The sequence below is a fragment of the Eulemur rufifrons genome, chromosome 18, assembly GCF_041146395.1.
Source record: "Eulemur rufifrons isolate Redbay chromosome 18, OSU_ERuf_1, whole genome shotgun sequence".
Taxonomy (NCBI): Eukaryota; Metazoa; Chordata; class Mammalia; order Primates; family Lemuridae; genus Eulemur; species Eulemur rufifrons.
Window position 1 is genome coordinate 71,816,753 of NC_091000.1, and position 72,089 is coordinate 71,888,841.

The 72,089-nt window shown below is 44.1% G+C and overlaps 4 pseudogenes; 2 read left to right on the forward strand and 2 right to left on the reverse strand.

The window, feature by feature from the left end:
* Positions 1-1,120, forward strand: part of LOC138398825 (forkhead box protein K2-like) — a 3,416-nt pseudogene extending 2,296 nt beyond the window's left edge.
* A 2,618-nt stretch (positions 1,121-3,738) lies between these two features.
* On the reverse strand, positions 3,739-7,954 carry LOC138398826 (transcription initiation factor TFIID subunit 10 pseudogene; annotated as a pseudogene).
* Positions 7,955-14,864: 6,910 nt separating this feature from the next.
* On the reverse strand, positions 14,865-30,522 carry LOC138398827 (protein phosphatase inhibitor 2 pseudogene; annotated as a pseudogene).
* Positions 30,523-43,011: 12,489 nt separating this feature from the next.
* On the forward strand, positions 43,012-43,902 carry LOC138399157 (protein shisa-2 homolog pseudogene; annotated as a pseudogene).
* The last annotated feature ends 28,187 nt before the right edge of the window (positions 43,903-72,089 follow it).

Below are 72,089 nucleotides of genomic sequence, written 5' to 3' on the forward strand. Positions count from 1 at the left end.
CGTTTGGACTTCACCTCTCAGTACTGAAAATACAAAACCCAGGTGGCCTGAAAGCTCCTTAATTTACAGGCAGAAGTCACATTTGAACAAAAACCACACACAGCAAAACCTGGTACTTGAGACAGTGTCTCTCCTGCTGAGCGCTCCCTGGGCTGCTGCCTTTGAGTGAAGCTCTTAACTACCAGTGAAAAACCACGGCCCTTCCTGGAGGACCAGGCACCTCCGTGTGAGGATGGTGCAGCGGGGTCAGCAGTCAGGGGCAGGTGCCAGCGGACCTCCAGGGACTCGGCCGCCTGCAGAGCCCAGGCAGGACCACCCTCCCATCCGCCCCCCACCATGGTCCTCGCAGTACTCACCGCTGGTACTGGCAGGCAAGACGGTATTTTGTTGTTCACATGTGCAATTAGAATATTTCGAAGTGCACTTTCTTTACACAGTAATGAGGTCTGTGACATTTCACATCACTCCATTTCTACTCTGGAAATTTTGTGAATCATACAGGACCTTTCATGTGGATTTCATCTGGGGAAAGGAAACAAAGTAGTTTTGTGTTTTTGTTGTTTTTAGCCTATGGAAAGATTTCTTTATCTTGTTCAGGTGGAGCTACTTTATGACACTTGCATATTTTCCATGTTAGAGCAGTTGCTTGGTGAATTTAATCCACCTCCATTTCAGTGCGTAGGACAGAAGACCAATGCTGAGGCTGCATGTGACCGTGAGAACTCAGGGACAAGCTGGTGCTGGGAAAGAACTGCCCGGTCTCATCTGAGCTGCACTTAACTGTTCTCTTTCTTGCTGTTTTTTTGTTGTTTATTTCTTTGTGTTAACTTTGTCCCTGGCAAAATTTTCCATTCTAAGTAAAACTAGTCTCTTAAGTATTGTGTATTTAAAACAACAGAGCCATTACCACTACATTTGGGGGAAAAGACTCATTCTCTTATCATAAGTATTTTCAAACAAAGATCACAGATTTCTCCATAGTGTGCTATTGCAGGTTTAGTCGCCAGCTCAAGGCATCATCTGACCAGCTGTCTTCTCAGTTATATTGCGCTTGTCCCCACTCCAGGTGGGAGCAGCCATGCCAATGGAGCGGGAGCTGAATGTTAATTCTAGGGTCTAAGCAAGCACCCTGTGATTAAGCAGTGGGAACACTTAGGTTGTTTTCTGATTTGCAGTAAGAGACTTCCCTGACCTTTCAGAACTGAATTCAAAACTAAGGCTGACTTATCTCCTACCAAAATTGAAAAGGAGAGGAAAGGAAACAAGTGAGAGAATGAGAAGTTCCAACCTCCCCCCACCCCCAGCCTCAGCCCAGACTCCTTAGGAAAAACCATTCTCCTTTCCATACCTTTCCAGAGTGTTCTAGGGGTTAGGACAGATCAGCAGTGCAAATAGAAAGAGGATGTTAGCTTTATTTTGAATTTTTAGTGTCATTATCATAATGTTATTTATTTAAATGTAGTTATTTTGGTATTTAACTTTTTTAAAGAGAGGGAGAAAAATGCCTGTATCTTCCTGGTGGAATGAAATGGCTCAGAATGGTAAATTTAGGCAATTTTAGAAATGTTTATTATTTACATAAAGACAAAATGTGATTTAAAAAATCTAGGTTGGTTAGATACCAACTTGGCATTGGTAGCATCCAAAAGCTCTGCTCCTTACAGATCCACCTGAGGTTACTGTTGCACAAGTGACATAGTCATTCACGGTGTGCCTATTAACATGAGTTTATAAATATTCATGTTTGTCTTTTAAATAATATAGGAAATAAAAAAAGACTAGTTATAGGCCAAAATTCAATAGTATAGGCTATTATATTTACCTTTGTAGTTTATTTCTCTGTTCGTCATATTACTTTGAGTTTCTGTCTAGTGTCCTTTCATTCCTGGCCAGAGGACTCCCTTCAGCATTCCTTGTAGGGCAGGTCTACTAGCAAAGAACCACCTAAGTTTTATCCATCTTTGAATATCTCAATAGCTTTTTTTCATTTATGAAAAACGAAAGCTTTATTGGATATAAAATTCTATATTGATATATATTTTTTTATTTCAGCACTTTACAAATGATATTCACTCCCTTCAGACCTTGTTTCTGATGAGAAATATGCTGTTAATCTCATTGAGAATAATTTGTATAGGACGATTCTCTTCTGTCTAGCTGCTTTCAAAATTCTGACTTTCAACAATTTGATGATCATGTGCGTTGGTATGAATATGTGTTTATTCTCTTGGAGTTTCTTGAACTACTTGATGTACATATTTTCTTATTTAAATTATGATATTGTCTGTAATATATTAACAGCTTTAAAAGAATTAGCTTAAGTTCAAAGAAATTTGGCATTTCTAGTATTTTTGTTATTGATTTTCTAGGTAAATTATATTAAGGTAAAGAAAGCACACTCTAATCAATTTAAATCATTTGGAATTTTTTAAGGCTTACTCTGCCATTCATCATATGCTCAATTTTGGTAAAATTTCCATGTACATTCAAAAAGATTGGATTGTTCAAGGGTGCAATAAAAATATATATAATATATATTTATGTTTTATATTGATTAAATGTATTTAACATATTAAAATATACATGTATTTATGATAATATATTAAATATATTTTAATTTCTATTTAACAAGTATTTAATATACTTGTAGAAGTAGTAATAAAAAATCTTCCATCAAAGAAAAGCCCAGAACCTGATGGTTTGACTGCTGAATTCTACAAAAGATTTTTAAAAATTAATACAATTCTATTGTAACTATTTCAAAAAATCAAGGAAGAGGAATACTTTCAAACTCATCCTATGAGGCCAGTATTACCTGATACCAAAATTAGACAAAGATACAACAACAATGACAGGCCAATGTCTCTGATAAACATAGGTGCATTATTCTCAACAGAATATTAGTAAACTGAATTCAACACACGAAAAAGGTCATTCATCACGATCATGTTGAAAACAGCCCAGAGATGTATTTTATTTTCACTGAAGCTAACTCTCCTATCAGTGCAGTCAATCCCATCCCACTTCTGCAGATCACTGTTCCAACAATTACCTCTCTTTGAAGACTTTCCCCCTCTCTGCCAGAGATTTTCCCCAAGATGAATGTGTCCCCTTTGTTCCCAACCCATTCCCCACAACTCCCAAGATGTTTCTGCTCATTTGCTCACAGAATCATGCTCTGGTGCCAGCTTCTCATCTCCTCTCTTCTTAACCCACTCCATCTGCCCCCTGTCGCTGTCACTCTCCTGAGACTCCTCTTGCCAAGGTCCCTCGTGTCTTCACACTTCTAAAGCAGAGCTCTTTTTCCAACACACAATTCCCCAAGTCTGTCCTAATAATGGAAAGGGCATTGTCATTGACCAGTTGCTGGGGCAAATACCTACATGAGTTACCCTGCTCCAACCTGTGAGCAATTCCTCCATCAGGAGTCTGTCCGCTTTTCATTCTGAGCCACCATTTGTCACTGCTCAGTTTTATCACCAGAGTTTCTTCCTAATCCTTTTCTCTGCTACATTCTGACTCCCAACCATGGTCTTCTCTCCCCTGAGCAGTCAGCATAACCTCTTAAATTAAGGCACTTCACTCGCCTGCTCAAGATCTACCAAAAGTTACCCATCACACTGGGTATTACTGTGCTGCATTCTTTTTTTTTTTTTTTTCTTTGTCACAATCCAGTTTATTATGAAAACAGGCCGGCAAGGGGACATGGGAAAGACAAGTACATTTAGGTCAGGTGGCTCAGGTGAAGTAGTGGGGCTTCTTCGCATGGATGCCATACTCGCTGAGGGCAGGGCCAGGTCCTCCGTGGTTCGAGTGGACTTGCGGTCCTTGCTCTTGCTCCGGGAGCTGCCCGAGGCTGTGCCCTTCATTTTGCAGAGCTGTAGGGCATCGTTGGCAATATCTGGGATGAATTTCTGGGCAGCTGGGGGATGAGCCGAATTATGTGTGGGTCTGAGGCCTCAAAGCCAGCAGGGTCCAGGTAGTAACCAGTCACTGCATCAGGGACCCTGGGCGAGTGATCCTCCCGCTGCGTTAAGAAGTCCAGCAGAGGCGGGCTGGACCCCGCAGGCCCCGCGTCCCCGCCAGCTGCGCTCCACAGTAGGTGAACCGCGCGCCGCCCACGCCTGAGCCGCCCCGCTGGGCTGGTCCCGCCCGGGCAGCCAAGGGTCCCCTGCCCCCAGCCGCGGCTCCAGCCCCGGGTCCCCCTGCCGGCCCTGCGGGGCTGGTCTTGTTCTCTGTGGCGGGGCGGCACCAGTGGGCGGCGCTGTGGGAGCGGAGACCAGGGGCGCCGGGCCTGGGGCCAAAGCGGCAGAGGCCGGAGCCAGGTCGGTCTGCGTTAGAGCCTCTGCAGCTCCTATGACCCGCGGGAGAGGCCGACTTCTAATATTCTTATGTAATACAACCCTCATTCTTGTATTCTTGCTGTTGAGATCAACTGAAAAACCTGGTTGTAGATGGCTTTTTAGCAAACAAACTAAGATTTAACATAACATTAAGGTAAATAAGCAGGAGTGCAGAACAGTCCTAGGGTTCTGATTCTCATCCTAAAACAAGCAGGATTGGAAAATTGGCAGTACTTTCACTTGCTGAGGCCAACCTCTGGGAAATACCTCAGCGCATGTTTATATTACACTGGGATGAAAAGGTTTCGAATAGCTTAAATGTCTGAGCAGGACAGATGTGGATGTGACAGGATCATCTGGTTAGATCACTGTGTCAAAAGGGGCCAAAATCACAGTTTCAATCCCCACATGTAAACAACAGAGTTTTTTTCATTTGCTCAAATAAAAACCTAACTGCAGGCTAAATCCGATCATTCATCTTTAAACTGTGTTCTTTGGAGCAAGGCAAGAAGGGTAAAGAAATATGGAGAGATGGGGATAAATCTATGACCACTTGTACATCATGGGGCCTATTGTGTTCATAAAGAGGTGGCAAACTGTATAAACAGAAAGTCTAGGTGTTCTCAGTGAAACAGTGACAACTAGAGGCAAGTGTATCAAATGTCAAAATGACAGGTGAATAAAAGAAAAGTTGAAAATTTTAAAGTAATTATGAGTTCTTCTAAATACTTTCTATAAGGCATTCCATAAAACAGAAACAGTTTTTAGTCTTTTCTTGGAGGAAAAAAATAGTGTCTTACCATCCATTTTAGATTTGCTCAGAAAAATTGCTCCTGCCCTTGGATGGTCAGCTGGATTTGATTCCAAAGTTAAATCTGTAGAGGAAGAAGAGGAAAAAGATGTGATAATTTAGAAGAATGAAAAAAATTCTTCTAAAAACAGCTACACATTGTGACTACAGGCATATGAGCTCATGCCTGTAATCCAGCACTTTTGGAGGCTGATATAAGAGGATCATCTGAGCCCATAAGTTCAAGGCTGCAGTGAGCTATGATTACAACACTGCACTCCAGCCTGGATGATAGAGTGAGATTCTGTCTAAAAAATAGCTACACATTAATTTTAATCACTTTTAGCAGTCTTGGAAGAAGTCTGTAGTAATAAATGTGAAGAAATATAATGGCAACAATATAAAAATTCTACTGGGAAATGCAACGTGGTTGAATCTTTCCATACATGTAGACTAAAACTAGGCTATGCAACTTCTTTTTTTTTAAACTTGTACCTAAATAATCTGATGCAACTAGTAGATGAATCATATACATGACCTCTTCCTTGTACTTATCAAATAGGAACACTATCACCCTCCTCTATGCTGATATGACTAGCACATTTCAGGATCAGTCTCAAATAGCAAGTGATGCTGTGGCCAATTACTGTCAGACACCAGCTCAATATATCAAGTATGCTAAAACAAAGAGGGTGGTTTTTGGCAAGCATTCTTTAGATAATCAAAGGCTAATTTTAACTCCATTCAGTAAATGAACTCCTTTATTTAGCTGTGATGTATCTGGGATATTCATCACGGCAGACTTAAGAAGGCTGCATAAAAAGTTTAATTTTCTAATCTACAGGAACACTTTCATGACAGAAAGTGAGTTGTTTAATTTTGCCCTCAATATCCAAAGCTAAACTCACATGTTTTTCTTCCCACAGCATGGTTAATTTGGGGATTCATCAAAATTATCTTCTGGAGCAGGTCATAGAAGGGCTTCTAAAAAATTTTGACCCTACCTATTTTTCATCATTTTTTCATCATTTCCATCACATATTTCACAAACCTAAGGAATGGTATCTTTTGACAACCAGAAAACAAAACAAAACCACACGGCCAAAACTGTAGCAAATAGGCCAGGTGCCTTGCGCAAGGATACAAGCTGGGTGACGCTGAATAGCCTGCTAACCTCTCTGAGGCCAGCGTCTTTCTATGTCCTATGGTGACAGACTCTACTAGTCAGGGGGAGTGTAATCAGTAAAGGCAGCATCAGCGTCCTAGGGCTGCAGTAACAAAGTAACACAGATCAGGTGGCTTAGAACTACAGAAATTTGTTCTCTCATGGATCTGGAGGCTAGAAGTGCAAAACCAAGGTGTCGGTAGGGCCATGCTCTGAGACTTTGGGTAGAAACTTTCTTGCCTCTTCCAGGTTCTCATGGTGGCCAGGGGCCCCTGGTTCCCCCTGGCTTGTTGATGTCTCTGCAGTCTGTGCCAACATCTTCATGTGGTGTCCCCTGTGTGACTCTGTCTTCACATGGTGTTTTCTTCTCTCTATAAGCAGTTGTACTGGATTAGAGCCCACCCTACTCCAGTGTGACCTCATCCTATCTAATGACATCCGCAATGACCCTATTTCCAAATGAGGTCCTATTCACAGTATCAGATTCAGCACTTGAACATATCTTTTTGGGAGACACAGTTCAGCCCAAAGACAATATAATCAGGGGCCTGGGAATTCAGTGTCAGTGAGACTGAGTCATCAAGTTATTATTTTGCTAATGTTTGTGATGCTAATTTTAAAGAACATATAAAATGGGTAAAGTATCTGATAGGAAGCCTTCTGTCATGCAATTGCTAAGACAAAAATTCTAACTTTCACCACAAAAGTTGACAAGAACACCTGTTACCATCCTAATCAATTTGCCAGTCTAAAGCAGTTTAAAGGCCGTGGCAGTGGTACTCGTCTGTAATCCCAGCAGTTTGAGAAACTGAAGTGGGAGAATCACTGGAGCCCAGGCTGTGCAACACAGCGAGACCCCATCTCTACAACAAAATTATAAATAAATAAATGAATAAGTAATATAAAGCAAGTTAACCTAAGCAAGCCATGGGGTTTAGGTGTGTCTGGGCATGCCCTGCTCACGGTGGGGCGGACTGACACAGCATACCTCTCCAGGGCTGCTGTGACTCCTGTGAGGCCTCATTTTCTAAGGGCATAAACAGCCAAATGCAAACTGAACTGGTAACAAACACTCTGCAGGGAGCTGGCTGCCCACACCACTGGCCCCGGCCTGTGGGCACGCAGCTGGGTCTCAGGAAAAAGAAAGCGTAAGTGAAAACTGCAAGAGCTGTTCCAGCAAAGAGTTTGTAAAACCCAGGGACACAAAGCACACTGCTTTGGAGTCCCTCAAGCAGAGCAGAGCATGAAATGAAGGAGCACCACACTCAGCCAAGGACTAGTTCAGGGTGGCCCCAGGGGCCTGGGGCTGTGCTGGAGGGAGTTGGGAATGGCTTTCTGTGGCTCACAGCCCATGCTGGCAGCCTCAGAGTCTCTGACAAAGGGCTGCAATCTAAGGTCCACAGCTTCTACAGCTTTACCAGACCCCGCTCAGCAAGAGGGTGCCCATGACTCCCGTAAATATCCAATCCTGCTTCCAGGAGAGCCCCTGTCCAAACGGGCAGTGGGAGGTGGGCTTCCTGCTGCCCATGGAAACCCAGGATTTGGACTCTCTCTGCCCACCTACAACAGCTCCACACGAGCCCCACAGCGCCACTCAGCCCTGAACCGCCAGAGCTCGCGGACCCCTCTCTCAGCAGCCGCTGCTGGCCCTTCCATTCCTCCCAGAAATTTTACAAACCTGAGGAATTGCAGGTTTCTCCAGAAAAAATATATAGTTTTTACAGGGCACTTCTTGAGGGCCCAATGTTATTCATTTCCTTCTATCCTGTACCTCACCTAGACCCTGGGGATTTATAAGTATACAGAGTGTGGATGCAGAGACGGGTGAAGGGTGACAGGGATGATGAGTGGATTGGAGGAACAGACGGAAGGAAGTAGAGAATGAGTGAAACCATGGATGGGTGAGTGCGGCCAAGTAGGGTTTTCCTCTTTCTGTAAATTCCTCCCAGTCTATGATTGTGATTTGGAAGAATTACAAGTAAAAATGGCCTAATTTATGCAGATCTCTGAGAGGTTTTATACTTTGCCTAAGGTCACAAGTTTATAAGTGGCAGACTCAGAATCTGAACTCAGAGTTGTCTAGTTTCATGAGTACAACAGAGTGGCCCCTGGGAACAGATATATATTAAAATCATGTGCACACGGGTTCTTCAACATTAGAATAAAGCTTTACAAAGACAAAATCCTATGTCGTTTGTGGAGCACCTGTTTTGCTCAGAAGTGGACACAACAGCGTGGCAGAATAATCAGGCGGTGGGTGATGTGCTACCACGTAGCATAAGGAGATCGTCTGAATTCCAAGCAGAGTGATTGACAAAAACTAGCAGGAGAGAGTTCACCAGAAATTTCAGGATTTACTGTCTAACTCTCCTGTAGGCAAGTTCATGAGATGGGTAGTCACATGGGCTACCTCCCAGGAAACTGTGAAAGCCAGTTTTGCACCACAATTTTGCACTTAATGGACTTTGCCTCCCATAATTCAGGAAAATGCCTTTTGTGTGCTGACTGCTATTGAGAATGTTTGTCTGACAAAAGGCCTCACAATTCAGGCAGCGCAGCCTGTCTCCCATGCTTCCCCCTCAAAAAGTGGCTGTAAGTCCAGATTCATGGCTGGGTACCAAGGAGTGGTGAGGTCCACCCATCTTGTTCAGGACTGTGCTAATCTGCTTAAACAAGTTGTCAAAAGCTGGGTTAATCACCCAAATGATGCTGTCAATTTGCCTTTAAAACCACGTTTCAAAGAGGGAGATCAAATGACTGGGTCATGTCACCCCTCCGTGGGTTAGAGGTGCCCTCAGTGGCCCGTGCAGCACTTCCTGCTTCAGTGGGGGCCACTCTCCGCCCTCCTACAGCTGGTGTCAGCATGGGGTGTGCGAACTTCATTTGTCTACATCCTTGATGTTTTGCACCCGTAGGGGCCTGGTGGGCCCTTCCTCAGAGGCAGGTCAGCTGGGCTCGGTTCAGTCTGTTCCATGCAACCAGTGGGCCACCAGAGACACGCTCTTCTCCTGCAAAGGTCAGGAGAGCAAGAGAGGCAAAGAGAGTCATTTGGTGTCCTTACACCCTCGTGGACTGGGACCTTGGTCACTTCTGTCCAGTGACGATGAGACCAGTCCAAGGAGGGAATGAGGACTTGGGGCCAGCCATCCTGTCCACCCCCAAGCCCAAATTCTAGACCCTTTACAACAGAAGTGCCCCAGGAGGGGCAGACTTAGTGCATCAGAATGAAAGGTAGTGACATCCCAGACCACTGAGGCAGCGATGAACCCTTGGAAGACCCTTCACTGAGGCAAGCACCAGCTTGTGAAAGCTGAGCTTGCTGACATTTGATTCTGCGTTATCAAACCACTCATAGAACCACTGCTTTGGTCCTCAAAACTTCTACTTTGGTCCCATTACACAACTATACTACAGCTCTGAGACCCTGGGCCTGGTGACCTCATTCAAGACGTGACACCGAGTGGGCAGCACCTGGTGCATCTCAGGCACTGTGCTCCGGTGCGCTCAGAGCCCAGCCCTGTCTGCACCACTCCAGAGCCCACAGTGCCGAGCTCTCCTTAGCAGGCACCCTGCGGCCTGATCCACTGACCCTGGCCCCATCCGTGCCTGGACCACCTGTGACTCTTGGACACAAGAAGAAATCTCTTCTCCATCAGAAACAGAAACACCAATACCTGAGCTCAGCTGGAATCCATGGACACATAATAAAATGCTGCTTTGGCTATTCTCCCCAGTAATTTTGACAATTAAGCATAGAAACCACCAGAAAAGTAAATAGGGAGGGCGCATCTTCTTTTTCCTTTTTCTTTTTTTTTTCTTTCCCCACAGAAGCATCTACTTGTTCAGACCAGTGGGTCACCAGGACAGGCAGGGGATGAGTCACGTCTGACTTCACAAGCTCAGCTAACCCTTTAGAAAGTCTCCAGTTAAATCCAGCCGAGCAGTTTAGGAAGCCTTCTCACAGGAAGGTTTGTGACAAGGCTGGCAAGGAAGCGTGTGCTTAGACCCATCTCTCCGCCCAGCTCCGGGCGCAGCCTCTCAGGGGTGGTGGCAGCTGCCAGCCTCCCATGTGAGCCCCCCATCTTCTTTTTCCTTCAACAAGTCGCCCCTGGAGGAGGGCAGGAGGCCCAGATGTTTGAGAATGATGGGGGGTGCATGGCAGCCGCACATTCTCCTTCTAATGGGAACAGCTCGCCAACACCTCTCCCAGAGGGAACCCAACTTTTCTAACGTTCCTCCGGGCCCAGGCGCCCACCGGCCTCTTCTTTTCCCCAGAGCATTCAATCGCTGTCAACAGAGCCAGACAGGAATGGAAACAGTATAGAGACTCTCTTTTGTTTGGCTGGGGCACTTGAGCATATTCTCATGGATCTTTCAAAGGAATCCAATTATCCAGTCATTCGTGGGAGCAATTAAAATGTGGAAGGGCACATCCTGCCTGAAGCCCTGAGTCTGTCTTTCCAAATCACATGGGCAATCGATTTAGACATAAGCAAACGCCACATAACCCCCTAGGGGTGGGATATGCCCTGTGCAGTTTAAAACCAATAGCGCCAGGCACTAAGGTTTGAGCTGGTGATCAGCTTTGCTGGGATTGTGCTCTTCTAAAGGAAATTTTTAAAAATGTATTCCTACTTGCAAGTTCAGGAGCAAGGGGTGCGAGCCTGCCCAGGGTTATGCTAGACTCTTGGGAGTGGAGCACAGCAGAGATGCTAAAACAACAGCTGAAGACTCGTGGACCCCTAGAAGTGAGTGTCAGTTCCTATGATGGTTGGTGTTCCTGAATTCCGAAGGTGATCTCACTCTGAGCTGCTCCTGGGGTCATGCGGGTCTCTCCAGTGTACACAATCCCCTTCCTAAAATGGGAAAGATGGTTGTTTGCACAGAGAGAAGCTGTAGACCCCATACTGTAAGTTGTCTGTCCCTCCAGGAAGCCCAGGAATTGAGCTGGAATTACCTTGGGCCTAAGGCACAGAGATAGAAGGTGGAAGCCCCAGCACGGCCGGTTATTCTGGTGACCTCAGAACACTCACTCACCTCTCTGTAAAGGTGACACAGAGGACGCCATCTACCTCATACGAGTGCTGCAAGGGTTAAATGAGACAGGACATACACAGCATTTAATATGCACCAGGCACACAGTAGGCCCTTAATAAGTGATAGGCACCAAGTGTATTGCATAAACCTCAGTTTTCTTTTTTTTATTTTGTTTTTAATTGACATATAATAATTATACATATTTATGGGATACAGTGTGATGTTTTGATACCTGTATACACCATGTAATGATCAAATTAGGGGATTTGGCATGTCCGTCATCGCATACATTTATTAATTTTTGAGATGAAAACATTAAAAATTATCTCTTCTGCCTATATTAAAATATAAATACCAACTATTAGTGAAAGTCAACTTACTGTGCATAGAACACTCTATTGTGCACTAGAACATATTCCATCCATCAAACTGTAATTTTGTACCCATCGAGCAATCTCTGCCCATCCCTCTCCCCTGCCCTGCCTAACATCTAGTAACCGCTATTCTACTCTCTACTTCTATGAGATCAGCTTTTTTAGATTCCATATATGAGTGAGAGCATACAATATTTATCTTTTTGTGCTTGGCTATTTTATGTAACTTCATGCTCTCCAGGTTCATATTGCTGCAATTAGTCAATTTATGGCTGAATAGTATTCCTTTGTGTTTAAATACCACATTTTCTTTATCCATTCATCTACTGATGGACACTTAGGTTGCTTCCATTTCTTTACTATTATGAATAGTGCTGCAGTAAATATATGAGTGGAGATTTTTTCCAACTTTATTAATTTCATTTCCTTTGGATATATACCCAGCATTGGGATTGCTGGTTAATATGATAGTTCTATTCTTAATTTTTAGGGGAGATTTCATACTGTTTTTACTAATAGCTGTAAAAAATGTACATTCCCACCAACAGTGTAAAAAATTTCCCATTTATCCATATTCACACCACTTTTTTGTCCTATTGATTGTAGCTCTTTTAATTGGGGTAAGGTGATATTTCATTATGATTTTGGTTTGCATTTCCTTGATATTTTGTGATGTGTCTTGCAAAACTACCTTTTCAATTTGTGTGCTTTACTTTTCACTTCCATGCCTAATTTATTTGGCTATGACTTCCAGTACTATGCTGCATAGAAGTGTTAAAATCAGGCATCCTTGTCTTGTTCTTGATTTGATAGGAAAGGATTTCATTTTTTACCACTTTGTATGATTCTAGTTGTGGATTTTTCCATACGTGTTCTTTCTTAAGTTGAAGTAGTTCTTGTCTACATCTAGTTGTTGCATGATTTTAACATGAAAGCATGTTGAATTTTGTCAAAATCTTTTTTCTATATCAATTGAGATCATCATGTCTGTTTTTTTCTCTGTTCAGTTAATGTGGTATATTTCATTGATAGGTTTTCATATTTTCAACCAACTTTACATTTCAGTAATAAACCGTACTTAGTCAGAGTGTATAATCCTTTTGATATCCTGCAGATTTTGGCTTTATAGCATGCTATTCAGGGTTTATTTATCATTATTCATAAGGGACATTGGTCTGTGGTTTCTTTCCCTGTAGTGACTTTATCTGGCACTGGTATCAGAGCAATGCTGACCTTAAGAAAATAAGTTAGGATGTGTTCAGTTCTATTCAACTTTTTCAAAGAATTTAAGAAAGATTGTTGTTAATTCTTTAAATGTTGGTAAAATTCAGCAGTAAAGCCATCTGGTCCTGTGTTTCCTTTGTGGGAGAAATTGAGTAATGATTCAGTCTGCTTACTAGTTAGTTACAGCTCTATTCTAATGTTCTATTTCTCCATGATTGACACTGGGCCGGCAGTGTGTTTCTAGAAATTTTCCATTTTATTGAGGTCATCAAGGTGATTACTGTTCAGTTGTTCATAGTACTCTCTTGCAATCCTTTTTATTACTGTAAAATCAGTATTAGTATATCTGTTTTTATTTCTGATTTTAGTTATGTGCATCCTCTCTCCTTTTTTTTTTTTTTTTGAATTCTCCCACTTTTCATTTATTTTGACATTACTGATATTTCCATAAACTTGCAAGTGGAAGATAGATGTTTTCTTCTTCTTCTTCTTGTTCTTCTTCTTCCTCTTTTTCTTCCTCTTCCTCTTCCTCCCTTTCTTCTTCTTCTTCTTCCTCTTCTTCTTCTGCTTTTTTTTTACACTGGGCAGACTTCAGATCAGTTGTTTTTTTTTTTTTTTTTTAGTAAATATAATTCTAAAGTAGCTATCCCAGCATTTCCTTTAAGCACCTGTCTTAACCTTCTGCTCTTGTTTCCTATTCCTTTCCACACATACACACATAATCCTTTGCCTTTTAAAAGATCATGAAGAGTGTCATGACATTAGAAATACTTTTCCTAACACATATTCTGTCATTTGCTGCAATCATGAAATTCTCATTTTGACCATAAATGCCTATTAGTTCTTCTAATACATGAAGAAAATAGATTGACTAGCAGCAGTACCATAGCTAGAAAATAGAGTTCAACTGCTTAATTTCTACACCTGATTTCTAGCTTGCCAATTAAGTTGCTATTATTAGTTTCTTTGACATCATTAGACTTTAGACAGCAACTAAATAAGGGTTTTTTTGCAAGATGAGAGAACTGTGTATAACTAGTGATACGATTGTTTACAGAAGTAAGCCTGAACATTTTTAAATTTAAAAACCTTAATAGGCTCAGCTTTAAGAAAATATAATAATGTATACTATGACAAATGTACATTATTCTTCTAACATAGTATGAATTATTTGGTTTCTTTTCTGAAATAAAATGCAGGAAAGTCTTGTGTATCTTGGTTTAGTGATGGCTTCATTTCTAGTCAATTATTTATATCTCAATTTTTATCAGTACCAAAAGAATCCATTACATGAACAGGTTTGTAAAATAATTTCTGTATATCCCGCCTGTAATCCTAGCACTCTGGCAGGCCGAGGCGAGTGGATTGTTTGAGCTCAGGAGTTCGAGACCAGCCTGAGCAAGAGCGAGACCCCATCTCTACTAAAAATAGAAAGAAATTAGCTGAACAACTAAAGTATATAGAAAAAATTAGCCGGGTATGGTGGCGCATGCCTGTAATCCCAGATACTCAGGAGACTGAGGCAGGAGGATCACTTGAGCCCAGGAGTTTGAGGTTGCTGTGAGCTAGGCTGATGCCACAGCACTCTAGCCTGGGTAACAGAGTGAGACTGTCTCAAAAAATAAAAATAAAAATATAAACAATAAAATAAAATAATTTCTGTATATTATATATATGAAAAGTAATGCAGTTTTTGACTGATGACATCAGCACGCTGTATTTGTGGTGAAGCACTAGACACAAGAATGTATGTATCAACTAGGCATTTTCAGGCTACTCAGTCTGTAAGGTTATCGTTTAACTCTTGTCACTATATAATAAGTGGTATGCATGTTGGGACTTAAGTCATGAATTGTGGAGAATAAGAAGCAGTGTATTATAGTAACAACATTTGTATCTAACAAATAATTACAGTATCAAACAAATCTTTTCTATGAACTTTGTGATATGTTTTACTGTTGGGCACTTGTAGTGGATCCTTGATTTGACTCTCCCGTATTCATGCTTTCCCCATCTGCACTCTCTAACATTTCTTCATCTTCCTCATCACCATGTAGGTCTTTTTAATTTAACTGTCTAGCTAATTTAATATGCAGACTTTCATTGTAGCGAAGCTTTGTTTTCACTTTGAATTGTCGCTTTATTTCCTCCTCCAAGTGAGAGGTCGCTGTCCTCCTCTCCCCTGCTTTCTCGTTCCGGAACCCGATGCTTTGGCTCCCAGGCTTCAGCAGCAGCGCAGTTCTCAGCTAAGACATCTGGAGTCCTGGCTTCAGCGGTTTCTGAATCACTACGTGCACCTTCGTCATCACCTCTCACACCATGGTAAGGAGCGCTTGGTTCATCTATCTTCATTAAACCACAGTGTGTCTGCTGGACGATATGTCACCAGGATGTTCATTTCGTCCCACTTCTGAAATCCATTATTATAAAGTTACTCAATGTAATCTCTGCCTTTAATGCTGCCTCCCTAACTCAATGTATCAAGTGATTATTTGTCTAGATTAAAAACTTCTAATATCAATTCCCAAATCTACCATTTCAATTTATAAAACACACAAGTTTCCATGCGTCACAGATTTCATTTTCCATATTTGTCTAATGTTAATATTGTTCACAAGCCTCATCTCTTTGTAAATTGCTTTACTTACATATTAATTAAATGATGAGTATAAAAACTTAAATGGTAATAATTTAGTTTCTACTCTACACTATTTTATCATGTACTAGTGTTTTATGTCCCATTGTTGAAGACATGATATGAGATTGTGTAATAGTTCTTGTAGCAGTTTCTGTTGTATTTTTGTTCCTGGCATAAGACAAAATGAGTCTTTCTGTGGCCATCCTAAAACAAAACCAATCTTGTAGTCTTTAAATCCAACTTAATCATGGTGCAGGTTCTTGGGATATTATATTGCCATCAGTGTATCTACATTTTATCTAAAATTTTAAAGGTTTATTCATAATGAATATTTATCATGGGAATACTTTTTTACACATTCATAGAAACTTGTTCAACCCAGCAATATAAAATTAAATATCCCCAATGTGAGATATAATGACAAGGTGTAAAATCAAAACTAAATATGTATCTAGACAATTGAAAGAATTCAGGTAGCTAGCTTTGACAGTAGAGCATGGTGGGTAAAACCACTCCTTGAAATCAGCCCAGACAGGATCCAGTTTCCACTTTACCCCTGTCCAGTGTCTGAATTTAGACAAAGCACTTGCCCTCTCTGTGCTTAAATCCTTCCCATCATTATAATGGCAGCACATGCCTCATACATTAGTGAAAACTAACAAAGTTACCACATGCCTGCCCTTGACGGCAATGCAAGTATACATCGCAAGTACACTTTAAATGGTACACACGTGCATACTGGAAACCTGTTAATACTAGAGAAAATTTAAGTAATATTTCTGAGTAGGCACTAATGGTCAGTGGAGAATGTTGCATGTTAGTTGATATTTTAAATGTAGCCCATGCCTCTTGTTCCTCTGCAGGTCCTCTGGCTCTGAAGGCAAATATCAGGCTGTGGGACCTGAAGAATGGCTGTCAGGGATTTGACCATGGCAATGACCACCCTAACACAGGCCGTCCTTGGAACCCTGGAAAATTTTTGTCTTATTTACCATGTTTTTTTACTTCACTCAGTAAAGATTTACTTCACTCATTAAGATCCACAGACCTGATTATTAAGCACCTCATTAATATAGCCAAATCCTTGTTCTCTCTCTCTGGAGGAATTCTACTGACAATGGCAGCTTTGGGGTGCAAACATTCCCTCAGTGATTTTAGATAAAAACTACTTTTCTATGTTCACAGAGTGGGAAGGGGTGTGTTCACTGGTACCGCCTTCCTCTTGAGTGTCTTCCAAGGAGTCACAGTCAGTCTGAGGAATTCCAGGTGGGCAGAGCTTACAGTGAAAACTACCAAGTATATTGGCTCCTCCATACTCCTGTGATGGATCCTCCAAATTCTGGTAAATATTATTTTTTCCATGTCTGTGACTGACAAAGGAAGTAACAGAAAATCACAAAGACAGAAGATTTGGGATACTGTTCTGTTGTTCATCCTGGCAAAGCTGGAGACACTCCATGCAGCATTGTTATCCTTCCCTGGTGCTTTATGTTTGGGGACCATGCCCTGGGTGAGTGGCTCCATGATTTTTATTCTGTACAGGCAAAAGTAACAGGTCAAATTCATACATATGACTAATTTCTCCCTAGATCCTTCTCTGAGTCCAGAGCTACTAAAACTTCTTCTGGTGAGCACTTTTGTATCATTTTGCACTCTCTCCTTCATCGTTCAAGTTTGTTTGGCTCTTTGTAATAATCCTGGTCAGTTGATGGTGCACATCTGCCTGATAACCAGTGAAGGTTTCCCAACTGTCAGCCGTTTGTTCTCAGGAGCAGGGACTCCAATGTATCGAAGCTTTGCATTGCCTGGGTAAGTAATACAAACCCCTGATCTTCTCAAGATTATGTGAATTCTGTGTGGTTTTTCAACGTTCAGCTGTTTATTCATTCATCTTCATAGAATTGTAAAGACAACTATGAAATATTCTCATTTCAAGAAACTGACTGTACACACAGATAAATGCATTTGTGTAAGTGTAAACGTGTGTGTATATGAGTGCATGTATTTGCATGTGTTGGGGACAATCAGGTTCAAGCAATAACATTGGAAATTACACATGAAGAATGTGAAAGTAATACCAATTACAATAATGGCAAATGCTTTGCCATAAAGTCTATTACATTTGATAGTCCTATCACTGTGGTAAGTGATTAATTGTTAATTTATCTTTAAATTATCCAACTGAATACAGCCAAAGTATGTTGTCTTTAATAGGAAGTATTAGTTTGTTTTTTGTTAAATATAATAATGAGTTTATTTGGAGTGTGTTCTTCATGATAACCTGCTCTATTTTCTTATGTTTTATTATCTTAGTTAGAAACCTAGAAATTAAAGCTTTCTTTGAAACACTAATCACAGTGTCAAGTGCCAATACCTATGCCCTATGAACAATATTACATTAATCTATTTACCTTTCTTCAACTTTTAAAAAATTCTCAAGGGTTTAAAATATTTAAAGGTAAATACACAGGTCATAAGTGGAAAGCACAATGAAATACTAAAACATCTCTGGCATAATTAGGTAAGAGGCTTTTTTTAAAAGGACATTTTAACCCACAGATATATTCTTATGATCTCAACTAGTCACTGCACTCAACAGTGAGCACTAGAGTGACATCTAATGGCAGATGTCACTCTTACCCCTTTTATACTTTATATAAATATTATGAAGCAGAAACTCTTTAGTACGTGACTGTTTAAATTGCATACGTTGTTTTAAGTTCATTTGTATTTTTGCATGTTGTTGTGGGTCATATTTTAGCATTGAATTCTGTTGTGTAAATATCAGACAACTAATATAATTACTCCACTGCTGATGCACATGTTAGTGTGCTTTAGTTGGGGATGTTAGGAACAGTGCCAGTACATAAATTCTAGAAAATATATTGGTGACACACATACAAGTTTCTGTTCAGAACATATGTAAAGTAAAATTTTTGTGTCATATGTTTACATCTCTTCATCTATAAATAATATGCCCAACAGTTTTCCAAAATGCTTGTACCGCTTTTCACACCCACCAACAGTATATAAGTTTCCTGGTGTATCTACATGCTTGCTAACATGGTATTTTCTGTTATTTGTACTTTGTCTCCTGGTTGCTGTGTGGTTATATCAAGCTTTATTTACATTTCCCTGATTACTAAAAATATTGAATATTTTTTTACACTTCTTAAGATATTAAATTACTTCTTTTTGAAGGACTATGCTGTTTTATTTTAACCATCCTCCATTGTTTTAGCCATATGTTTTGTATGCGTTTGTAGGAGTAATTATATGTGTTGGATAGGAGTCCTTTCTTTGCCCTCTCCCTTCTCTCGCTCTCTCCCTCTCCCGTCTCTCTCTTTCTCTCTCTCACTCAATGAGAAGTTCTAAAATTTAATACAGTCTGATTTGTTATTTCCCCCAGTATTAAATGCCTTTTCTTTCATTTAATGATTTTTCTTCTATTTTAAGGTCATAGAGATGTTCTTTTTTTAAAAAGACATTTTAAAAATTGGTTTCACAATCCATTCAGAATTGATGTTGTATGGCTAGTTATTTAATTTTTTTTCCAGTAGGATAATAAAATTCAGTTTATTCTTCAAAAGTTGTCTTATCATTATTTTTATTTGCTGTCACCTGTCATTGCCTCATCCAATTTAACCTCACCTCTCTCTTGGAGCTGGCTTTTCTATAACACTGATAGTATAACTACTTGGCTTGCAAATAGGAAAAAATCTAAGAGCTTCACATTTCTGACAATTTTGGTGATGAGGGTGGATTTCGAAGATATTAAGATTATAAATTATGAAATGTCTGATTTCCTTAAGTACTGAGTTTGATAGTTGACATCTCTGACATTCCACTTTGACACTCCTGGTTTTATTTTTATTATGAAGGTACATCTTCATTCTTTCAAAGGTATAGTTTGGCTTGTGATTTTCTTTTAAAATTTTTTGGAACAATTTTTTGTGAAACCATGGATAATTCAAAACTTTGTGTTATTTTCACATATGGGTTCTGTTGTGGAGCCAATGCAGTGCAGACAGCTCAAAATACCAACAAAGTGTTTGAGAAGGATGTGGCTAATGAATGCACAGTATGTTTATGGTTTGAGAAGTTCCATTCTGGTGACTTTAATCTTGAAAATGAGCCAAGTGGGCGACCTGAGACCAAGGCGGATAGGGATGAGCTGAAAGCTGCATGGAAGCGAATTCATCTCAACCCATATGTGAATTAGCAGCAAGGTTTGATATGACTATTCCAACAATATTGGACCACTTGAAACAAATCAGCAAGGTAAACATGATGGATAGATGGGTACCACATGAATTAAATGAACATCAGGAGAGCAATCATCTAAAAGCTTGCCTATCTTTGCTGTCACAAGATAAAGGCAAACCATTTCTACACCATGTTATTATGTGTGATGAAAAATGGGAACTTTTTGACAATCACAAGCATTTGGCACAATGGTTGGATAAAGATGAAGTGCTAAAACACAGTCTATAACCAAATATTCATTAAGAAAAAGCTTAGTGTCTGTTTGGTGGTCCAGCACTGATATAATCCACTACAGCTTCATGAAACCTGGTCAATCGATTACAGTGGATGTCTGCTGCAACCAACTGGATGAAATGATGAGGATGCTTGCAATTAAGCAGCTGAGATTGGTCAATAGATACAAGCCAATCCTCTTGCAAGACAATGCTTGACCACATGTCACACAAGCAATGCTGCTCAAACTCTCTGTCATCCACTGTATTCCCCAGACCTTGCACCAACTCACTACCACATCTTCCAGGCTTTGGACCACTTGTTGCAGGAAAAATATTCAATTCTCAACAAGCTGTGGAAAACATCTTTCGTGATTTCCACCTTTCGTGATTTCCAGACTTCTTTGCTGCTGGCATAAACAACCAGTAAAACAGGATGGCAAAACTGTGTTGATAGTTTAGGTGCATACTTTGATTAACTGTACTGCTTCTTGCATGAGATATAGTAAACTAAACTTTTGAGTCAAAACTAGACATTTCCTATTTCATGTAATATAACGTTGTGTAAAAGGAAAGTAGAAAGATTCTTCAGAGGCATGCTTAGGGGATATGAGAAAGCTCCCTGGAACAAGTAGCAAAGTCTCTCACCCAAGTGAAAGTGAAGTGACAGTAACCCATCCACTCTCTGACCTGATATGAAGGCTGTGTCAGGGGGACGACTGAAACGAGCCACCTGAGCATGCTTCAGTTGTTGCTTATTCTCCTCCTGTCTGGAGGAGGAAAGGACAAAGAGTCCCCACAGCTGATATAGCACTTTGTGGAAATCAAAACTATTTTAAGTGTTGTGGTTTTGCTGACAGCAGTAAACTCTAAGGAAATGTGGCATTTGGTGTTTTGCCTACTAGCAGGGAGTCACTCTCTCCCTGTACCCACTGATCCCTCCCTCCATGCATGCTCCATTTTAGCAGCTTTATGGAAAAAGTTGAATCTAATTGGGAGGTTTTTTGGAGGGAGCAACTCAAAATTTTATAGTTCTGTTTCATACAAGTGCCCAAGTCACTGTCTTCTATGGTGCCCTGGGCAGGAACAATAGGTAATAAAGCTGGGTGAAAATGCCAAGGACAGTGGGGTGAAGCATGGCTGCAAACATAGAAGCTTCTTGTCCTGAATGCTCTCCAAATATAGGAAGGTACAAAGGTAAGAGGAAAGTTCAGACTTTAGGGTGACAATCTTAAAGAGAATAACGCCTTCCCGTGTCCTGACCCTATCCCTTACACACACCTATTGTACCCTCCTCTGGTACCTTGCATTCCCCTGTCTTAGAAATTGTGTAAACTCCTTATTCTGTGTTTCCATAGAGAAGAAAATAAACAAAAGCAAGCTCATAAATAAAAAAATCCAAAACTCAAAACAGATCGGGTTTGGGTAGGATTCACATTGAACCCAGAGAATTGAATGATGCCATCTAAATGGATATTGAAGTGACTGAGGATGGTGGATTCAAGAATAAAACTTTGAGACAAGTGTGAAAGTTTTCACAGGAGATCATCCAGGAGCTCTGAAGGTGGCAGTACCAGGGAAACGGTGGTGGGTAGCATGAGCTTCCAAGCAGCAAGATACATTTTAACAGGAAGAGAGGAAAATGATCTTCAAGAAATCAGAAGGAGCAAGGAAAGTCTATAAACCACATTTCCACCTTACTGCTTTAGAGTTTGAGAGAATGAGTTCTCTTTACTTGAGATACAAGGCAGCAATGTCCTCAAGGGAAATCCAGTAGATGGAAGAAACTGTCAATAAAGAAGTCTAACAAAATAGAGAAGTTTCCTAATCATGTAGCTTGATTTCCAGAGAATACAACAGAAAGTTCTGTGTCATATGGGAGGAGAAGGATGTTAGGTTAAGGGAGAAAAATCAGAATATTATAGTAATAATACAGGAGAGAATTTGGTACAAAAGGGGCTTATGATTTGGATTGTGATCAAAGAAACCAGGAATGTTAAGCAGAGAGGGCAGCTACATGAGACAAAAGAAAGGAGGAGAATGCAGTAGCCTCCTTCATCTTCTGACATGAAGTTAGGCATCTCAGGTAGTGAGCAAGAAGTTCAAATCTAATCATTGCACACTCATTCATGTTACCAGCTTTGGCCTTATGTTTTTTGTTCCAATTCAAAGTAAAGCATCAACCTAAGACAAAAGGGACCAAGAAGTAAGCTACAAAAAGTAAAATTTTGCTCTGGAGAATCCCCTACAGGATTTTGCCTGGAGAGATAGGAGGAGGAAATGCTTCTGGTCAGCACTTGGTGTCATTTTGCTCTCCTTTCGACCTGCTCCCTCCTTTTGACCCAAGTTTTAATCCTACCTGCTTTGTAACCGACTGACTTGCCTGTAATAGATCCTCCTTGGGTCTTCAGTGTTTTTGTTGGTAAAGTTGATACAACATCTCTTCTCTAATCGTGCATATTTACAAATGATAACATGATGCGAAGGGCTCTGAAAAATGTAGTAAGTTGAAGAACTGGGCCACCTGCTTTCACCCATTTTTCCAATTGCTGCTTCAGAACCATTCCCATAGACACCAAGCCCCTAACTCTCTTCTGGTCCTTTGATCTACCTTTGCCTCATGAGGGGCAAAGCTACATGGTAGTCAAGGAAGAGAGACTAACATTATAGCCCCATTTCTTCTCACTGCTATTTACCATACTGCATTCTCTACATTTGTAACTGGCTTCTTGACAGAACTTAAACCTAGAAACTGCAACCATTTTCCTGGCTGTTGGGTCCTACTGACCAGACCTGAGGGAGGGAAACGTACATGTCCTAATGGGTGTTCAGTAATGGGATGACATGAGGGCTGGGAGTGAGAGAAATGCTGAAGTAAGTGTGAGCACATCCCATTGCTCATTTTGACTCCTTTGGACAAGTGAGTAACTAGAGCTCATATTGGAAAAACTAGCAAGAAAGCTACATTCTGCATCTCTTTCTCAACCTTAGCATCTGTCTTATTCTGTTCTTTATGTTTTCATTACCCAGCCCTCCTTCCTCCCCTTTCATCTCAATCTTCTGGCCTTTGGTCTAGCCTCCATATTTGTCCAACTTCTTTTGTTTTCTACCCTACCTGTTTACCTTCTCTGTCCTTCCTTCCCACTACCTTGAAGATCCCCCTGCCCAGTTATTCTTCTCTTCCTTCCAGATTATCGTCCATTGGATGCTGCCATGCTTTTCAGCCACTGCCTACCTCTTGCTTCATTATTTATGCCGTTCTTCTCCTCCCAGCCCTGCTTTCTAGTCCACTTATTCCAGTCCCCACCCCCAATGACACCTGATGATTCACAAATCGCACCCTGGAGAGATGGTTTCCCTATGACAGGGACGGTTCTGGTGCTGTTCATAACAGCCAGGACTGCGGATTCCCAGCAGCCTCATCTGGTGGACACAAGAAATGCAAGATGATGGCAAACTAACATTAAGCCGCAGTGAGCTAGAGAACCCCTTTTCCATGTCCACATCCTGGTTACCTTTCTACTATCTATATTTTGCCTTCACCCCATGTTGTTAATCCCCTTTGGATGCTAGAGAAACTTTTAACAATTTACTTTTTCGAGATGGTCTGATCCTATCCTCTCATGTCTGATCAGCCAGCCTGCATCCTCTACATTTGTAACTGGCTTCTTGACAGAACTTGATCTGTAACCACAGAGAAAGCTGCAGGACCAGTAACAGAGAAGGTACAAGAGAATGAGAAGTAGAAAGCATCTATTTTATTGTCAAAGAGGGTAAGTCCTTTTGATTTGCCCTACGTTAAAGTGATTTCAAGAGAAGGTGACCCCTGAGAAGTCAGACATGGGGCACAAGGTCCCTACTGTAGATATTTGCAGACTCGGGTTTGTTTTTGTTTGTGGGTTTTTGATGTGGTTCTTTGCAGACTTCTTTTTTAAATCCTAGAGTTCCAGAAGCATGCCAGGAATTTTCCACTGTTGAGAGAGGTTGTCCCAAAGTGGGGTGGGGTCCCCCTACTCTGCTGTCATTAAATCTTTTAGGGTTGATCCTAGTGAGCTGTTTTTACCCTAGAATAAAAAAGTTAGCAAAGTATACAAGGCAAGAACATGTCCACATGCTACCAAGAAGATAGCATTTGATAAATATGTTTTTAAATGCTCTCGTCAAACTGTTGTCTAGATTGAAGAAATATCCATATTCAGGAGAGGACTTGCAAATGCAATGAATGTGGTAAAACTTTTAATCAGCCCCAATACTTACTCAACATCAGAGAATTCATATTGGAGAAAATTCATACAGATGTAATAAATGAGGAAAACTCTTTAATCAGTCATCACATCTACATAGACACAAGAAAATCTATACTGGGTAGAACTCATTCAAATGTAGACAATGTGGCAAAGCCTTTAACTAGTACCAAACCCTTATACATGTCATAAAATCCATACTGGTGAGAAACCCTACTAATGTAAAGAATGTGTGAATGCCTTTCACTGGCACTCAAACCTTACACAACATAAGAGAATTTGTTTTAAATTTCAAGACTATGGCAAAGGCTTTTAGGCAGTGCACACACCTTACACAACATCAGATAATCCATACTGGAGAGAAACCCTACCAGTGTAAAAAATGTGACAGACCCTTAATTTTGGATCAGACCTTACTAAGCACAAGAGAATTCATACCACTTACAAACCCTGCAAGTATAAAGAAAATGTCAAAACCCTTAAATGGTGCTCATACCTTACTCAACATCAAAGAATTAATACCAGATAGGAGCCCTATACATGTAATAATTTTGTAAAAGTCTTTGTCCAAAATATATACCTTTAGATAACACCACAGCATTTATACTGGAGAAGAAAAAATTACAAATGTAAAGCAGATAGGAAAATCTTTAACTCTTGCTCATACCTTACTTGACAGATGTTCCTGTAGAGGAGAACACTTAAAAATGTTATAAATATGGAACAACCTTTGTACAAAATATACACCTTAGAAAACAACAGAGACTTTATACTAGGAAGCAATTTTATAGGTGCAATATATGTGGGAACTTATTTAATAAAAAATCATGTCTAAATAAAAATCAGAGGAATCACCCTAGAAAGGACTGACACACTAACACTCTTACAAATTACTCTAAATTGGAATGCTTATTATAAAGAATAATCCAAAGTCAAAACAATTAGATAATTTAATTGTATGTGTCAAAGGAACAAAGAGATTGATGTTTCAGTGGGTATAACTATATTTAATGTATATTTTTTGTAATGACAGTATTTGAGATTTGAACAAATACTATTGATGTAATTAAATTTAATGTCATTCTTTCATTTCTACTATTTATGTAAAGGCATGTGGTTGGTTGTTGATACCTCTGAGCTATGAGAAGTTATTCTATATTAGGTGGGCATCATTCACATCAACTCTCTCATGGAAGATTAAGAGCACTGAAACATAGGGTGTAAGATGAAAATCTGAATAGAGAAGCTGCTCTTTTTCTTTGACTTATAACAGTGCTATAAGTCATGCATAAGTGAGGTGTTCAGGGTATCATTCTTCTTCACTGAAGTATCAGATAGGAACACTGAGTTTTAGAAATAAATGCTTTTACCAATTATTCATTTAAAGGAAGAGTCTAGCCATTGCTTTATTATATAGATATTAATATATATTTGTAGTAGCAATAATTAGAAGTAATAAGTATTTGTTGATATTGTAGCAATAAAGAAATCTTTACAAATATCAGAAATACGTACAGGAAACTCCTCTGGTTGGACATGGCGTTATTGTGAATCCAATTTTCTAAATACTTAGCCTTAGTTTAAAAAATAAAGGAAGCACACTTTTCACATATATCATGGTATCAGGAGAACAAAAATGCTTCTTAAGCGTTTGTAATCTCTGTACTAGCCATTGAAGATAACAATGCATTTTAAAATGCTTTCTTCAGTCTATGTGTAAACTGGGTTGTTATAATAAATAAAACTGAATGGTTTTTGATGTTTTAACACTCTTGTATGTAGAATAACATATTATCTTGCCACAAATATTAGCCTATTCCACCTTGCTCAAAGTTGTAGGTAGTATTATTATACGGCAATAATGTACTATTGGGTAATACAGTCCAATGACATTTCTAGCAATCCTTATTCCCAGTGGTGTTAAACTCCAAATAATGTGGAGAACATTTATCTCATAACTGTTTTTAATTATTTTACCTTTTTTGTAACTTGTGTGGCATAGCGAAGGTTATAACACAAATTTTATGAGTGCAATAATAATTGGTATCTTTATTAATCAGGTATGACTATTTACAACATTTTATCCAATAATTTCCTTTCTGCATGCCAACCCTCTGGGCCTACAAAACACACACAGACTTTTGGTTTTGATTTACACTAACAAAATACAAATATATCAATCTAAGGATAAATTTTAGGAGTACAAGAACTATGGAGGAAGTTATTGGTATGTGTGAATGTGTGTGTGAGAGAGAAAAAGAGAAAGAAAGAGAGGGAGAGAGAAATGGAGAGGGAGAGGGAGAAAAAGGAAGGAAAACCAAAATATTGAAACAAAACATATGATTTTAAAAGAGTTGATGGTCTACTAGCAAACTATAAGCTAGAAACCTCACAGATCCTGAAAGCAAATACATTTTCTCTACACAGAATTCATTTCTCAAAAACATCATGGCTCCTTGTCTAGAATCTCCTACTGCAAATACTGTGTGTGTGTTTTTTGCCTGTTACTCATTGCAAGAACTGTCATGATTTACTTGTTCCAGCATTCAGAAAGTATTGTTTCTATAAACTGCTCGTGGCTTTTAATAATGCTTTTATAAAATTTAATGATATTCAGATATTAATTTAAAGATGTAATTCCACAGTGAGTGTATTAAGTTACATTTAATTTAATGGGTCCATTTCATTTTTTCTTCTCAATTAAAGAACACTATTTAAGCCACTTAAAAGTTGTCCTTTTCCCTTTTTGTAAGTACCATCATCTGTTTGGACTGTACTCGGACAGTTCATTTGAATGAAAAATGGGGAGGCCTTGCAAGGCAAGGGGTTGTTTTGACATTAAATACACAGGATAGTGCAGGGTGTGTAGTATATGCTGTAAAATTAGGAGTAAAATATTTTTATTTTAGTGAGTTTGTACTTCTGGATAAAATAATGAAACATCCAAGGTGAGGCAAAATTAATTATGCATGCAGGGAGAGTACTTTGCAGGCTTCACAACTGACTCTCTGACTTTAGGAGAAGAAATTCTTGTTTTATATCCTAACGATCTCCTGTTCCTCACTTGCTCTTAACTTTCATCCCCAGCTACACATGCATCCTAGCCCTCCCCCTCCTCTGCCTGTGCTCTGTGTGGCTGCAGCTTCCTCACTGCTCTCCCACCCCATGCTGCCTCGCACAATTCTATCGGTTCTGAGGAGTAGTTTGGAATTTTTTTAATGCAATGAGAAATAGTTTTTAAATGGAGCATTTGAGTCTGTTTTCAAGTTTTAAATGCAAAAGTCTGACCACTTAATTCAGACAAGAGGAAAGTAGTCCCATAGTCCAGACCATTAAGCCAGGCAGTCAGCACGGTGGCAGATGTGGGGACAGATAAGACACGATGGTGGGATCTTTCTTAGGTTGATGGGACGTGCTGAAAGAGAATATGGGAAACAATTTTGAAATGTGGGGAGAATATTGGGAATATGCCCACTTTAATGATTCTGAGGTCTTGAGTAACTACAGGTGGTGTCACTTTATAGACAAATGTGATGGAAATGAGACAGGGACTTGGGGAATGCAATCTGAGCATCAGGGAAGGGGATGCTGTTTCTATAATATAGAGGAATTACTGGGCCATGGTGCAGAGCAGCTACTGTGGGGAGACAGAGATTGTTGTACTTTTCCAGGCCGAGGTTAGTGGCAGTGGGAAGGAGATGATGTTAAATGTCAGGTTGTCAGCCTAGATGTTTGAGATGAAGATGCCTTTGGGAGAGTGTACTAGGCAGAATCAGGGTGTGTGCTGTGGTCACCCACAGCCCCAGTATCTCAGGGATCAAACAAAAGTATATCCCCAATTCAGGTTACATCAACTGTAGATGGGTGTCCTTCCATAGAAGCTGAATCACAGGTGGCCGGGACCACCTTCACTTCCACTCGCCCCTTGGTCAGTCTTGTCATGTGGTTCTGGCTCTGTGAGAGGCACTGGGAAAGGTGACCCAGCAGTTTTCCAGCCAGAGGCAGTGAGCATTTCAATCTCAAAAGTTACACCCAGCTGTTAGTCTAGAAGTCTCTAAGTTCTTTCACAGCCCATGTTTTCTTTCTACCCAACCTGTTCAGAGTGGAAACTTGAGTGTCATTTGTGAAAATAAATACAATGAAGTTGGGTATTATATTATGCTCACACATTTAACATTGGTGCCATTGAAATATAATATTGCATCCCATTCTGCAGCTATTAGTTTGCATTCAGGTATACTAAGAAAAGACTGCTGTATAGTATGAAAAGATAACGTATGTATTTTGGGTCATGAACACGATGGATATGTAGAAGCACAAAAGTGATGAAATTGTGCAGTGACCTTATGAGGTACCAGTTTGTTTCTATTTACTCTCCCTGATATGGTCTCTACTTAGGCACTTTGCTCATCTTTACTCCTTGTGGGCCACAAGCTGGCTGCCCCACCTGCAGGCATCAATCCACAATCCAAACAGCAACAAGGAGAAAATGTGAATCTGATAGGACACTGGGAATTAGATTGGAAGCCATTGGTTTTTACTTCAAAGAAGGCCATTCTCCCAGGCACTTCTAAGTCACATTGATCAGAATTCTACCCTACGGACACCCTATGCAAAAACATATATCTGAAGCATAGAAGAACACATGAGAACATGATTGGAGATGGCTGCTGTTACCTGAATTATTTTATAACATCTGACGCTTGTAACACCTTGTGCACTTGCTATTACCTTGTGCATTTGAATGGGGATTTATTAAAAACACCCCAAAGCCAGTTGTGGTGGTACATGACTGTAATCCCAGCTGCTCAGAAGGCGGAGATGGGAGGATTATTTGAATGCAGGAATTAGAGGCTGATGTGCACTGTGACTGTGCCTGATTGTGAATAGCCACTGCGCTCCAGCCAGGGACACATAGTGAGGCCCCATTCCAAAAAAATAAATAGATACCCCTGAAATTTAGAATATACCCATCCCTGATGCACAAGAATGTAATTGTGGATCCAAATGGAGTGCTTATTCTTTGCACGGATGCCTAAAGGGCTGTTTAATCATTTTCTTGTTAATTATAATTCTATGGTGAAATTTATCAAACACATATGATAGTGAGAATGTTATATTATTTTGTAAGATCATAATTCTTTTCAGTAATTCTCCAACAGAGAAAAACTCATGAAATATTCAAATAAGTTGAAATAGAAACAAATATGGACTAAAACTAAAAATGTGAAACCCATTAATAATTTCAAAAGTGTGATCAGATACAGGTTGAAGTGTGTATTTAGCAAATTTTACCCAATCAATAGGCAGTAAAGATTTTCATAACATATTTGTGAGGGTGTCAATTGAAAGAATTTTAAAGCTAGAAAGAATGGCAAAAATCACCTGAATATGATTCTGCTGTTTACAGAAACTGCAATCTGAGAAAACTCACTTGGTGGAAGCAGAAGAGTCAAGAGAAATGAGGACCGTCTTGCACATCTGGATGTAACGCCATCCCCTAAGTCTCCAGTGCTATTACCACCACCTTCCCCACAACTTCTCCCTTACTCCAATGGCGGCAGGAGGAATTCTGATTAATACTCCCTCAAAGGGCCTTATTACTAAATTCTCTTTCCTCTTGGACTCCCAATGCTTCATCCAGGTGTGTTCACACGTACCAGACCTCCAGGCCCTGAGACTTCACAGTTTAGATCCCAGACCAGGCTTAGACCAAAGAGAGTACTCAGGCTTCCAAGGTAAAATGACAGGAGAAATCCAACCCATATCTGACCCTCCTTTGACATTGGGATGACCAATGCCAGAGTCCACATGAAACGATTCACAATTATCTATATATCTGACTGCACCCCCGGGGAGCAATGTCCTTACTAGAGAAAGCAATCTGAAATATGCACCAAGCCATTAGTTCTCCAATGGTTCTCCTACACAAAAAGCATTAGAAGCACCAGAATAGGTGAACTGTTACCTGGCACATTCCCTCAAGCCTCAGGTAAATCCTTGTGCCCCACAGGCCCCGTCCCCACTCACCAGAGGTCATCAACGCCGCCATGGGTAGCCACGCCTGTCCCCAGGGGGTCTCATGCCAGCTCAGGTCCCAGGAGGAGGGATCACAATGTTCGCCTCTCACCCTGAGGCCGGCCCTCCACTGGGAGATGGGATCCCAACCCGAGCTCAGTGCAAAGGGGTCCTGAGAAGAGGACGGGGAGGCTGTGTCCCCTGCCCCCATCGTGGTGCCCGTCTGCTCCGGGTCTGGTTCCCTCACAGCCTCCTTCTGCCCTCTCAGACACCCTAGGCAGCACCATCTCCCCATCCACTGCCGCCGCAGGTGGGCACCCCCGTCGATCCCAAGACCAACGCCACCAAGGCCTGCTGACAGCCTTGGCCTGAGCACCAGGCAGCCTTACAACAGGGCATGCGCAAGTCGCTGTCATAATGACAGAGGCAGTTGCCTAGGGGCACGTCCCGGTGGCAGGAGCCCTCTGCAGCAAGGCCTGGCGCCAGCCTCTGGCCTGTCCTCTCCAAGATGCCTGCCAGGGGATGTCAGCGGTTCCAAGGAGAAGGAGGAGGGCTCAGCGGGCTGCAGAAGGCTCCGTCGTGGCAGCCTGCAGGAAGCAGCGGAGGGATCCATGGACAGGTAGCCAAAGACCACCTCACAGCCTCCTGCTGGCTGTGTATGTGAGTCTCCCCGAGAGTCCAGAGTCTTCACGCCCGTGACTCGGAAGGCTCGACTACCTGTATGCCCGTGTGTCCCTCTGTACTAAGGGGTCCACATTCGCCGCCGCAGAGCCGGGTCCTGTCGGGACCTGCCTGAGTACCAGTGGCTTCTGAGAGAAATAGGGACATATGGCGGGGGAGGGGGGGAGATTATATGTATGTGTGTTCGCAAGGGGGAGTGACAGGTCTGTCCTCTTCGCCGTTTGCCTCGAGGCTCCTTGAAGTCACCTCGTGGTGAGCCCCTTGGAGCAGTTCTGCTCCGGGTAGGGAGCTGGGTGCCATTCGTTTGCCGTGGGGTTCCTGCATAGGAGTGGGATGGTCTGGTTCTGTCGAGGTCGGGGATGAGGGGGGTGCGGGGGACGCCACCTGAGACCAGCAAGAGTAGGAAGCTCCTGGCCGCCAGGAGGTGAGCCAGCATTCCCACGCGAAGAGGATGACAGCCAAGCTGACAACGACCACCACAAGCTCACGAGGAACTCTGGAGACCAGAGAGGTGTGCAGGGAAGGCCAGGAAGGAGATTCTTCCATCATTGGGCCTCATGCCCTACCTAGGCTCACGCCTACCTTCTCAGACAGAGGCCAGAGGGCAGAGAAACAGACTCTGCAGGGAGAACATCTGCCCTCCACGGGGGCCTTTCTGGCTAGCTCAGCCATCCAAGGTGACATCCCCCTGGCAGTTGGCAGCGCTTTCTCCTGCCGGGTGTCAGCTTCTACCCCAACACCATGTCCCCACATCTTTTCTCTTCTTCCATGGTTCCGAGGGCCTGGACCCTTCTTCATCTGCATGAACCGTGTGCACCAGAAAACATTCCCATTCCATCAAGGTCAGCATTGGGGGCATCCACTGCGTGAGGCTTTCCTTCTGCGCAGTGCCTTCTTAGTCACTGGGTAGGCCTGACGCCCGTGCCCAACCGCCCAGCCATTTGTTCTGCCAGCAAGGGAGTCAAGTCTGGGTGTCAGTGCCCCATTGCACCGGCCCCAAGGTCGGTCTTGGAGCCCGCCAGTCCTACACGGCAAACACCGCTGCATCCCTCCCTGCGTCCTGCTGGGCTGTCAGGTCTTAGCCAGGCACCGCTCTGGTCACACTTGCTGTCCCTGGGTCTTGCCTGGCTGCGCCTTTCCACCTAGCCTGAAGAGCAGTGGGGGCAGGCAGGAGTCCACGGAGATTATGACCCGGCCTGTACCTGGTGGGCCCCTGGGGCCCTTGGAGGCACAGGACACCTAAGGTGCTGAACTGTTACCTGGAGCCTTCCCTCGGGCCTCAGTTAACTCCTTGTACCCCATAGGCCCCGTCCCGTTCACCAGAATTCATCCCCGCCGTGGTGGGCAGCCACGCTGGTCCCCAGTGGGTCTCATGCCAGCTCAGATCCCAGGAGGAGGGATTGCAATGTTGGCCTCTCACACTGAGGCCTGCCCTCCACTTGGAGCTGGGATCCCAACCAGAGCTCTGCACAAAGAGGTACTGAGAAGAGGACGGGGAGGCTATGACCCCAGCCCCCATCGTGGTCCCTGTCCGCTCCGGGTCTTTTTCCCTCACAGCCTCACTCCGCCCTCCCAGACACCCTAGGCAGCACCGTCTCGCCCTCCACCGCCGCCGCAGGTGGGCACCCCCGTCGCCACCGCCGGATCGCAAGGCCATAGACGCCAAGGCTTGCTGTCAGGCTTGGCCAGGGCACGAGCCGGCCTTACAACCGCGCATGTGCAGATCGCTGTCGTAATAAAAGCGGCCGTTGCCTAGGTGCCCGTGCCTATGTCGGGAGCCCTCTGCGGCCAGGCCGGGCACGTCCTTGTCAGGCTCTGGCCTGTCCTCTCCAGGATGCCTGCCAGTGAATCCTCCGCGGTTCCAAGGAGAAGGAGGAGGGCTCAGCGGGCTACAGAAGGCCCAGTCGTCGCTGCCTGCAGAAGCAGCAGGGGGATCCCTGGACCTGTCGCCCATCGCCACCTCACAGCCACTTGCTGGCTGTGTATGTGACTCTCCCCGACAGTCCAGAGTCTTCACGCCCATGACTTGCAAGGCTCGATTACCCGTATGCCCGTGAGTTCCTCTGTACTCAGCGGTCCTCCTCCGCCGGTTGCAGAGCCTGGACGGTCGAGACCTGGCTGAGTACCCGTGGCATGTGAAAGAGAGAGAGAGAGACAGAGAGGGAGATTATATATTTGTGTGTTCGCAAGTGGCAGTAACTGGTCTGGGGTGTTCGCCGTTTGCCTCGGGGCTCCTTTAAGTCACCTCGCCGTGAACCCCTTGGTGCAGTTCAGCTCGGGCTAGGGGCCCGGTGCCATTCGTTTACCGTGGGGTTCCCGAATGGGGGTGGGATGGTGTGGTTCCATCCTGGTCAAGGGCAGGGGGAGCCACCTGAGACTGGCAAGAGGAGGAACGTCCTCCCCACCAGGAGGTGAGCCAGTATTCCGACACGAAGAGGATGACAGCCACGCTGACGACTACCACCACCACCTCCCCAGGAACTCTGGAGGCCAGAGAGGTGTGCAGGGAAGGCCAGGAAGGAGATTCTGCCTCCCTTGGGCCTCATGCCCTACCTAGACTCACGCCTGCCTTCTCTGGCGGAGGCCGGAGGGCAGAGAAGCAGAGACTCTGGAGGGAGAACATCTGCCCTCCGCAGGGGCCTTTCTGGCTAGCTCAGCCATCCAAGGTGGCATCCCCGTGGCAGTCGGCAGTGCTTTCTCCTGCCGGGGTTTCAGCTTATACCCCGACACCATGCCCCCACAGCTTATCACTTCCTCCATGGTTTCCCAGGGCCTGGACCCTTCTTCATCTGGATGAACCGTGCGCGCCAGCAAACATTCCCACTCCATCAAGGTCAGCGTTGGGGGCATCCACTGCGTGAGGCTTTCCTTCTCCGCAGTGCCTTCTCAATGACTGGGTAGGCCTGAGGCCCGTGCCCATCCTCCCAGCCATTTGTTTTGCCAGCAGGTTAGTCAAGTCTTGGTGTCAGTGCCCCATCGGTCGTTGCCCATGATTCGCATGGGCTGAGCGGCAGCACACCTTGCCTGGCCTTTGCCTTCTGAGGAAGAGGCTGTTCTCTTGGCGTCCTCTCGGCGTTGGTTCCTTTCTTGCAGGGAGATCTATACTTGCCTTGTTCCAGGGGAGGTTTGCGCAGAGGTGGGCCATGGCTGGCAGGGGCCATTGCCCAGCCTTGTTTTCCCTCAGGGGGTGGGAGAGCAGGAGGAGGGACAGGGTTTTGTGTGGCTGCAGGGTGGTGGTGGCCCTGTTCCCCTTGGCTGAGGTTCGGGGGCTGAGTGCACTGGTGGATAAGCGTTTTCTCTTCGGTCAAGAATGCCTAGTCTTGCCCAGGCCTGCAGAAGCGGGCCTGTGCTTGTGGTCCTAGGTAGGCTCTGCTTTCCCCGAGCTCTCCTGGGGCCCTCTGGGCCCCTGGAAAGGGTGCCTTCTCCCCAAGGTCGGTCTTGGAGCGGGCCGGTCCTGCTGGCAAAACACCCCCTCCCTCCTTGCACCCTGCTGGGCTGTCAGGTCTTAGCCAGGCAGCCCTCTCTGGTCATACTTGCTGTCCCCTGGACTTGCCTGGCTGCGCCTCACCTCCTGCTCTGAAGAGCAGAGGGGACAGTGCGCAGGCCGGGGCAATGAAGACTGGGCCTCGCAGGCTGAAGGTGGCTCCATGGCGGCATCCAGGAAGCAGCAGCAGCATCCACGGACCCGTCCACCATCGCCACCTCACACTCACCTGCTGGCTGTTTATGTGAGTCTCCCCGAGAGTCCAAAGTCATCATGCCCCTTACTCGGGAGGCTGGACTGCCCGATGGCCGTGTGCCCCTTGTACTCACGGGTTTTTCTTTGCCCACCGTGGAGCCTGACCCTGCAGGAACTGCCAGATTTCCTTAGGCTTTGGAGAGAGAGAGAGAGAGAGAGAGAGGGAGAGGTGATATGTATGTGTGTTGGCAGGTGGGAGCCACTGGTTTTCCTCGGGGCTCCTTGAAGTCACCTTTCCTCGTGTTGAGCCCCTTGGTGCAGTTCTGCTCGGGCTAGAAAGTCCAGTGCCATTCGTTTTCCGGGGGGTTCCTGCTAGGGAGTGGGATGGTCTGGTTCCGTCTCGGGGCGGGGGAGGGGGCGCCACCTGACACTGGGAAGAGTAGGAACGTCCTCGCCGCCAGGAGGTGAGCCAGCTTTCCCATCCGAAGCGGACGACAGCCAAGCCGATGACGACGACCAGCACTTCAACAGGAATTCTGGATGCCAGGGAGAGCTGTGCAGGGAAGGCCCGGAAGGAGATTCTGCCTCCCTTTTGGCCTCATGCCTTACCTAGGCTCATGCCTACCTTCTCCGATGGAGGCCAGAGGGCAGAGAAGCAGAGACTCTGGACGGAGAACATCTGTCCCTCCCCAGGGGCCTTTCTGGCTAGCTCAGTCATCCTAGGCAGCATCCCCGTGGCGGTTGGCAGCACTTTCTCCTGCCGGGGTGCCAGCTTGTACCCCGACACCATGCCCCCATATCTTTTTTCTTCCTCCATGGTTTCCGAGGGCCTGGAACCTTCTTCATCTGCATGAACCGTGTGCACCAGAAAACATTTCCACTCCTTCAAGGTCAGCATTGGAGGCATCCACTGCGTGAGGCTTTCCTTCTCGACAGTGCCTTCTTAGTGACTGGGTATGCCTGACGTCCGTGCCCCTCCGCCCGGCCATTTGTTCTGCCAGCAAGGGAGTCAAGTCTTGGTGTCAGTGCCCCATTGCTCGTTCCCCATGATTCCCACGGGCTGAGCAGCAACACATCTTTCCTGGCCTTTGCCATCTGAGGAAGAGGCGGTTTCGCTTGGCACCTGCTCTCCCTTCGTTCCTTTCTTGCAGGGAGATCTGTGCTTGGCTTGATCCTGGGGAAGTGTCGGCAGGGGTGGGCAATGGCTGGCAGGGGCCATTGCCCGCCACTGTCTTCACTGAGGGGGTGGGGCAGGAGGAGGAGGGATTGCGTTTTGTGTGGCTGCAGGTTGGTGGTCGCCCAGTTCCCCTTCGCTGAGGTTGGGTGGCTGAGTGCGCTCCCTGCGTAACCGTTTTCTCTTCGGTCAAGAATGCCCAGTCTTAGACACACCCCTGGCTAGACTAACCAAGATCACAAAACTAAAATCTCTAATAACCTCCATTAGGAACATGAAAGGAGAAATCACAACCGACGCTACAGAGATACAAGATATCATCTATGAATTCTACAAAAATCTTTATGCACACAAACTGGAGAATGTGGAGGAAATGGACAAATTTTTAGAAACACATAGTCTTCCCAGGCTCAACCAGGAAAAAATAGAGTACCTGAACAGACCAATATCAAGAACTGAAATCCAAACAGCAATAAAAAACCTTCCCAAAAAGAAAAGCCCTGGTCCAGATGGGTTCACACCTGAATTTTACCATACATACAAAGAAGAACTGGTGCCCATCCTACATAAAGTATTCTCCAATATTGAGAAGGATGGAATTCTCCCCAACACGTTCTACCAAGCCAGTATAACATTGATACCAAAACCTGGAAAGGACACAACAAAAATAGAGAACTACAGACCAATTTCCCTCATGAATATAGATGCAAAAATTTTCAATAAAATACTAGCAAATCGAATCCAAGTACTTATCAAAAAAGTAATCCACCACGACCAAGTGGGCTTCATCCCCGAGATGCAGGGGTGGTTCAACATACGTAAATCTATAAATGTAATTCACCACATAAATAGAAGCAAAAACAAAAACCATATGATACTCTCATTAGATGTAGAAAAAGCATTTGACAAAATTCAACACCCTTTTATGATAAAAACGCTTAACAAAATAGGCATTGATGGAACCTACCTAAAAATGATACAAGCCATATATCACAAACCCACAGCCAACATCATACTGAATGGGGAAGAACTGAAAGCACTCCCACTTAGAACTGGAACCAGACAGGGCTGCCCATTGTCTCCATTACTTTTCAACATAGTATTGGAATTCCTTGCAAGAGCTATCAGGCAAGAGAGCAGAATCAAGGGAGTCCAAATAGGGAAGGAAGAGATCAAACTCTCACTTTTTGCTGATGATATGATGTTATGTCTGGAAAACCCCCAGGATTCAACCATGAGACTCCTGGAATTGATTAATGAATACAGCAAAGTCTCAGGCTACAAAATTAATATACACAAATCAGAGGCATTTATATATGCCAATAACAGTCAATCGGAAAACCAAATTAAAGACTCAATACCCTTCAAAATAGCAACAAAGAAAATAAAATATCTAGGTATATATCTAACTAAAGAAGTAAAGGACCTCTATAAGGAAAACTATGAAACACTGAGAAAAGAAATAGCAGAACTTGCAAATAGATGGAAAAATATACCATGCTCGTGGATCGGAAGAATCAACATTGTTAAAATGTCTATACTACCCAAAGTGATCTACAGATTCAATGCAATCCCTATTAAATTACCAACATCATTCTTTACAGACATAGAGAAAATAATTATACACTTTGTATGGAATCAAAGAAGACCCCGTATAGCAAAAGCAATTTTAAGCAACAAAAACAAAATGGGAGGTATTAATTTGCCAGACCTCAAACAATACTACAGGGCCGTGGTTCTTAAAACAGCCTGGTACTGGCACAAGTGCAGGGACACAGACCAGTGGAACACAACAGAAAATCCAAATATAGAACCATCCTCATATAGTCACCTAATTTTTGACAAAGCGGGAAAGAATATACTCTGGGGACAAGAATCCCTATTCAATAAATGGTGCTGGGAGAATTGGTTAGCCACTTGTAGAAGACTGAAACAGGACCCACAGCTTTCACCTCTCACAAAAATCAAATCACGGTGGATAACAGACTTAAACCTTAGGCGTGATACAATCAGAATTCTAGAAGAAAATGTAGGAAAGACTCTTACAGACATTAGCCTAGGCAAAGAATTTATGAAGAAGACCCCCAAGGCAATCACAGCAGCAACAAAAATAAATGAATGGGACATGATTAAATTAAAAAGCTTCTGCACAGCCAAAGAAACAGTCCGGAGAATAAGCAGACCACCTACAGAATGGGAAAAAATTTTTGCATACTACACATCAGATAAAGGACTGATAACAAGAATCTATTTAGAACTCAGGAAAATCAGCAAGAAAAAATCAAGCAACCCTATCAAAAAGTGGGCAAAGGACATGAATAGAAATTTTTCAAAAGAAGATATAAAAATGGCTAACAAACATATGAAAAAGTGTTCAACATCTCTAATCATCAGGGAAATGCAAATCAAAACCACAATGAGATATCACTTAACCTCAGTGAGAATGGCCTTTATCAAAAAAACCCAAAACAACACATGTTGGCGTGGGTGTGGAGAGACAGGAACACTAATACACTGCTGGTGGGACTGCAAACTAGTGCAACCCCTGTGGAAAGCATTATGGAGGTATCTTAAACAGATTCAAGTAGACCTGCCATTTGACCCAGCAATCCCATTACTGGGAATATACCCAAAGGAAAAAAGGTCATTCTGTAACAAAGACACATGTACCCGAATGTTTATAGCAGCACAATTCACAATAGCAAAGACGTGGAAACAACCCAAATGCCCATCAATACATGATTGGATTAGTAAACTGTGGTATATGTATACCATGGAATATTACTCAGCTATAAGGAATGATGAAGATACGACATCTCTATGGTTCTCCTGGAGAGAGTTGGAACCCATTATATTAAGTGAAGTATCCCAGGAATGGAAAAACAAGCATCACATGTACTCACCAGAAAATTGGTTTCCCTGATCATCACCTAAATACAAATCTGGGAACGACACCAATTGGACATCAGACTGAGGTAGGGGGTGGGGGAGGGGATGGAGGTATGCCTACACAATGAGTGCATTGCGCACCGTTTGGGGAGTGGTAACACGTGAAGGTGCTGACTCGGGAAAGGGGGGTGGGGAAAAAAATATGAAACTGTTGTTTTTAACTTGCATTGTTCACTTAATAATTTATCATGAATATTTCCCATATTATTTCATATCATTGTACAAGAAATAATGTATACATTATGAGGACATACTGTATCTAACAAGATATACTGTTAGACTCTTTGATTCTGTAAAATTAAATTGTTATTAATGATAAAAAAAATAATAATAATACTAATATCTAAAACAAAAACAAACAAACAAAAAAAGAATGCCCAGTCTTGCCCAGGCCTGCAGAAGCGGGCCTGTGCATGTGGTCCTAGGTAGGCTCTGCTTTCCCCGAGCTCTCTTGGGTCCCATTGGCCCCTGGAAAGGGTGCCTTCTCCCCAAGGTCCGTCTTGGAGCCGGCCGGTCCTGCGCGGGAAACACCGCCGCCTCCCTTTCTGCGTCCTGCTGGGCTGTCAGGTCTTAGCCTGGCACCCCTCTCTGGTCATACTTGCTGTCCCCTGGACTTGCCTGGCTGCGCCTTACCGCCTACCCTGAAGAGCACTGGGGGCAGGCAGGGGCCCACGGCGAATAAGACCGGGCCAGTACCTGGTGGCCCCAGGGGCCCTTGGAGGCACAGGACACCTAAGTTGATGAACGGTTCCCTGGAGCCTTCCCTGGGGCCTCAGGTAACCCCTTGTGCCCCACAGGCGCGATCCGCGCTCGCCAGAGCTCATCGTCGCCGCCTTGGGCAGCCACGCCTGTCCCCAGTGGGTCTCATGCCAGCTCAGATCCCAGGAGGAGGGATGGCAATGTTCGCCTCTCACCCTGAGGCCGGCCCTCCCCTGGGAGCTGGGATCCCAAGCAGATCTCTGCGCAAAGAGGACCAGGAGGCTGTGCCCCCTTCTCGCCCCTCCCCCCACCCATGGTGGTCCCTGTCCGCTCCGGGTCTTTTTCCCCTCACAGCCTCCTGCCGCCTTCCCAGACACCCTAGGCAGCACCGTCTTGCCCTCCACCGCCGCCGCAGGTGGGCATCCCCGTGGCCATGGCCGGATCGCGAGGCCAAAGCCGCCCTGGCCTTCTGACAGCCTTGGCCGGCCAGGGGAGCCGGCCTTACAACCGCGCATGCGCAAGTCGCTGTCATTATGACAGCGGCCGTTGCCTAGGGGCGCGTGCCTATGGCCGGAGCCCTCTGCGGCCAGGCCGGGCACGTCCTTGTCAGGCTCTGGCCTGTCCTCTCCAGGATGCCTGCCAGGGGATCGTCCGCGGTTCCAAGGAGAAGGAGGAGGGCTCAGCGGGCTGCAGAAGGCTCCGTCCTGGCAGCCGGCAGGAAGCACCAGGGGGATCCCTGGACCTGTCGCCCGTCGCCACCTCACAGCCGCCTGCTGGCTATGTATGTGAGTCTCCCCAAGAGTCCACGGTCTTCACGCCCGTGACTCCCCAAGGCTCGACTATCCGTATGCCCGTGTGTCCCTCTGTACTCAGGGGTCCACCTTCCTCGGCCGCAGAGCCTGGCCCTGACAGGACCTGCCTGAGTACCTGTGGCTTCTGAGAGAGAGAGGGACAGAGAGAGAGAGAGAGAGAGAGAGAGATTATATGTATGTGTGTTCGCCAGTGGGAGTCACTGGTCTGTGGTGTTCGCCGTTTGCCTCGGGGCTCCTTTAAGTCACCTGGCCGTGAACCCCTTGGTGCAGTTCCGCTCGGGCTAGGGGCCCGGTGCCATTCGTTTACCGTGGGGTTCCTGCATGGGGGTGGGATGGTGTGCTTCGGTCCTGGTCAAGGGCGGGGATGCCACCTGAGACGGGCAGAAGGAGGAACGTCCTCCCCACCAGGAGGTGAGCCAGTATTCCGACACGAAGAGGATGACAGCCACGCTGACGACTACCACCACCACCTCCCCAGGAACTCTGGAGGCCAGAGAGGTGTGCAGGGAAGGCCAGGAAGGAGATTCTGCCTCCCTTGGGCCTCATGCCCTACCTAGGCTCACGCCTGCCTTCTCTGACGGAGGCCGGAGGGCAGAGAAGCAGAGACTCTGGAGGGAGAACATCTGTCCTCCGCAGGGGCCTTTCTGGCTAGCTCAGCCATCCAAGGTGGCATCCCCGTGGCGGTCGGCAGTGCTTTCTCCTGCCGGGGTTTCAGCTTATACCCCGACACCATGCCCCCACAGCTTATCACTTCCTCCATGGTTTCCCAGGGCCTGGACCCTTCTTCATCTGGATGAACCGTGCGCGCCAGCAAACATTCCCACTCCATCAAGGTCAGCGTTGGGGGCATCCACTGCGTGAGGCTTTCCTTCTCCGCAGTGCCTTCTCAATGACTGGGTAGGCCTGAGGCCCGTGCCCATCCGCCCAGCCATTTGTTTTGCCAGCAGGTTAGTCAAGTCTTGGTGTCAGTGCCCCATCGGTCGTTGCCCATGATTCGCATGGGCTGAGCGGCAGCACACCTTGCCTGGCCTTTGCCTTCTGAGGAAGAAGCTGTTCTCTTGGCGTCCTCTCGGCGTTGGTTCCTTTCTTGCAGGGAGATCTATACTTGCCTTGTTCCAGGGGAGGTTTGCGCAGGGGTGGGCCATGGCTGGCAGGGGCCATTGCCCACCACTGTCTTCACTGAGGGGGTGGGGCAGGAGGAGGAGGGACTGCGTTGTGTGTGGCTGCAGGTTGGTGGTCGCCCAGTTCCCCTTCGCTGAGGTTGTGTGGCTGAGTCTGCTCCCTGCGTAACCGTTTTCTCTTCGGTCAAGAATGCCCAGTCTCGCCCAGGCCTGCAGAAGCGGGCCTGTGCATGTGGTCCTAGGTAGGCTCTGCTTTCCCCGAGCTCTCTTGGGTCCCATTGGCCCCTGGAAAGTGTGCCTTCTCCCCAAGGTCCGTCTTGGAGCCGGCCGGTCCTGCGCGGCAAACACCGCTGCCTCCCTCCCTGCATCCTACTGGGCAGTCAGGTCTTAACCACCCACCTGTCTCTGGTCACATTTGCTGTCCTTCAGTCTTGCCAGGCTGCGCCTTTCTGCCTAACCCAAAAAGCAGTGAGGACAGGCAGGAACCCATGGCGATTATGACCGGGCCTGTACCTGTTGGGCACTCAGGGCCCTTGGAGGCACAGGACACCTAAGTTGCTGAACTGTTACCTACAGCCTTTCCTCGCGCCTCAGGTAACCCCTTGTGCCCCACAGGCCCCGTCCCCGCTCACCAGAGTTCATCTTCGCCTCCGTGGGCAGCCACGCCTGTCCCCGAGGGGTCTCATGCCAGCTCAGATCCCAGGAGGAGGGATCGCAATGTTCTCCTCTCACCCTGAGGCCGGCCCTCCAATAGGAGCTGGGATCCCAACCAGAGCTCTGTGCAAAGGGGTCCTTAGAAGAATACGGGGACGCTGAGCCCCCCGCCCCCATCATGGTGCCTGTCCGCTCCGGGTCTGGTTCCCCCACAGCCTCCTGCCGCCCTCCCAGACACCCTAGGCAGCACCGTCTGGCCCTCTTCCGCCGCCGCAGCTGGGCACCCTCGTCGCCATCGCCTGATCGCGAGGCCAAAGCCGCCATGGCCTGCTGACAGCCTTGGCTGGTGTGCATGCGGACCGACTTCGGAGCTGAGGAGCCTGAGTGCCGCCGGCAGCTGCACTTGCTGCCCCAAGCCCTGCGCACGCTGCCTGCCTTCTATGCCCATTCTCGCCACCGGAGAGGGGAATAAAGTAGGGGAGACGCGCCCCTGCCCGTGCGCGGGACCCCCGGGGCTGAAAGCCCATGGCCAAGACCTGCCGAGGTCGTCAGCGGCGAGCTCAGCGGTCATCCGGCTCGGTTGAGCGTCCCTCGGGGATGCACAGGGAGGGCCCTGCTGCCCGTGAAGTCTCCAGGGGCTGTAGCAGCTCTCGGGGCCCTCTAACTCTGCACCCCGTGAGTTCCATCAGTGAGTACCACCCTGAAGGCACCCCTGACGGGGACTGGACACCCGGCTGAGGAAGGGAATGGCTTAGGAGCCCCTGGCCCTGTAGCCTGGCGTCGTCTGCTCCTGGACGTCGCGGCAGAAGGGAGAGGCCTGAGTGGAAAGCGTCGCGAGACAGCGAGGAGGCCCCGGGGTCGCCGGGGCCACGACTTCTGGGGACCGCTCTACACCCTCTGGAGACACGCCGCCGGCGCCCAGGGTGGTGCCATGTGGGGCGGACGCCGCTGGTCCGCCTCCTCCCGGAACGCCGCCTCGCTCCTGCAGCTGCTGCTGGCCGCGCTGCTGGCAGCGGGGACGCGGGCCAGCTGCGAGTACTGCCACGGCTGGCTGGACGCGCAGGGCGTCTGGAGCATTGGCTTCCAGTGCCCCAAGCGCTTCGACGGCGGCGACGCTACCATCTGCTGCGGCAGCTGCGCGCTGCGCTACTGCTGCTCCAGCGCCCAGACACAGCTGGACCAGGGCGGCTGCGACAACGACCGCCAGCAAGGCGCTGGCGAGCCTGGCCCAGCGGAGAAAGACGGCCCCGAGGGCTCTGCAGTGCCCATCTACGTGTGGTTCCTCATCGTTGGCTCCGTGTTTGTCGCCTTTATCATATTGGGCTCCCTCGTGGCAGCCTGTTGCTGCAGATGTCTCCGGCCAAAGCAGGAGCCCCAGCAGAGCCGAGCCCCCAAGACAGCCGCTTGATGGAGACCATCGCCATGATCCCCAGGGCCAGCACTTCCCGGGGCTCGTCCTCCCGCCAGTCCAGCACGGCCGCCAGCTCCAGCTCCAGTGCCAACTCGGGGGCCCGGGCGCCCCCGATGTGGTCACAGACCAACTGTTGCTTGCCTGAGGGGACCATGAACAACGTGTATGTCAACATGCCCATGAATTTCTCCGTGCTGAACTGTCAGCAGGCCACGCAGATCGTGTCGCATCAAGGGCAGTATCTGCATCCCCCGTACGTGGGGTACGCGGTGCAGCACGACTCGGCGCCCATGACGCCCGTGCCCCCTTTCATGGATGGCCTGCAGCCCGGGTATAGGCAGATTCAAGATTCAGTCCCCGTTCCTCCACACCAACAGTGAGCAGAAGATGTACCCTGCAGTGACCGTATAACTCAGCGTCACCAGCCGGGTGAGACTGAGAGGAAAACAGGGATGAATTCCCAAGGTCGAAGTGCACGCATGTTGTGATGTTCACGGCTTTTGGATGGCTTCGTTTGCCCCACTGTGTATGCAGTTCATCTCTGAATTAGCAGTTCTGGGTGTTTCATCCCAGTGTGTCTTTGATTTATGATGGGAAAACAGCCTCAGCTGGAGATGCCTGTGCTGTTGCTGATGAGTGTATGACAAATGCTTGAGTCCCAAGTGCCCTTGAGGTGTGGTTGTCAAAAGAATTTTATAAACTGATAGATTAAGCATTTTTGTTATGGCGTTATTATTATTGCTTTTTTGTTTTTGACGGTACAAGATCAAACAAAATACCTGTTCTGTCTCTTTTACCTGGGCCATCGTTTCACATGAGCGTCAAGGTTGAGGGGAAGACGTAAATAATACAGCTGTTATAAAAGGAAACCAGCTGGAACTCCATGAGATCAGACATCAATCTCAGTATTCCACAGGCACATCTTCATTTCATTATAAAATTATATATATATATATATATATATTCTATTTTTGTGCTTTTTTTGGACCTACTTTGTGATTTTTTACCTTGTGTAGAGATCTTATTACAAAGTGTTTTCTACATTAAAAAGAGACTGAAAGAAATTGTGTAGTTATTTAACTAATGAAGACATTGCAGAAGTCTGGGATTATTTTAATCTTGAAGTAGTGGGTGGCGTAGTAATGAAACCGTTCTTCCCCCTCTTGATTATATCTTAATTTTCTGGCTTTACAGTGACATCTGATATGTAATTAGATGTTTTTTATATTGAAATCATAAACTGTCACCTGCTGCTCTCTGAGTTACTTTTAATTTTGTCACGTGGTATGGTCTGGCATTTCGTTCTGTTTGGTTTTCAGGTCCCCATGTATCTGTAGTCCTGAGTGCAAGTAATTACTGTAGTTACAAAGGAAGATCAGTGTTTCTGCCTAAACCCGATGAAACGTTTTCTTGTTTTAGTTATAAAAATGCACAGAAATGCATTATAGTTCCTCAGCCATAATTCTGAGACTTGGGGCGAAATTTAAACCACAGAGAGGATTTACTTTGCAAGCCATAAGGCTTTTTATACTCTCGTTATCAAAATGGCTTATTTTTCAGGCAACAGGGTCTGGTAAGGCAAGAGAAAAGCTTTTCAAAGAAACACTGCCTTTCTTCCCCAGCACGGTTCTTGTTTCCTCTCTTTCAGGCCTCAACAAGCACTATATTCACCACCAATGTTTTGAATTATCAAATTCAAGTGAATTTATTTGTGTATTGTTTACTTATAAAAAGGACAACTTTAAGTATGTGCAAGTAAATTTCTGACTGCTAGCAAAACCAAAAGTTTGTAATTAAATAAATCATTGTATGGTATGGTCTTTTAATATTTATATCTATAGATATCGATCATCTTCCTGTCCTTATCTAGCTCATGACTGAATAATGTAAAACCATTGTTGGCAATTGGTATCAACAAAGATAATCTTTTTTAATAACCAAAGGCAGGGGAAAATAATTTTCCTTATCAATAAAATATTTTATGATGTGAAAAAAATAAAAAAAGAATTTGTACATTATATAGTTGCTAGACTAATCAATGGCCTTTAACATTTGTGGGTGTACACAGAGTTGATGATAGTTCAATTTATCTGTGATATTATCTAGGAATATACGGTTTTGATTGAACTGGTATTAAAAGAGTTTGCACTTAGCTTGCAATGAGCATCATGATGTGGTCTGATACAGTTTATCTATTTTGAGGGACAGGATATACTTTACCAGTTCACGTCTCCATTCCTCACAGCCCACATGCCAACATGGGTCTCTTTTATTTCAGCCACGTGCAACAATTACCAACTGTGTTCTAGGTATTGCACAATGGAATTTAATTCCAAAGCTCAGAAAGAAATGAAGTATAACCAAATTCAGAATCTTAAGAAAATGTCTTCATGATTAATAATATTAATTTTATGAAAGCAATTCAGAATTATACTCTCAGCACCAGGCATTTATTGAATGGATGAATGAATGCAATTTTAGAAAGGGTATGAGACAAGGGACAGGAATTGATAATGTGCATAATCTTCTATCCTTGTAGACATAATTAACTGAAACATATTATATACATCTGAAATCCACCATGTAAGAAACAATATAAAATTAAGACACCCCAGATAGCTTCTCATGTGAGAGGGTAGAAGGTACATTGAAAATGACTTACCTCTTTGTATAGATCTGATGTAGTAGTGGAGAGAACACTGGTAGTTCTATTATTAGTTGTGGACTTTGTGGAAGTAATGATCTTTCTCAGTCCCAGTTCCTTCATCTTAAAAATGGAAAATTATTTTGAAAGGAAGAGAATTAAATGATTAACTGTGTATCCTAGCCATATTGTAGCTGCACATAAAATATTCAGCTTCTTCTTCCCTTTTTATCATTGCAATCAATATGTAAGTATATTAAATATTATTGTTAACAAAGATTATATATTAGTTCCTCTGATTAAATGCAGATATCCGTACAAAAAGCTAAAATCTTGAGGAAAAATGGAAAAGAGAGAAAGGGAGAAAAGGGACTAGAGAGAGAAAAATGCTGTGTAGCTTCACCCAAAATTTTAGCCACATCTCATGCTCAGATTGTGATCTGTGTGGACATAAAAGCTACAGAAGTGATGAGGTATTTATAGTTTTGATCCTCTTTTTTGTATGTTGGATACTCATTCATTAAATTTATTGAACTATTATTTGCTAATCATCTACCAAATCCCAGGTATTGTGCAAAAGTCTAATAATGCAGGAAGGAATTAGGAAGAAACAATCTCTGCCTTTTACAAAGTTTACAGCCTGCAAATGTAGATGCACATGATTCCTGAAGATTCATGTTACAAGGGAGAGGAGCTCTGGCCATAGGGACATGTGACAGGGACCCCCCCTAACCTAATTGGAAAGGGTCATTGGGGAAACCTCTGTGGTAGGGGTATTTAAGTTGAGATTTAAGCATGAGTAGAATTTTCTAGGTCATAGGGTGGGCTCAGAGGCAGTATGGGGATGGCATGCCAGGAGGAGGAACCATCTCTGCAAAGGCCCTGAGAAAGGAGAGAGACTGGTTTTCACAGGGATTCGAACAAAGCTGGCATCAATAGGACTCTTAGTCTGCAAAGGAGAGGCTGTACAAGGAGGCTTAAAATGAGGCTGGAGGAAGTTCAGGGCTAAACAATGTAGGATCTTATCTACTAAGTTAAATATTTTGGCCGGGTGCGGTGGCTCATGCCTGTAATCCGAGCACTCTGGGAGGCCAAGGTGGGAGGATCGTTTGAGCTCAGGAGTTCGAGATCAGCCTGAGCAAGAGTTAGACCCTGTCTCTACTAAAAATAGAAAGAAATTATATGGACAGCTAAAAATATATATAGAAAAAATTAGCTGGGCATGGTGGCACATGTCTGTAGTGCCAGCTACTTGGGAGGCTGAGGCAGGAGGATCACTTGAACCCAGGATTTTGAGGTTGCTATGAGCGAGGCTGACACCATGGCACTCACTCTAGCCTGGGCAACAGCGTGAGACTCTGTCTCAGGAAAAAAAAAAAAAAAGAAGAAGTTAAATATTTTGTGCTTTAAGGTCATTATGAAGCCACTGAAACATATGAATCAGGGAATGCAACTAATTTCTATTTTAAGACAATCTTTTTTGCTGCAGTTGGGAGCAATGGGTTTGAAGAGAGAAAGCTTGTTTATGCAGAAAAGAACTAGGCAACTGGTAGATTCATGCAAGGTGGAGATGATAATGGTTTGCATTGGAGTCGTGGCAGTAGACCTAGATAAGTGAAGGGTAGGGATAGGTAGTTAGAAGTTAGCATCAACCAGATTTTGCCCTATGGGCTAACCCTGCTTCAAAAGCCCTTCCAACCTCCTCTATCCTCTTCCTTACCTGGAGAAGTTTTATGCATCCTTCAAGTTTAAAATTAACTGCTACCTGAATTTTAATGATTTCCTTTCAACAGAAAGAATTAGTAGCTTACTATTACAGCACCTGACAAATATCTCCTTTAAAGCAGTGTTTTTCGACACTGGCTACACATTAAAACCATCTAGGGAACTTTAAAATATTTCCTATGCCTGTCTTCTACCCCAGGCAGACTCTTTAGGAGTAGGGACAGAGCAAGAATACTGTTACTGTTTAAAAGCCCCTAGGTGGTTCTAACTTATTTAGTTTGGCACTAAAAACATTTACCATGCTAGCATTTTTAGTTGAGCATGTTCAGTTGGCTATAAGCTCATTGTGGGCAGGATTGTTGACTCATTTTATATCCTAAGGGCTTGGCACAGCAGTGGTACCTATTAATACATCACTGTATATTTAAATAATAAAATATGCTAATTAAATCACTTTTAGCCAATTTGACTTTCTCTGTCCATAAAGATGAGTGGAAATACTTCAGGGAGACTTATGAGGAGTCTGCACTAGTAACTTGCTTCACTAAAATGAAATAAAATCGTGTTGGAGATAAAAGTATAAAAAATATGTAACTGTTGCCAAAATGTAAATGTTGTTGCTTATGGCAATATGTCCTGATTTGAGATCTGCCCAAAGATTTTTTCTGACCTATGAAGACAATATTTTTGATGTTTATGTTCTAATAAATGCACATTGCTCTAAAGTACAGCTAATTGGCTACTTTGACCCTAAAGTCCAATCTGTTCCAGGCATAGAGGCAACCTCTAAATTAATAAGAATAGGAAACAGACTTATCTCTTTTACTTGTACCTACTTCATCTAGTTTTGGGGGACAAGCAAAGCTTGATTCCTCTGAGAACCTTATTATGTTACTGGTTTTGGAATGACATTGCAGCTTGCCTATTACCACGATTCATGGGATGATTTCCACTGGCTTGTAATAGAGCACCTGTTCCGTTTTTAGAGAAGCCATTTGATACCATCATGAAATGACTGTCCAATTTAATATGAAACAGAATCAGCTTAAATGAAGGTCAGGACAAGACCCGGAGGGACCCTTTCCACCCTGACTATAAAACTCTTGCCCTAGAGGGAAGTGTCTGAACATTTGTACAGATCGGTACTGAACTGAATCAGTGCTGTCATTTTTTTTTCTTCTCGTGTTAACACAATATGCGCTCTTAGAAAATGATAGTTCTGTTATGGAAGAAAGAAAAGGACCAAATTAAACTCCTTAGCTACCTTGTCTTCCTGTTTGGGAGAGCAGACCTGGGCAGGGACTCCTAAAGTGAGGGCTGAGTGTTGACCAGGACAGAGCTGGACTGCATCCCGTAGAAGATGAAGCCTATGGCCAAGAATTCAGGGAGAATTCAAAGGTACGGATGAAATGGAGTAAGATCCAGTGATGGTTCAGTATCAGGTTGTTTAATGTCCATGTATTTGGGTAGTTTTGAGAGTTCCTCTTGGAATTGACTTCTAGTTTTATTCCAGCGTGATCTGAGAAGGTGTATGGTGTGATTTCAATATTTTTGAGATTTGTTTTGTGGCCTAACATATGATCTATCTTGGAAAATGTTCCATGTGCTGATGAGAAGATTGTATATTCTGCAGTTTTTGAGTAGATTGTTCTTTAAATGCCTGTTAGGTCTAGTTGCCCTGACGTTCCATTTAAGCCCAGGATTTCTTTGTTGATTTTCCGCCTAGATGATCTGTCTTGTTCTGTCAGTGTAGTGGTAAGGTCCCTGGCTATTATGATTATGTTGTTTATTTCTTTCCTTAGATTTACGTTCAGTGATAGCATTGCCATGAGATACTGTTCTGTTCGTCATATTGATTGTTACCTGGTTGTTTCTTTTCTCTCTTGTGTTACTATTTATAAGAGCCATGAGTTTAACTTTTGGATATTTTTACACCAGTGGGTATTGATTGTTCTATTCCATGGATAGAGCCTTTTTAAGCATTTCTTTTAGGGTGAGTCTAATGATGACAAATTCACTTAGTGCTCACTGTCTGAGAAAGATTTTATTTCTCTTTCATTTATGAAACTTACTTTTTTAGGATAAAAAATTCTTCTGGAAGTTATTTTCTTTCAGAAGACTAAAACTGGGACATTTATCCCTTCTGGCTTATAAGGTTTATACTGAGAATTCTGACATTAGTTGATATGTTTTCCTTTGTAAGTTACTTGATGCTTTCACCTCACAGCTTATAGGATTTTCTCCTTCATTTTGACTTTGGCCAGACTGATGACCGTGTGCCTTGGTGATGTCCTATTTGATAGGAATCTTCCAGGTGTTAGATGACCTTCCTGTATCGGTTATCTAAATCTCTTGCAATACCAGAGAACTTTCCCTCAATTATTCCCTCAAATAGGTTTTCCATGCTTTTTGCTGTTTCTTCTCCTTCAGGGATACCTATGATTCTTATACTCCTTCACTTTACATAGTCCCACATTTCTTGGAGAGATTGTTCATTTGTCTTTACTCTTTTTTGTTCATTTTTGACTGCCTGGGTTAATTTGAAAGCCTTGTCTTCAAGCTCTAAAATTTTTTCTCCTACTCAGTCTAGTGTGTTGTTAAAACTTTCTACTGGGCCGGGCGCGGTGGCTCACGCCTGTAATCCTAGCACTCTGGGAGGCCGAGGCGGGTGGATCGCTCAAGGTCAGGAGTTCAAGACCAGCCTGAGCAAGAGTGAGACCCCGTCTCTACTAAAAATAGAAAGAAATTATATGGACAACTAAAATATATATATACAAAAAATTAGCCGGGCATGGTGGCGCATGCCTGTAGTCCCAGCTACTCGGGAGGCTGAGGCAGTAGGATCGCTTAAGCCCAGGAGTTTGAGGTTGCTGTGAGCTAGGCTGACGCCACGGCACTCACTCTAGCCCGGGCAACAGAGTGAGACTCTGTCTCAGGAAAAAAAAAAAAAAAAAAAAAAAAACTTTCTACTGTATTTTGAAATTCCCTAAATGACTCTTTCGTTTCTAGGAGTTCTGTTATACTTGTTCATAAACTATCTATCTCTTTAGGAAATTTTTTCATCCATGTCCTTATTTTTTATTTATTTCATTGTGTTGGTTTTCAACTTTCTCATCAATCCCATTGAGCTTACTTTCCATCCATATTCTGAATTCCATATCTGAAATTTCAACAATTTGCTTTTGGTTAGAGTCCCTTGCTGGATATCTATTGTGATCCTTTGGGGGTGTTAAAATAGCCTGCTTTTTCTTTCTTTCTTTTTTTTTTTTTTATGTTGCCAGAGGTCTTATGCTGGCTCCTTCTCATCTGGAACCTCTCCTCTCAACTTAAGATAGATTTGTGGTACACTTGTTCTCTGCTGCTGGGAACTCTGTTTCTCAGTGAAGAGAGGGAGAGGTCCTGGTATGGTGGGCTGGAGTCCTCCTCCAGAAGATTGACCTTGTAGGAGATGGGTGGGTGCATGGTGAGCCTTTAACACTGCTGTTATCCTTCACCTCCCTATTTGCCTGTGGTTGTCATAGGTGGTTGTTGTGCACAGTGGGTCCACATACAGCACTCGGAGCATGATGGCTTTAGCATTTGCGCCATCCAGGTCCCTCGGTGGCAGTGGTGGCAGTGGCTGTACTACCTAGAACGCAGTATTGGCACCTGAGGCTGTGGATGCATTCTTTGCCCATGTCCTGTGGCAACTGTGGCTGCGTGCTGCCACACATTACACACACCAACCACCACACTCATCACACACGGATACACCACACATCACAGACACCACACATTATACACACCACACACCACACTCATCACACCCCCTCATACACCACAGATTGCACACAACACAAACCACACTCATACACACACTCGTACACCACACATTACACACACCACACATCACAGTCATCACACACACTCATATACCACACATTACATACAACACACACCACACTAATCACACACCATCAGACACCACACATTGTACACAACACATCACACTCATACACACACACTTATAAACCACATATTACACACACCACACTCATCACACACATCAAACACCACACTCATACACACACACTCATACACCACACATTATACACACGATACAACACACTCATAACACTCACCCATACACCACACATCACACACACCACACTGATACACAGGCATACATTACACATTGCACACACCACAGACCACACTGATACACCACACCTCACACTCATCATACACACCGATACACCACATGTAACACAGCACACACCACACTCATCACACACCCTCATACACCACACATTGCACATACCACACTCATCACACATAATCATATACCACATATTACACACAGCACGCACCACACTCATATACCATACATTACACACACCACACATCACACTCATCACACACACTCATACACCACACATCACACACACCTCACACAACACTCATACACAAAGTCATGCACCACATATTACACACACCACACATCACACTCATAACACACCCTCATATACCACACATCCTTACACCACAAACCACACTCATCACACACCCTCATACACCACACATTACACACACCACACTGATCACACACACCACAGGTCACACTCATACACACACACTCATACACCACAAAATATACACATGACACACTACACGCATCACACACACCACACACCACACTCATACACATGCACACACCACACATTACACACACCACACACCAAACTCATCGCACACTCACACACCACAACCCACACTCATCAAACACATTCATATAGCACACATTGAAACACCACACATCACACACTCACACACAGTCATGCACCACGCATCACACACACCACACATACACTCATACACACACTCATACACCACCTATTATACACACTGCACACCACACTCATCACACACACTCATACACCACACATGGCACACACCACACATCACAGTCATACACACACACTCATGGACCACACATTACACACACCACATATCACAATCATCACACACACTCATACACCACACATTACACACACCACACACCACACACCACACACTCATACACCACACATTACACACACCACACACCTCACTCATCATACACACTCAAACACCACACATTGCACACACCACACACCACTGACTCATACACCACACAACACACAACACACACCAAACACTCATACACCACACATTACACACTACACACCACACTCATCAAACACACTCATACACCACACATCACACACACCACACACCACACAGCCATACACCACACATTGCAGACACCACACACATCACACACACTCATACACTACACATTGCATACACCAGACATCACACTCATCACACACACTCATACACTGCACATTACAAGAACACACACCACACTCAACAAACACTTTCATACACCACACATTACACACACCACTCACCACACTCATCACACACACTCTGACACCACACATCATACACACCACACACCACAGTCATACACAAACATACACCACACATTACACACAACACACAACACACTTATCATACAGGCTCATACACCACACATGCCACACACCACACACCACACTCATACACAAACATACACCACATATCACAGTCACCACACATAATACTCATACACACATACACCGAATATCAGACATGACACTCATCACACACAATCATACACCACGCATTACACACACCACACATCACACACATGACAAATAGTCATACACCACACGGTGGGAAGGTGGTCACAAGGCGGCGCCGAAGCCGGCCATGCGGGCCGCCCAAGCCGGACCGTGGTCTGCGCAGTCACACTACGGCTCTGAAGCCTGCCATGCGGGCTGCCTGAGCGGTGCCGGCGGTGTGCGCAGTCACAGGGCGGCTCTGAAGCCCGCCGTGCGGTTCGCCCAAGCGGGGCGGTGCTGTGCGTCGTCACACGACGGCTCCGAAGCCGTCCATGCGTGCCGCGGCGGCCTGCGGTCTACGCTGTCACACGGTGGTTCCGAAGCATCGCATGCGGGCCGCCCGAGCTGAGCCCCTGGTGTGTGTGTTCACAGGACGGCTCCGAAGCCAACCATGCGGTTCGCCCAAGCGGGGCCCGCGGTGTGCGTGATCACAGGGCGGCTCCGAAGCCGGTCATGTGGGCCGCTGGAGCGGGGCCCTTGCTGTGCGACGTCACACGGCGGCTCCGAAGCCAGCCAGCCATGCGGGCCGCCCGCCCTGGGCGGTCACACGGCGCCTCGGAAGCCTGTCATGTGGGCCGCCCTAGCGGGGCCTGCGGTATGTGCCATTACACGGCGGCTCCTAAGCCCGCCATGCGGGCACCCAGCGGGGCTCGCGGTCTGCGCGGTCCTACGGCGGCTCCGAAGGTGGACATGTGGGCCACCCAAGAGGGGCCCACGGTGTGGGCGGTCACACGGTGGCTCCGAAGCCGGCCATGCGGGCCGCCCAAGCCGTGCCCTCAGTTTGCACAGTCACGGGGCGGCTCCGAGGCCGGTCATGTGGGCCGCTAGAACCCTGCACGCCGTATGCGTGGTCACACTGTCCCTCCGAAGCCGGTCATGTGGGCCGCCCGAGCGGGGCCTGTGCTGTGCGCCGTCACACGGCGGCTCCGTAGCCGGCCATGCGGCATGCCCGAGTGGGGCCCGCGGTGTGAGCGGTCACACGGTGGCTCCGAAGCCGGCGATGCGGGCCGCCCGCATGGTGACTGCCGTGTGGGCGGTCACACGGCGCCTGGGAAGCCGGTCATGTGGGCCGCCCAAACGCTGCACGCCGTGTGGGCGGTGACACGGCAGCTCCGAAGCCACCCATGCGGGCCGCAGGAACGGCCTGACATCTGCGTGGTCACACAACGGATCCGAAGCCGGCCCTGCGGGCCGCCCGAGCATAGCACACCCTGTGGGCAGTCACACGACGGCTCCGAAGCCGGCGATAGGGGCCGCCCAACGCTGCCCGCTGTTTGGGCCGTAACAGGGCGGCTCAGATGCCGGCCATGCGGGCCGCCCGAGCGGGGCTGCGGTCTGGACCCGCCCTTCCAACTCACAAAACTCCAGAAGGTGAAGCAGTGCAGGTGCATGTCCGTGAACCTGAGCGTCTCGGACAAGCAGTGAGTGCCCCGGGGGGCACAGCGCCGCTCTGCACCCGCCCTCGCCTCTGGGTCGCGCCGCCACCGCCGCCGCCCCCGTCCCTGTCCTCCGAGCCCACTCACGAGCTGCCTGGTGTCCCCCACCCCCACAGCGGCAAGCACGTCTCTTGGAGCTGACGGTGTCCTTGTCCAGAACGTGGACCCACCGCAAGTGGAGCTTTGCTGATGTGTCCCTGACCGACCCCGGGCCCCGCCAGAGCCTCCCGAACCGGGTTGTGGATCAGGCCCGAAGGAAACGGCTGGAAAACCACCGCTACCCGCCACCCAGCCGTGGGAGAGGACCTTTCAGGCGATGCGCTGTCAATCCGGCAGTGATGTTTCCACCGTGTGGAAAAGCGAGTATTTCCCTGGCCTCCCCCTACACTCCGGCTCGCCCCCCTCCCGCGTGCAGCGGAGGGCGAAGGATGCGTCACTCTGCTGAGCTGTCCCCAAACCTCTCCCGCGGGTCCCTGGACCTCTGGCTGGGCGCGCTCCCTCTGTGATCGCGAGGCTGCCCGCGCCCTCTACTGTCACGCGGCTGTTGACAAGTCACATGAAGATGTCCATGGACAGGGACTCTCTTCGCAAACCTGATACCAAGAAGACAACTTGAGCCACTTGGATCCCGAAGTGGCCTTCCCTGGGGACCTTGCTCACAGCAGGCCACACCCTCCCCCACCCTGAGCCACCATCATCCCTTCTTCCTCACTGTCCTCCCCCAACCCCCTTGTGGACTGAAGACGAACACTGGTGTGCATGCTATTACCGCTGCAGTTAGAATATTATCACACACAATGGTCTCTGTATTAACGCTGGTTTTATAATTGATGTATATTGTAAAGAGCTGTTTAAAAAAAAAGTGTTATAGTCTATCCATATATTGTTTCACATGTTTTGCCTCTGGCTTTGCAGCACAATTCTGAGTAAGGAGGACAGCAGGTGATGATCTGCCCAGAAGGTGTTTTTAACTCAGAAATAACGCCTGGTCAGCAGTTCACTGTCATGCACCTACTTTAGATTGGGCAGGGAGATGGGAGGAATCAGATTTGACTTTGACTATTACGTCCCAGAAGCTCCTAAAGCATTGCAGCACAATGTAGAAATCGGGCTGGGATGGATGAGTTTCAGGAGGGGAGTCGTTTGGAAAGTTATTAACCCAAAACTCAAAAGCCTGCCCATGCGGGGTGAGAAGGCATGCTATTTTCACTGCCATGACACTAAGCAATATATATATATTTCCTGTTAAAAGAAGGAGATATTTAACAATATAAGGAGTCAGGCCACTTTGTGGTATAGGAAGAAGGGAGGACTATAATATATAGAATAGTAATCTAGTTGAACTGCCCTGCAGAAAACAACTCGCTTCCTTTTCAAAGTATAGACTGTACCAAGGTCACCTTTCACTTTAATAAGGAATTATCAAAGTTTCCATGTTGTGGACTCTTGATATAAAGAAGTAGAGATAGTTTATTTTCCAGCAAAATGATACTTTCCTTGGGTCCCTTTGCTAAAATGTCCTAGGAAGGCTTCCCTGTGAGTAGTGTGTATGGAATCTGACTAATGTGACCAAGATGCCCCTGGCGGGAGTCAGCTTGCTTTGCAAACTTTTCACTGGTGTCTCCCTGGCCAAGGGGGCTCCTGCCAAGGGGGCGGTTCCCTAGTATGTGAGAGAGACCCTCTCCAAGCATCTCTGGGGACTGAAGCTTCCTGACACTAGGCAGTGGCAGTAGATCTAGAGACATTCACCTAGAGAGCACAACTGGGCTTGGGTGTGTTGGTGGATCTATTTCAGGTCTCTGCACTGCAAGGCTTTTCCTGTCCCTTCTGTAACACCATGAGACCTGAGCAGCCTGTGCTGTTGGAAAGCGCTTGGCTTCGTAAATGGGTAAACACAGCCTGAAACCAGGAGGCAGAAATACAAAGAAATCTTGAAGGGCTGGAACCTGGGGATGGAGAGAAAAAGTAGAGAGGGTGTCCAAGGGCAGAACTGATTTTTGCGTTTAGCGGAAAACCTCAAGTCAGACTCAGTGGCAGAATGCGCAGCAGGAGCACTGCGAGGGAGGGAATGTGATCACATGATCAGAATGGAGGCTAAGGGGGTGCAGTAGGAGGGGAGTGGAGGGGAGTCTCCGCCCCAACTGCAAAGCCAGCCCCTATCATGTTATTAACACAGAACCCACCCAGATAGGGGGAAGACGAAGCTGAGAATTTGCGGAATGCAAACATGAGCACACTCTCTGTTAAACCCAGCCGTGGGTGTAGCAATGACAGCAATATGGTATGCTGCAGTGTGAAGCTCCTTCTGGAGGCTGTTGTATGGACAAAGTTTGCCTTCTAATGGCTCAAATTGTATTTAATTGTTTTCTTTTTTTTGTTCTGTTTATAAATGAAGAAAAGCTATAAGTATAATGTAATTATTTTATAGATATACTATTAAATTATAGAACAAATAAAGATACTGTAGGGTTATATGTGAGCCCGGTGTTACGTGCCATAAAAGTGGAATTCTGAACTTGTTGCAATGAACCGTGAAGGAGCCCCGTGCACTCAGAGTGCTTTTGTCTGACACGGTGAGTTCAAGCCCTAACTAGTTGTCACACCGTCTCCTTTGGGTGCAGGCATCTTCACCGAGATTCAGAATCAGGCATCCAAGGAGCAGAGGTGGTGGGTGAGGCTCTCAAGCCTGGTCTTTGGGAGCTTCCAAGGCTCTTCCAGATCTCCCGCTGCCCGAAGACAGAATATTCTCGCTGTGCTCTCTGAATAAGAAACACTGAACAAGGAAGCCTTGAGAAATTCCTGCAAATAGACGTCTGCACCGTTATGCTCCTCTTCCGTTTAGCAGCCAGTGAACACCACACCTGTCTCCTCAACATGCTAGAACGTGTCCTTAGTTTTGTTCCTTTCCACATTGACTTCTCACGAGTTTCAACATTTCTTAATTTAAGTACTTGTTAGTTCCACAATGTCTCCATTTTTCTACTAATTGACTTATCTGCCATGCAAGAAACTCAATTATCAATAAAAAATAAAAACCTTAAGAAAATTTCACATGGTTGATTCACTGTGTGGACTTCAAAGGAATTAAATTCAACTTACTAAAAAATAATTCATCTCAATTAGTAAATGGGAAGCAATAGTCCACTTTGGGATTCCAATTCACTTAATTTTGAAGTTGGCTGACTAATTTTTAATTTATAAAGTCAAGGAAAATGAATTTTTGCTATTGCTCCAACAACATAGAATGTATGTATTCCTAGAAAGCTTACCTAATGGTTAATCTAACAGCACTGATTATTAATGTCTGCATAGGAGATAGCAGTAAGACCAAATCATAAATAATGCAATTGAAACTTATTGATCACGTTATCTTCTGAATTCTACTTAATCTCCAACCTTGCCTCCCTCTCTGCCCAATTCCACTGCCACTACTCCTCATGCACAGCAGGAAGCCCATCCACTTGACCAAAAGCCAAATACGGGAAACCATGCAGTTTTTATTGTTGTCATTTGTATTCATTTGTGTTTCTGGCTTCTCCAGTATTCAATGTAGAATATGAGGCAAAACAAACAAAACCAGGGAACTTACTGCCGTATCGTTCCTTGAATCCTGAGTTTCTTACCTGGTCTGCATCCTTTTCTCCACCTTTTAGGACCTTCTTATGTTTGCTTTATATATGTACATATACAATGTCTAGAGATTTTAGTGGGAGGAATAGAGAAAATGTGTCTACTCCATCTTGCCCAGAATCAGAATACCCCTGAATCTTTATAAGTTTTATCAGCCACTTGCTAAGGTGTATAGAGTGTGCAATTGCTAAGACCTCCAACATACCCCATATCTCTCATCTGGTCTCATCGGATAATCATATGGTGAATCAGCGTAGTGTTTTACAGAATGTCCATAAAATCCAGGTCCCTCAGGTGTAAGAACTTACCTAGGCTGGGGCAAGACTGTAAACATAAGCTTGTTCATCCCATGGGAACGCAGAGTGCATCTAGTTCTCCTTCCTATAGGTACGGCAAAACCCTCACATTTTCCAGATCAAGTTCTGGAGGTTGTTTTCATCTGCTCTAACAAAAAGAACACATTGAATACTGTAGCTACAGTATCTCCTGCCATGTTCCATTTGATTTTTGTCGGAGCCAGGAAAATATGACAGGGGCTACTACATATTAACGTCTTTGAAAGTTTTGTTAATTTCCTCCATTCCTTCTGTAATTCAGCATTGTTTTTCTGATTTACTCATTTTGCTGTGGTGAGGAGCAGCTTTGGAAGCTTCCACGTGTTCCTCACTACTGCAATAGTTCTTCCTTAACAACTCCCAGTGTCAATATGAGGGTTCTTCAAACTGCCAAGAGTGTCCCTTCCAATCATGTATTTGGAAATCGGAAATCGGGGGAAGAATCACCAGGATGGTCCATGGACCGGTGGGCCCACTGAGAGCCAGACCTTAGCTAGGACTCTAGCAGCCCTGTGGGTCCCCACATCAGCAGGGAGCCATGGCGGTTCACTGGGGCACCAGGTTATTAGTGTCAGTTCAGACCTGGTGATCAGTAATTCTCAAAAGTCTTGAGTATACTTTTCTCCAAAGCATATTGACCTGAATAAGTGGTCCTAAGTTCCCTGATTAAGGAGTGGGGAAAATAATAAATTAATAGATTTGCCCTGTTATTGCAAGGTTGTAGGAATCACCCACTCCTTCAGCCAGTGGAATCCAAGTCTGATCTGGAAACTAGGCAAGAGATTGTGCTCTTTATTAACCTACTGCCCTCTGCTTCTGATTATCCGTTATTGATTTCTTTTGACTGTGTAAATTAAGCAATACCCTTGTTAACCCCGTGTCTATCTTGTCTCCAGGAACACCATGTTCTGTTCGCATCTCCAGCAGTCCTTTCACTGGAAGCCATTACAGTCCTGTCACGCTTTGCAACACCTGTGCCCATATTACTTCTGAGAGCTAAGCGTTGCAACCTGGCTTATATTATTTTGAGATCTTGCTACTCTCCTGTCCATCAGGGAACCTAGTTTTATAACAGCATCTCTTCCTACAGTTGTCCCTGGCCAACAGATGACAGCACTACTAAGCTGCTCACTAATGCTGCTGCCCTTCTCATGAGCACAGGCATCATTGCTTTGGGAAACAGAGACTTTACTAGAACATAGTTGGCCAGTGGGTTTTTGTTTTGTTTTGTTTTGTTTTGTTTTGTTTAGCTTTACATGGCAAATGCACTTTAGCATGCCCAGGTCTCTGAGCCTTGGGATCCTTTTATCTACCATGCATCATGAAAGCTTTTGTATTTCTGTTTCATTGAGTGTACATGATAGCGTTTGTGGCCCTCCAAGAATTGTCCTAGCAGCTTATTATCACCACCCCTGGGGGATTTGCCACAGTGTTAATCACGGGAGAGCGCTCCCAGGGTGATAAGTATCCCTTATCCAACTTAATGTCCTGCTCCCTTTCCTTGATCCTGCAGACCCAGGACACATTCCCATGCTGCTTCTCCTGGCTTCTGCTGCAACTTCACTGTACACCCCCTCTCCTTCCTTAGCCCACCCCACACAGCCGCAGTAGGGGTGGGAGCTTAACAACAGGCCTAAGTGGGTTCAAGGAAATGTGGGAGTTTGAAAGTCTCAAGTGCAACTACTTGGGTACTTCCCTCCCAATTTCAGGGCTTCTACTTCTTCCCCATTAGGGTTCTAACCTTGGCACAGGAGACTTGCTGGAGATGAGAATCCAAATTTCTCTGAAACAGCACCCCTTTTATAACTGAGTCCTTCTCTGACTGCAGGAGACTAGGGCCTAATTCAATGCTGCCAAAGAGACCCTATCTGTGGCTTTCACGCTCCACCTGAATTGGTGATTGATTAATCATCCTGAGTGTTTTATTATCTCTTCAACAAACCAGCGCCACTTGGAAATAGGTAGCCAATCCCAAAGTCCTTATGGTCACTCTGTCCCTCATAATTTTAAAACACCAAAGATATTGCACCAGTGAGTCCTCCCCACCATCATCCCATCCTAATTTACCCCTGGGTGAAGTTTTAACACATACTGTGACAGCCTGCCATGGGCTGGCCAGCGAGTTAGCCACCTCCACATCCGGCTGGAGTGTCCTTCCTCAGGCTGTTCCTGGACCTGCCTGTCTTAGACTGGTTTCCCAGACTCTGAGAAAGGGTTGTCAGCAGGTTTATGGGGGACTATTGTAGAACAGAGACCTGTAAGGGTGTGAGGAAAACAGAATTGTGCAGCAGGAAAAGCAATCTGGTCACACTTGAGGTCTTGTCTGATCTTATGGGGAGTTCTGGAGCTGGGATGGCATTTTAGAGTTGTCCCAAATGGAAGCAACGGGGACAGCCTTTGTCACCCACATCAGTCAGTCACCGCCCACAGGCCATCTCAGGAAGGGGCATGGATTTCCCTTCACTAAGGACAACTCCCAGTGAGGGATCCAGCCCTTACGTTCGGCGGGGCTCAGGGTGCAATGCAATGGGTGCATCAGGCCTAAAGAAGGCATCTGGGCAGAGCACCATGATAGCCACCTTTCTGTGTGTGTTAGGGGTCGGGGGTGGGGGTGGAAATGGGAGGAAGGAGGAGACAGAGTAAAGAACATGGAGGGCCTTGAAAGAGAAGCTGAGGAAGGTCCACTTGATCGTGTAGGAAAGAGAAAACCATTGACAGATCCAATCAAGGGTTACCCTAGCCCCAGCATGGAAGGTGATTGGAGAGAGCAGAAACACATCCAGATAGGCCAGCCCATGGACTCTCTTGCAAGAATGTAAGCTGAACATTAGGGCCAGACTAGGTAATAGCATTGGATCTGAAAGGAGGAGACAAATATGTGAAATATTTGCAGAAAGTGGTGATGAAAAAGAGGTATGTTAGTGCAAGACATGGGGAACCCAATGAAAGTGAGGATCTGGTATCAGAAGATATTGTACTAATGTGGGTTTTCATAGATGTTGGGTCTGCAGTGATAGTGAAATAATATGAAAATCTTTTCCCTCATTTGAAGACATGGAACTGGAATTTGAGTGAGAAGCTAGTTCTAGAGAAACTGGTACAGAAGCAAAAAGATAGCAACTAAATCCATGAACATATATGACAATTCTAACAGAGAGGGAGAATAGAGGAATAGAGGGCAAAGTAACCTTAGAAAACACTCCTTTAAAAGAATAGGAAATTAACAATAATATATTATATAGTTTCAAATAGCTAGAAGGAGGCCATTGAATGTTCCCAACACAAGGAAATGCTAAATGTTTGAGATGATGGCTATGTTAATTATCCTGTCCTAATCCCGATCACTATACATTAGATGTACTGTGACATGTGTGTGCTCCATGAATATATACAAGGATTATGTGTGAAATTTAAAAAATAAATAAATAATGGAAAGAAGAGGAAACATCAGAAGACATGAATAGTAGTCCTCAGGCCATGTCTGCCCATTGCATGACATAAAAGTGGGGCCTTCCAATGCTTCATGTCACTGTCTTTCTCTTGTTGTACACAGTGCTTCTCAGCCTCCCCTCCTCCCGGGTGTCTCTGCTGCCACAGAGAATTTCAGCTCCTCCTCACCTCCCTAGCGGTGACCCTTCTTGATATGCTCTTTGGGCAATGCTACATCAGCATTTTTATTTTTATTTACAACAGGAATCTATATCTTGTCCTGACCTCCTGCATTATAATTTTCAACCAAGGATCTACACATGTACGAAGCTCCATGATCTTGAGACAAGCAAGACTGAGGCCCACTGACCTCGGGCGCAGAAGCAGTGCTCACATGACTTGGTTTTTCTTGGTGAAAACAGAGCTAAGCCCAACAGCCCTTACACAGCATATCTTTGAGACTGTGCTGTATCTTCACCTTCCATACCTGCTCCCCTGTGGTGCCGGGCAGTTCTAGCTGCATGGCCACGATCCCTGCACACAACAGCACTTTGCTGGACTGAGAGGAAGAAGCAAAGAGCTCTCCCGACTTGCCCTGCTGTGCCCAGAACAGAGGCACCGTGGGACGAAGATTTGACTGCACATGTAGCACATAGCTCTATTTTAGAACCATGTGTGAACATATGCGTGTGAGTGGGTATCTGTGCATGTGTTTTTATGTATTTGTGACTGTGTGTGTCTGTGTGTGTTCTCTTTAACTGATTTAATGTTTTTTTAAAGGCAAGCCCTCCTTTAAGGCAAAATTTGACTGAGTTTGATTCTGCACATTTAGTCAAAGAAAGGCCATTTGATTTCATAGTAATTTTTTTCAACATTTAGTAATCACATTTATTATTATTTTAATAGATTTGGGGGTACAAGTGTTTTTTGTCACATAGATGGATGGTATAGTGGTGAAGTCAGGGTGTTTAGTGTACCTGTCACCAGAATAGCATACGTTGTACCCAATAGGTAGTTTTTGATCTCTCACCCCTCTCCCACATTCCTCTTTTCTTAGTTTCCAATGTCCATTATACCACTTTATAGTAATTTTTGTAATTGATGGAAAAGTGAATGCTAAATGTTTTTAGTTAATAAGCTATTGTTAAAGCAGTTTTAAGTTCACAGAAAATTGAGCAGAGTACAGAGAGTTTCCAAATACTCCTGTCCTCCAGTTTCCTCTATTGTTAATATCTTGCATCAGTGTAGTGCATTTGTTTTAATTGGCAAACCATAACACATTATTATTAACTGTAATCCATAATCTGCATTAGGGTTCAGTCTGTGCTGTGCATTCTACTGGTGCTCAGACATGCATAATGTCACGTAGTCACCATTATGTACCATACAGAATAGTTTCACTGCCACAACAATCCCCTGTGCCTCACCGATGTATCCCTCCTTTCCAAACACTCTTAGTTCTAAGAAAGGAAACTCTGTTGAATGAAGAACTGTGCAAGGGATCATTGTCTACGTCCAAGCACAGGTGCAGTAAAAAGTGAGTGTTGACAATTTCATTGCCTTTCTGTGTGAAACCTCATGGAGCTGAAAGACAGTTTTCACTTGTGCAAATGAAAGTCAAGTAAGATGGCGGAGGGGAGAGTGCCGTGGGAAGTAATTGGAGGCGCTGAGGACGTGGCTCTGACAAGTCTGACAAGCTAGAACCACATGGTTGAAGGTCTCTTCTGAGAGGACAGAGGAAAATTGCCTTCTTTCCAAAGGAGTTTCACGTCCCTTCACCTGGGGCTCTGTATGTGCTCCCAGGAGGTTCCCACCTCCAAGGTAACGTCCCAGGCTAACCTGTACTTTCCCTTCACTCAGGAAACCAGATTATATTACTAGGTGCAAACAGTTAAAGATTGTGAGAAACCATTTTACTGCAGTTCAGATTTTGTATTTATTTTCATCTTGATTTAAGTTGCACATCACTTTCTTCAATAATTTGTAATGACTGTTGCTCTGCCATTTTTAAGTTAGTAATCACTGCTGAGTGTCAACTATATGCCCTTATTCTCTGTTTTCCACACCACACAATAACTTGGCTTTAGAGAAACGATACAGTTAACTGCTCCTGTTCACCTGTTCACCTCCCCACACAGGCCACAGACTTGTCACTTGTGAGGACAACCACAGCCCTGGGTGCCACCTCCCTAACCCCAGCCCAGGCAAAGATGGCGGGCTCCAGCGTCCTGGTGCAAGGGTTTTCATTGCTTGGCTTTTCATTGCCCAAGCCCAGAGGCTGTCCCTGCACACCATGATGGGACCATATCTCCTGGAGTTGTGTCTACATGACTCCCACAGCTGTGGGCATGCACAGTGGAGCTAGGACCTCCGAATGGGGCAGCGGGAGCCAGGGAGGACCCCAGGCCAACTCAGGAGACAGAGCATTAATGTAAAAGAGAGTTCTGAGGAGGTGGCTTCAGATCCTTGGGATCAGGGATGTCTGTAGAAAGAGGGGTCTGGGAGCAGAAGTCCTGATAAAATGTCCCAGGGTGGGTCTCTGATTTCAGAAAATAAAAGCTGCAGCCCTGGACCACCTCTCTTCTTCCCACTGTCCCCACCCAGGTTTGGTGTCCAGGACAGATTTGTAACCAGGGAGGTAGGCACAGGGAAGTCCTGGCCAAGGCACTGAACCTAGGTCTAGAACAGCTTTCAAGCTGTCCCTCCAGGGCCCGGTGAAGTGCAGAGGAAGGAGGGGGACAGGGACAGGTCAGCAGCCTGGGTCAAGAAATAGAGTCAAGTCTCAGTGCAGACACTGGGAAATCAAGGTAAACAGAGGGTAGGCGTTTTCCCCATCACAGACAGGCCTTGAATCCAGGTTCCTGATTCTCCCCACAACTCTGTCCCCTTGCCAAGGGCCATGGCCTGTGGCCCATGCAGGGCTAGCACCTCATCTGCCCCTTGCCCAGCCTGGAAACTACCCAAGTTCTAAGTGGGGGGGATAAGACCTGGGAACCCTTTATATCCCTCTGTGATATGTTTGCCACTGATCCTCCACCTGCACCTGCCCAGCCTCTAAAAGGGTGAGGCAGAGGCCACAATGCCCATATTTAGTCAGAAAGACTAATGTGAGTTCCCCTCTAATTTTTATATCATCTTGGAAAAATTACATTCCATTAAATGCTCAGTTCTGTATCCAGTTAATGGGATAATTCTCTTCCTAGCTCTCCTATACAGCATCTCTGGATATCAAAAAAGGAAACAAAACTAGTTTATAAACTGTAATGTGCTATTTGTATGAACATTATTATTACTCTGATTATTAGAATGACAGCTTGAAGTTAGCTAGCATAGAAGAAGAAACAAGCTAGGAATTCAGATTCATGGATTTTCATCAAAGTTCTGCCATTAAGCAGCTTTTCTGGGTCTTACTTTTATCATTCAAAAAATGGGCATGCCAGGGGTGATGTCAACAAGATGATGGATTAGGAAGCTCCAGAAACTTGTTCCTCTATGTAAACATGATAAAATAACTGGAGAATGATTTAAATAACTTCTTTGGAGTCTGGAAACCAATCCAGCAGCTACAACAACTGAGCAGATGAGAAGATGCCAAATCAAGAAAAAGTTACATTCCAACCACCAGAAAATGCTGTTCCAGGTATGTTTTCCCTTGTCCCACCACTTCCTAGGCATCATGCAGCACACTTTCCAGATCCTTCCTCAGGCTGAAAGGAACAGAATGGAGCTTATTTGTAATGTGTGTGAAGTGTAACCTGTGTGTTGGCTGCCCAGGGTACTGATTTTTGTCTTGCCAAACTGGGATCTCAGGTGGAGAAGGGTTTATAGCTGAGATCTCAGGGTGGTGGAAGCCATGGAAGGCAATGGTGGACACAAAGTCACATGAAAGCTAAAGGGAAATGCAGACTTGTGAACACTGGGGCAAATCAAGGGCAGAGAAATACAGCAGAACATCTTAGGCCCTGAGAAGAAGATGGAATTATGCTCACTGAGACATGTAAAAGCAGCTGTTTATATGGGAAAATTTGGGGAAGAATAAAAAGGCACACATGCACAGGCCCAGGGGAGACACATGCCCAGAAACAATATGAAAAGACCTTAATTCTTTATCCCAGGGTGATCCAAAGATTTAGGACATGCCCCATTGATTAGCAAAAGTCTTCCACACCAGTCCTCAAAGGCTGTGAGAGATGGTTGTTTTTTCAAATGCCCAATTTTTATCAAAAGAGCACAAGGCATACAAAGAAATAGGGAAACATCATCCATGCAAACAAACAAAATAAATTTCAAGAAACTGGCCCTGAGGAAACACACAAATCAGACTTACTAAATAAAACCTTTAAAGCAACACTCGTAAATATGCCAAAAGAACTAAAGAAAAATATAAGAACTAAAGAAAACCAGAAAAATAATATGTGAACAAAGAAATAGAAATTATAAAAAATGAAGCAAAATAATAAAGAAGAATCAACAGAAATTCTAGGGATGAAAAATACAATAACTGAATTAGAAAATTCACTAGAGGTGATCAACAGCAGATTTAAACAGTCAGAAGAAATATTCAGTGAAGTTGAAGACAGATTATTTAAAATTATCAAGTCTGAGAAACAATAAAAAAAATGAAGAAAGCTGAATAGAGCCTAAGGGAAAGGACATCTGGAGCACAATCAAGTGAACTAATACAGGCATTAATGGAAGTCTCGGAAGAAGAGAGAGAGAGAGATTATTTAAAGAAATAATAATTTAAATTTCCCAAGGAATACTTGTATACACAAATCTAAGAAGCTCAATAAACTCCACATAGAATAACCCAAAGAAATCCACACTGAAGCATATTATAATCAAACTTTCTAAAGCCAAAGAAAATAGAAAATCTGGAAAGTAGCAAGAGCAAAGTATCCTGTCACATGCCAGGGATCTCCAAAAAGATTATCAGTGTATTTCTTAGCAAGAACTTTGTAGGCCAGAAGACAGTTAGATGATATATTTAAAATACTAGGAAAACAAACACCCAGCTCTCAACCAAGGATTCTATATTTGACAATACTGCCCTTCAAATATGATAAAGCAATTAAGACATTCCCAGAAACACAAATGCTGCTGACAAGTTTATTACCACAATATCTGCTCTATAAGAAATAGTAAAGGGAAAGGCCGGGTGCAGTGGCTCATGCTTGTAATCTTAGCACTCTGGGAGGCCAAGGTGGGAGGATCACTTGAGCTCAGGAGTTCGAGACCAGCCTGAGCAAGAGCAACACCCTGTCTCTACAAAAAATAAAAAAATTAGATGGGCATCATGGCACATGCCTGTAGTCCCAACTACTCGGGAGGCTGAAGCAGGAGGATCACTGGAACCTCAGAGTTTGAGGTTGCTGTGAGCTAGGCTGACGCCACAGCATTCTACTCAGGGCAATGGAGTGAGACTCTGTCTCAAAAAAAAAAGAAAGAAAGAAAGAAAGAGTAAAGGAAGTCTTAAAATCTAAATAAGAGAACTCTAGAGAGTAACCTAAAGCCATATGAAAATAAAGTTCTCTGGCAAAAGATATATGTATGGACAAATATATGTATGTACATATATATAATTTGATTTGAAATTCTACTTTTCTCCTACAATGTGTAAAAAAGAAAAACATAAAATAATTATATGCTAATGTTAATGGGTACACAATATATGAAGATTTAATTTGTTACATCAATAACAAAGTGGGGAAGGCAGAGCTGTAAGAATTAGAGATTTTAATGCAATTGAATTCAGTTGGTTTCAGTTTAAGTCGGAATATAACTTTAGGATGTTTTATGCAATTCTCATGGTATCTATAAGAAAATATTTACATAATATGCACAAAAAGAAAATGAGAAGACAATCAAAATGCTTCACTATCAAAAATCAACTAAACACAATGAGAAGCAGTAATGAGGAAGATTAAGGACAATAAAAGATATAAGGCATACATAAAGCAAATAACAAAATAGCAAAAATTAGTTCTTCCCTATCAGTAATTAATTTAATTATAAATGGAATAAATGTCCTATGATGTTAGTAATAATTGTATATGTCAACTTAAGTGGGCCACATGGTGCCCAGATATTTGGTCAAATACTATTTTGGGCGTTCCTTTGAAGATGATTTAGAATTTAATTAACATTTAAATTGATAGACTGAGCAGAGCAAATTCAGCCGGTCTAATGTGGGTGTACCTCAACAAAGCAGTTGAAGCCCTGGATAGAATAAAAGGGCTGACTCTCTCTCGAGTAAGAGGGAATTTTCCTGCCTGATTGCCTTCAAACTGGGGTATCAGCTTTTTTCCTGTCTTTGGAACTAAACTTACCTGAAGGATTTCCCTGGATTTCAATGCTGCCAGCCTTTGAACTAAAACTACACCATCAGCTCTCTTGGTCCTCAGGCTTTCAGACTTAGCCTGGAACAGCATCATTGCTCTACTGGGCATCCAGCTTGTCAGTGCACTCTGCAGATCTTCAGATTTGCCAGTTTCCATAAGCATGTGATCCAATTCCTTACGATGAATTTGTCTCTCCATCTCTGTGTCTAAATCTCTATCTCTATCTCGCTATCTAATATATATCCTATTCATTACGTTCCTCTGGAGAACTCTAACATGCTCTCTAATCAAAAGAGATTGGTACAATAGGAAAGAATAGTATCCAACTAAATGCTGTCTGCAAGGATTCACTTTAAGTCTAAGGACATATATAGGATGAACATGAAAGGATGGAAAAAGATAATCTGTGCAAATAGTAAAAAAAAGAAAGACGAGATGAGCTGTACTAATATCAGACAAAATATACTTCATGTCAAATTTTTCAAAGAAGGATGTTAATAATGATAAAACAGTCACTTCACCAAGATAATACAATGATCATAAACATATATGCACCAAACATTAGAGTTCCTAAATATAGGAATTGAAGGAAGACATAGACAGTTCCACAATAATAGTAGAATACTTCAATACCCCACTTTTAATAATGAATAGAACAATCTGACAGATGATCAATGAGAACAGAGGATTTGAACAATACTATGTAACAATTGGACCTAACAAACATAGGTAGAACATTCCATCTAAAACAGCAAATATACGTTTATCTCAAGTGCATGTATAGCATTCTCCAGGACAGATCATATGTTAGGCCAAAAAACAAGTCTAAATAAATGTAAGCTTGAAATCATACAAAGTGTCTTTTCCAATCCAAGTGAAATGAAATTAGAAATAAACGGCAGAAGGAAAATGGAAAAATTACCAAATATATGGAAATTAAATAATACATTATTAAAGAATGAGTCAAAGAAGAAACCACAAAATAAATTTTAAAATGTCTTGAGAGGAATGAAAATTAGAACACAACATACCAAAACGTATGGGATGCAATGAAACCAGTGCCAAGAGGGAAATAGCTTTAAATACTTTTTAAAAAACCAATGTCTCAAATCAACAACACAGCTTTACACCTAAAGGAGCTAGAAAAAGAAGAAAAAGGTAAACTCAACAGTAGCAGAAGGAAGGAAATGATAAAGCTTAGTGCAGACATAAACAAAATAGAGAACTGTCAAAACAAGAGAAAGAAAATCAATTAAACCAAGAGCTTGTTCTTCAAAAGAATCAACAAAAATTACAAACTTTTAGCTAGATCAATGAAGGAAAAAAAAAGAGAAAAGACTCAAATGCCTTAAATCATAAATGAAAATGAAGGCATTACTATAAATTTTACAAAAATAAAAGAATCATAAATAGCATACTATGAACAATGCAGATTGAATAACAGACAAAGTACAGATAAAAAGGACAAGAACACATAACCTTTCTAGACTGAATCATGAAGAAATAGAAGATCTAAACAGACCTACCTATAAGTGATAAGGAGATTGAATCAGTAATCAAAACCTCCCAACCAAGAAAAGTCTAGGACCAGATGTCTTTACTGGTAATTCCTACCAAAGATTGAAAGAAGAATTGAAACCAATCCTCTCCAAACTCTCTTTAAAAATTGAAGAGGAGGAAACACTTCTGACCTCAGTCTCTGAGGCCATTATTACCCTAATATCAAAGTCAAAGACACTACCAGAAAAAAAAAAAAAAACAAACTCAAGAAACTACAGACTAATATCTGTTATGAATATTACTCTAACAATACTCAACAAAATATGAACATATCAAATCCAACATTATCTTATAAGAATTGCACAATATGAGCAAATGGAGTCTTTTTCCTAGAATGCAAGGATCATTCAAGATATAAAAATTAATAGATGAATTGCATCTCATTAACAGTGTAAAGAACACACACAATCATCTTAATTGATGCAGAAAAAGCATTTGACAAAATCCAACACCACTTTATTATAAAAACAGTCATCATTTTAGGGACAGAAAGAAAAGACCTCATCATAATAAAGGTTATATATGAAAAAACAACAGTGAACATTACATTTAATGGTGAAAAATGGAAAGCTTTTCCCCTAGAAGCAGGAACAAGACATGAATGCACACTGTCATCACTTTTATTTGACATAGTACTTGAAGTCCTAGCCAGAACAATTGGGCAAGAAAAATAAATAATAGAGAAGCAAATAGAAAAGGAAGAATTAAAGTGATCTCTTTTTTCAGAAAACATGATCTTGTGTTTAGAAAACCCTTAAGGATTTCACAAAACAAAACAAAAATGAATTCAGCAAAGTTTCATAATACAATATCAATACACAAACATCGGTTACATTTCTACACACTGACAATGAACAATCCAAAAAGGAAATTAAGTAACCAATTCCATTTACAATAGAGTATAAAATACTTAAGAATAAATTTAACCAAGTAAATGAAAGCCTTATATACTGAAAACTATAAAACTTTGTTGAAGGAAATTAAAAAAGACATCAATAAATGGAAGGGTCCCTAGGTTCATGGATTGGAAGATTTAATATGGTCAAGATGTCAGTGCCATCCAAAGTGATCTACAGATTTAATGTGATCCCTGTTAAAATCTCAACAATTTTTTTTTTGCAGAAATATAAAAACATATCCTAAAATTCATATGGAATCTCATAGGACCCTGAATAGCCAAAACAATCTTGGGAAAAAAAAAGTTGACAGTGTCATACTTCTTGATTTCAACATTTACGACAAAGCTATAATATTAAAGCAGTATGGTAATGTAATAAAGACAGACATGTTCACCAATGACATATCACCTAACTCCAGTGAGATTGGCCTTTATCAAAAACTCCCAAAGCAATAAATGCTGGCGTGAATGTGGAGAGATAGGAATACTCTTACACTGCTGGTGGTACTGCAAATTAGTGCAACTTCTGTGAAAAAGAATTTGGAGATACTTCAAAGGGCTAAAAATAGAAATACCATTTGATCCAGCAATAGCACTCTTAGGCATCTACCCAAAGGAACAAAAGTCATCCTATAATAAACACATCTACACTCGAATGTTTATGGCAGCACAATTCACTATAGCAAGGATGTGGAAACAACACAAGTGCCCATCAATCCACGAGTGGATTAATAAAATATGGTATATGTATACAATGGAATACTACTCAATTATAAAAAAACAATGATGATCTAGCACCTCTTATATTTTCCTGGGTAGAGCTTGAGCCCATCCTCCAAAGTGAGGTATCACAAGAATGGAAGAATAGGCACCACGTGTACTCGCCATCACACTGGCACTGACTGATCAACAC